Source organism: Capsicum annuum, chromosome 1 (assembly GCF_002878395.1).
Source record: "Capsicum annuum cultivar UCD-10X-F1 chromosome 1, UCD10Xv1.1, whole genome shotgun sequence".
In the NCBI taxonomy this organism is placed as follows: domain Eukaryota; kingdom Viridiplantae; phylum Streptophyta; class Magnoliopsida; order Solanales; family Solanaceae; genus Capsicum; species Capsicum annuum.
The window spans coordinates 45,637,267-45,690,191 of record NC_061111.1 but is presented as its reverse complement, the minus strand read 5'-3'; the positions used below and the strand labels follow the sequence as shown (position 1 = coordinate 45,690,191).

The window sequence follows — 52,925 nt, the reverse complement described above, 5'->3', positions numbered from 1 at the left end:
ATACTACAATATATATACATTACTATATATATATATATATATATATATATATATATATATATATATATATATATAGTAATATAATAATTTATAAAATATATACACATATATACGTTAAATATACACGTCTATAGAAGATATATACACACATATACACACCATTCAATGTATATGTACTACTTTAAATAAAATATCTATAATATATATACATTACAATATATATATAGTTATATACTAATTTATAAAACATATACACATGTATACGTTAAATATACATGTCTATAGAAAGATATATACACACATATACACACCATTCAATATATATTTCATAATATAAATAAAACTTTTATAAAATATAAATATATATATATATATATATATATATATATATATATATATATACAATTTATAAAACATATACACATGTATACATTAAATATACACATCTATAGAAGATACATACACAAATATACAAAACATATGCTACTTAATATAATAAATTAATAATACTTGGTAGTAAATTAATAATATATTAGAATTAAGTTTTTAATTTAAAGTAGAAATTCAATTTAAATCATTAAATGAAAAAAATTACAAAGTAAGGACTAAGGAGTGAATGAATGTTGAATTTTATTGATTGCAAAATGATCCAAAATTTATAATTTACATGAATGAAAAATCTACAAATTATGCATCATTTTTTTCCACTCATTCATGTTAATATTAACGGGAACTTGCATAGGATAGTCAAAGTCAACGGGGGCAAAACCATGCATTTGGCTTGATTTGCTGAGTTCTCCCGTGAAAACATAATTTCTTCAAGTTTCAGCTCGTTGTTCGGCTCCGGTTCCATTCCTTGGTTTCTTCTTTCCGCTCTAATCCAATCTCTGAGGCAAACTAGAACATTCATTGCATTGCTTCCCAATGAGTGTCGGTTGTCTCCAACCTGCTGTCGTCCCTGACTAAAGGTGCTCTCTGATGTAACGGTTGACATTGGAACATTCAAGATATCTCTGGCTAATCTTGAAAGCATAGGATATTGTGTTTCATTGCTCCTCCACCAATCCAAAGTGTTGATCCATCGTCTGCGATCCTTTGGCGGCGACCGAAGATAATATTTCAGCTCTCCCCAATAAGTTAATGTGTAAGCTCTGTCATCAACATTGTTCCAACAAGGTAAATCATAAAAGGAATCAGGAAAACCACTATGTGCCGGCCTTTTAGAAGATGATGGCTCCTCGGAAGGATGAGGAGCGACAGTTGGAGTGATATTTGTAGATACGGCTAAATCAAATAAATCAGCATAGTGATTATATAATTTTTCTATGCATTCATTTGCATTACCCATAGCCGTCCACAAATTAGGTTGTACTTGTTCAGAATCACTGTTAGTATTTATTTCTAAGTTAGCATAAATAATAGTACTAAAGTGGCACATAGTATTATATTTCATGCACAGATTTAGCATAGCACCAACCAAGTAAATAGGGGAAATTGGGAAAAGATATATTTTAAATTTAGTAAACATGATACCAACAGCTTCTTTATAACCTTCTTTATTTTTATATTCTTTGAACAAACCAGAAATATTGGCAATATATGCCAAAATATTACAAACAGTAGGATAATAAACACCGGAAAATTCAACCGTAGATACATAAAATTTTTCTAAAAACTTAACAAGATCATCAATTACAACACAATCAGAATCATGTAGCATGCAATCAGCAGAATCAACAAATGAACCACAATATTGGTTAAAAGCTAGTGTAATAGGAACTCTATATTTATAACAAGTTTTTAAAAAATCATACGTAGAATTCCATCTAATATCAATTTCCTCAGGCATCAATATCGGTGCAAGTCCATTTTCTTGACATTTAACTTTAAATTCTCTAATTCTTTTTCTTCGATTATTTCCTTGAATAAAATCAATAGCAAGACGGATTTTTTTAATATAAAGGTCAAAAAACTCAAGACCATCTTTTACAATTAAACTATATATATGACATGCACATTTAATATGAAAACTTTCAGGCAACGACAGAGATAGCTTAGATTTTAATTTTTTTATAGCAGTCTTGTTGTTAGAAACATTATATAAAACAATACATAAGATTTTATTTTTGATACTATAAAATCCGACAACTTTAACAATAGAATCGGCAATAAAATCTCCAGTATACTTACGATCTTCATCATATAAAAAAGCAAGAATACGTTTTTGCATCACAAAATTACTATCCATCCAGTGACAAGTAACGGTTAAATAATCATTTTTATTTACAGCACGACTAAGATCAGAAGTTAGGGACAATCTAGATAAATAAAAATAATATTGTGAATGAAGTTTAAAAATATCAGATCGACAAGTACTTCTAGGAACACCATTAAACATAGAATTATAAATTGCTTGAATATAATGAATAAAGGCATCAAAAGAAGGAAAACTAAAAGGCAAACAACCCACAGCTACCATTTTAGCTATTTCTTCCCGGTCCCTAAATTTATTATACTTCTTCGTTACCTGACCGGTTGTTGGGTCCATTCTAGTTTGCGTTGGCCCACCAACATTCCCACCACCTCATGCAATATTTAACTCTCTTTCGTGAGCATCACCTATATGTCTCATTAACGTACCCGTACCCTCTTACTTGCCTCCGCTTTTATGCTTATATATTTGTTGACAAATATTACATTGCACCTTAGTATCTGATATACATTCAAAAAGTTATCATGCAATACTAGTTGTTTTACGAGCTCTTGGGGCACGGGGAGGATGGGAAGGGAGATTACCCGATTCAGATCTAACGTTATTATTTCCAATTGCGGGTGTTTCACCAATATTTTCATCATCTTCGTCTAAATTAACCGCATCTACTTTATTTTCTTCTTCTATACCGTAATTTTTCTGAACTTCTACATAATCCATATCGTGAGCACCTACACCTAAAGGTACACCTACTTCTTCCTCAAAAGGTTGACTAAGCGGTGTCGGAGGCACACGGGTATATCTACTACTTAAACTACCTCTACCGCTAGTAATTCGCTTTTTACTACCACTACCACTTTCGGAACAAAAATTTTTCCACCTTTAGTGGCGAGGTTTCTTTATTTATCCATAATATAAATTAAACTAAAAAAATTCAAAATACACAAATATAATAAAATTAAATATTCAACAATTAATACACTAAATAAAAATTAAACGTAAGAGATGGAACGACAATACCAAATTTTGGAAGTATCCGAAGGTTGCAACTTTAGAAACTTTCACTCGTACTTTGTAATTGCAAAATTAAAAATTAAAGTGAGCACTTTAGGAAATTAAATTTATAGAATATTTGAGAATTGAGAATTGAGATTTAAGAGAGAATGAGATTTGAGAGAATTAAAAATTGTGTGAAAAATGATTTGAAGGTATAGGGTATTTATATAAAAAATTTTAGGATTAAAAAATAATTCTAAAAGTAATTTTTTTTCAATTAATGGGCCCAAACTAGCAGTTTGGACCCAAAAACGGCTATATAGCCACTGGGCCAACGGCTAGTTTGGCCCAAAATCCAAAAAATAAAATTAAATTAAAATCGAGCCGGGTCGGTTAATCGGTGGGCCCTAACTGGGTTGGGTTCAAGACCCGGTCCCTAAAGCCCTTGGGCTTATCGGGCCGGATCAAATCGGGCCGGTTTCATTAAATGGGCCGGTTCGGGCCGGGTTGGGCCGGATCAACCCGACCCATTTGATAGGCTTAAGTGAGACTAATTGGGATGATTGTCAAAGCTGCTACCACTGCCCGGATGCACAAGACAAATTGCAGGCAGTTTGCACAATATCTTAAATTAATTGGGAACTTATTGGAGCAGCTCAAGATTATTGAACTTGCAGAAGTATTGAGTTATTTGATGTTATTTTATTTTTTAGTTTAGTAATTTTATTTTTGAAATTCAGTTATTTAGTTGAGATAGAATAGAATTTATTAGTATCCAAGTTGAAGATAGAATAGGATTTTATTAGTTTCCTAGTTAGAAATAGAATAGAAGTCTTTTGTTTATTTATATTCTCAGATGTGAATGAATAAACGAAAAGAATATTTTTTACCCTTAAAATGACTGTTTTCTTCTTCTCTGTATTCTATAGAACAACAATTGGTATCAAGAGCCAATTTCTTAAGGGATCTGTGAGAGAAAAGACCCACAAAAATAACCCTACGTAAAAAGTCAATACTGTTATGGCTTCCAGCAATTTCCCAATTCCTTCACCCCTAATTTTTTCTGGTGAGAATTATCCAATTTGGGCTCTCAAGATGAGAATATACTTGCGAGCATATGATCTATGGGAAGTGGTAGAGGTTGGAGGAGAGGTAAATCCTTTGCCAAATAATCCAACTATGACGCAAATTAAGAATCACAGAGAAGAGGTTTCAAAAAACTTTAAAGCTCTCTCTTGCATACAATCAACACTTTCAGAAGTAATTTTTGCTAGAGTTTTGGTGAGTGAGACTGCAAAGAAGGCTTGGGACAAGTTGAAAGAATAATTTCACGGAAGTGACAAGATTAGGCAAATAAATGTGATAAATCTGAGAAGAGAGTTTGAAATTCTAAAAATGAAGGATTCAAAAACTATTGAAGAATTCTCCAACAAGTAGATGAAGGTTGTAAACCAAATCAGACTTATGGGAGAAGAGCTTACAGATTCAAGAATCGTGGAAAATGTTCTTGTGATTTTGCCGAAAAGACTTGAAGCAAAGATCTCCTCACTCGAAGATTCAAAGGAACTCACAAAACCATCACCTTCAGAACTTGTACATGCTCTTCAAGCTCAAGAGCAAAGAAGATCCTTGAGGCTAAAGAAAGCTACTGAAACTGCTCTTCAAGCCAATTTCAAAGGGAAGATGCAAGTGCAAGAGGAAGGTAAAATCCCAGAAAATTCTACTAATTCTAGTAGAAATAATCAAGGCGATTCTCGTAATGGAGTCAAGAAGAGAGAAAACTTTCCTCCATGAAAGTATTGCAGAAAAGACAATCATAAAAAGGATGACTGTTGGTTTAAGGGGAAGAAACCACATCTCTAGTGTAGATATTGCAATAAGCTTGGTCATATTGAAAGGTTTTGCAAAGTGAAGAAGGAGAACAACCAACAAACTCAAAAAGCCAACATTTCAAAAGTTGAAGAATAGGAGGAGTTTCTATTTACGGTGATGGCAGCAACAAGATTGAATGATGAAAACACATGGTTAATGGACAGTGGTTGAGCTCAACACATGACCAGCAAACAAGAATATTTTACGAAGTTGGAATCTGCCAAAGGTAGTGTCAAGTTGGCCGATAAAACTAAGTTGGAGATTGTTGGTAAAGGAACTGTGGCAATTAAAGCTCCCAAAGGTACTAAGTTTATTGAAGATGTTTTGTTGGTACCTGATCTTGACCAAAATCTTTTGAGTGTTGGTCAAATGCTAGAAAAAGATTATATATTACTATTTAAAGACAAAAAATATGTTGTTTCTGATTCTAGCAACCAAGAAGTGATTACGGTTGAAATGATTAAAAGAATTTTTCTTTGAGTTGGAACTCAAATTCTGAGCAAGTTTGTCGAAGTAGTCAATATGAGCAGGTTATTATGACCACCAAGCACAATGATGATGATTTTTTTTTATTCTGGAAAAATTAAAAATTGCTACGCTACAATGGACGTTGAAATCAAACAAATCACTTCTCAAGAAAATCCTTAAAAGCTTCAAAACAACAAGGAGGCTATAACTAAGGATAATTGACATACTGTAGCTGGGACCACATCCTGATCTCCAGACTCTGGCAATAACAATAGTTCCAATTCAGACCTTATATTTTATGAAGATCAGAATGACAGATATGATGGGATGGATGATTGCGATGATGTGTCAAACTATGATGATGAATGTGATTACTTGAGTATGCAGGCATAATTTGATAATGCTAATTTTCCTGCTGGTGTTGAGGCAACGATTCCTAGGTTAAATTAACTTACTTCCAGTTTAAAAGTGTCTTTCCAAGTTAGCTCTTTAAGTTATCTAGCAGGTGCTCAGACATCAACTCCCACAAATCCTGAGCATGCAAGTAGTGGCTTTCCACAAGTCCTTGCTTCAAGCAGTACTCTGGTGTCTAGAGGGTCAAATTCTCGTGGAAAGAAAGAGACAAAATAGCGGGTAGCTTTAAAATTGATATGTGGAGTGTAAAACTATTATCCAATGGTCAGACGAACAAAGTTACATTTAACTTGACTCTAGAGGTTATTCATCAGATTTTTGCTGAGAAACCAGCTGTTTGCCAAGCATATTTAAACTTTGTTCTTGGAAAGATGTCAGGAAAATAATTTTGGACTAAATATTCAAGGGTTTAATACCTCTACAGTACAAAAATTATTGTTGCAACTTTTGTTGAGGCTTCTGAAAATGAGGAGCTTGCAGTTTTCTTGAAGCAAGATGCTATGTTAGAATCTAAAGCTTGAAAAAAGATGAACAACATCAAGTTATATGTCTCGTGGGTGTTCATTATGGACAACTATGAGGAGCTTATGCCCGATACCTTGGATTTGTGAAGCGTGTTGTGGACTCTGATGGTTTGTCTCTCAACATCTCTCCTGAGATGTTACAACAAAACAACATTCTCAAGGTGTTTGGGAAGAACCTTGTGAAGAAATGTATTAAGATGTTCAATGAAATTGATGAGACGAAGGAGGGATTAAAGCTCGCTGATATATTTACCAAAGCTCTTCTCAAAGAAACTCTTCATGAACAACTTGGAGTTACCAGTAAACATCTCAAGGAGGAGTTTTGAAGTATTGAGTTATTTGCTATTATTTTTTTTCAGTTTATTAATTTTATTTCTGAAATTCAGTTATTTAGTTGGGATAAAATAAGATTTTATTAGTATCCTAGTTGAAGGTAGAATAAGATTTTATTTGTTTCCTAGTTAGAAATAGAATAAGAGTCTTTTGTCTATTTATATTCTCAGATGTGAATGAATAAACAAGAAGAATTTTTTTTACCCTCAAAACGACTGTTTTCTTCTTCTTTGTATTCTGTAGAACAACAAACTTAAAAGGTATCCGAAAACCCGAGAGCCAGGACAGGAGGTATCTTTATCTATTGGCTATGAGGTGGAATATTGTATACCATTTTCGCAGGCTCAGAATAAGATTGACCACTACTGAAGATTATTCCTCTTATCACTTTGGTGGATAATGCATGAGTCAGAGTATGGCAACCTTGCACTTTTTGTCCATAGTGTTTGCCCTTCAGCTTTATATATGCTTTTTTTTTCTCTATCTCAGACATCCAAAGAAGGCTTTATATATGCTTTCATTATCTGTTTGTTTCATTGCTCTTCCATCTTAAGATCTACATCCGTTCTTTCTCATTTTTGTTGGTGACATGGTTGTTGACACCTAATTTTTTCCCTCCACAACTACGTTTAATCCCGAGTTTCTTCGATTTTCAAATGAAATCACAACAATTATTTTTTCAAATAAATGCATTCTGAAATAGGTATTTGGGCTAATTTTGTCATTTAAGTGATAATTATATTTCTGTATTTGCATATACAAGATTGTATAAATGATGTCATTTAATTAAAAACTTTCATCAAAATCTGGACTTTAAATTAAAGATTATTTAGAAAATAAATTTAAAAAATTAAGCCTTGATTTAAATATAATTTCTTCTTACAAATAATCTATCTGGAGAAATAATTATTTGGTTTTATTAAACCAAGAAGCTCGGGATTGAGTGAGATATTTATTTGTATCGAATTTCGGCTAATTTGGGCCAACCTATTAGATTTGGTCATAATTGAGATCAAAACGGCCTCAATTGCAATGCGATTGGCTAATTGATTTTTTCAATTTGGCTTAAATTTAAATGGATTTAGTTGATTCTTAATTCACTTCGGGTTATCTATTAAATAACCCCAATTTTCAGCCTATTCTTTAATCACCGGCCCAAATTAAAACAAGTTCAATTTCAGCCTAATTACAATTTACAACCTCCAAGCCCAAATCCTAACTTGCCCAGGTCCCATACTAAATCACCAACCCAGCGCCACACCTCTACTAAACAAGCCTAACACATTGATTGACCCAGCCCAGTCCCCATTTTCTCTTCCTCCTTAGTCACCATGAACAACATAACCCTCACCAACATCTGCAAAATGCGATAAGCAACCCCAAGTCGAACCTGAATCAGCAACACCCAACACCGCCGGTAATTTTTCCACGCAAAACCTGACTTCAACCCATTTTCCTCTTATCCTCATCATCACGCGCTTATCCATGCATTTCTGGTATGAAAAAGGATGCGGGTGTTCTAGAAACAAGCCTAGGTGTCCCTCCCAACGGCTCAAATCCGCATGTTTTGGGATAACTCGTACGAATTCGTACATAGGTGGAGGTTTTCCATTAACTCTTAGAGATTATTCTTCTTTCTCCATTTTCTATTCGCTAGATTCGTGAGTGTCCAGAAAGATTGGCACATTCGCTGATGAAATGGAAAGCTGTAGAAGGATTCTATTTGGGAATTTTTGAAATCCCTTGGAAAATCTCCAAATTGTCCCCAATGCTGTCTATAAAAGGGACCCATGAGGTCGTTGTTTTGGGGTTGAAGAGGGAGGAGGGACTCTAGAGTTTGGAAATAATTCGGGGAAATTAGGCTAAGAATTTTTTTTTTGGGTGTTCGAAAAAGAGTGAAAAGTTCATTCAGTGAGCCGAAAAGAGTGATTGTTCTTTCTTCTTCCTTTTTGGGTTTCAAAGTCCTTATGTTCAAAATTTAAGGGAAAATTCGTCCACTTTTTCTGTATGAAAGTTGGTCGACCAACTGGGAATTCCCGAGTCAACAACATCATCTCTCGGTGGTAACGGTTCTACTGATAGCTCAGGTTCTCGTTTTGTTGCCCCATAAGAGGTAAATCCTTCATTTCCTTTAAAGTTCTGCTGGGATTGTTCTTCTTAGACATTTTTTTATGATTCTGTTTCAATTGGTGTGTTATTTGGGGTTGAGAAGTTGTTAGCTGTAGAGGTCGGTAATGGCCTTAGGTCCTGGGTGATAAAAACTGTGTAGCTTTTCCTTGTCGACCTAGAATAATTAAGCCTCTAGTGATCAATTGGGGGACTTTGTTGCTGTAGTCACATTTAGGTTGCGTTGTTCTACTGTGACTACTTTTCTTTCAAGGATTTGGTGCCGGTTCATGCAATAAATCATTGAAATCTTATTTTTGTAGATTGGTTCATATTACTTTCTGTTCGGATGCTGATTATAAAGCCCAAAACTCTTGTGGTTTTGCAAGGCTGTATCTTTCATGGTATTCATATATTAGTGTTGAGCTCATTGTTATGCTTCATCTATCATGGCCAGGCCTCATCCCTGAAAGTTGTTCGATTTGTTGCGATTAGACCCGTATTTATTCCTTACCCTTGTCGCAGTGTACGCAGGAAGTTCCAAAAATTGTAGTCCTTGTGGTTTATTAGCCTCAATTCATTTTGTTTTAATAGTGATTAAGCTTATTTAAGTTGGAGTAGTTGCAAATAGATTGTCTCCTCATTATTTTGAAATTTACATATATTGCCTGTGATTTGTTCGTCTTTCCTCTAGTTTGACGTCACATTATGTTGCCTGGGATCTGAAATTTCAGTTTTCACTACTTCTGAAAGTTTTATTTATACATATATTTTTTTTTATTAGTATTTTTTTTAGTTATTATCATCCTTAGTCGCCATTTTGTTAAAATAGAAGAAAATGATTAGTGGTGCGCTCTTTTTTTTAAACAATGGTTTGTGGGTCAGGTAAATCAACTCTAGATAAGCAACCCTTCTTGGGATTATTATGGGGATCATTTTTCTAAGGAATATGTTCACGAATTACCATCCTTTCCCTTGTTATAGCATGCATCTCCTGCCTAAATAATCTAAATTGACATGTTATCATCAATCTGCTCTATTTTTGGTCAATTTGACATGGCACTTTGGTTAGCCCACCAATTCGTTTGTTTCTTACTATAATTTACAAAGACTGTGATTAATCCTTATCCTTCTCTTTGGGTGCATGTGAAAATGGATTCGAAATATTATGTTTTGAGTCCTACATGGATTCTTCCCATGCATATATCAATGATGGGCCAACATGGCCCAGCTTTTCGAGACAAGCCAAAAGCCCAAAGCTGGTTCAATAATGAATCAATGCCCGGAGTTGAAAAAAGAAAAAATGGGTTACAATCCCATCTTCTAAGCTGCAAAGGAGGCCTTAAAGTCCCATCATCTTCATCGTTGCCTCTTTGTATTTATTTATGTCTTGGTTCATTTAGCTATTTCTTTATTCATTCATTCGACCCCGAAGCCAAAATTGTAAACTTAATACAAGTGTAGCGAAGGTCGAGCCAAGAGTTTGAAGGAAAATAACTTAGGACAGGTGAAATGGGCCGAAAGCCCAATTAGACTAGGATAGGTCTCTTTGATTTGGGCTTAAAAGCCTAAATCGTTACTTCCCCACTTTTCCCCTTTTTCTTTCGTTTACTTGTCTACTTGTTTTCTTCGTGAACCTAGTTAAGTCCCTTAAAGTCTAGTCGCTAAAAGCTAGTTTCGCATAAGCGTCAAAATATTTCTAAAATCAAGTCCTTTTCAAAAAATCAATCTTTTTAAAGTTAGTCAAAAGACGATTTTCAAACAGTCCGGATAACCGCAAGTTAGCGGATGTTTTAGGTGCCTAACACCTTCCTAAAACATTAATAGGAACCACTTACCCGGAATTCTCTAAACTTGAACGATTTTCCTGTTTTGAATCGTTAAAGTGTTTTATAAAGGTTTTCTTAATTCCTTTTCAAAATTAAGTGGCGACTCTTTCAAAAGTCAAAATTTCTCCGCAAAACAGAAATGGCGACTCTGCTGGGGAATTTTAACTAGGTTCTAATCAAATGTTTGATTTCATCTTTTGATTAACTGTTTATGTGTTTATGTGTTTCGATTCTGTAGAATTTAAATATCGCATCTCATGGCATATTCCTACATTATTTAAACTGTTTCGGGGTTTCATGGGTATCCCGGCCCCTATTGATCAATTCTAAAAATGTGTTGGAAATACAAGCAGTTTATTAGCACGTGAGTCGTCTGATGGCTGTTTGTATTTTCACACTCAAGTTGTCCGTTTGAGAACCAGTGTTCAAACCCACTCTAGACATCGAGGATAGAACGAAACCAAAACCCTATTTTAGGCATGAGCCTAGGACGACCCAATACCCGAGCGGGGTATTGGGCCCATTAGAAAACCTTCCCTACGTCTATTGACCCCGAGTCAATCACAGACGGATCATACTTATGTGTTAGAGAAAATATGCTTGTCTAAATTCAATCCATTACCCTTTGGAGTCGGGGAAAGGCTTATCTTTGTCTTATTTTATGATATGGATCAATCCCAAACCTGACGATTACCTGAAATTGTGGTGGGATTACATGGGTCCAGATGAGAGAAAAATTGTTAGGACATACATCGGGCACCTGCCTTCATTGATCGAAATGGACGTTTTGCCTGAAATGATCCTCGTGCTTATGACTTTTTGGGATGATCAAAATATGGTGTTTCGTTTCGGGGATGTGGAATTGACTCCTACCATCGAAGAAGTGTTAATTTGCTATGAGAGTATTGAAATGTGTTTCAAGAGAAAGGAAAAAACTAATAAGAACATTTTAGTTCTTGCCGTGTGGGACCGTAAAACAATTAAAGAGGCATTTTTAACTGACGACGACACCTAGCTAGGGGAACATGATGGAACAAATATCACTTTTCGGGAGTTGTATCATCGGTTTGGAAGATTCAATGCCTTTCATAAATTTGGACATAAATTTGAGTCCGAAGCAAAATGGAAGGAGATGAGAGCCTTTACGTTTGCGGTAGGTCTACTTGGAACCATGGTGTTCCCACAAGGAGAAAATGGCACAATTCATCCAAGGGTTGTTACGGTAGCCCATGCACTTTTCTTTGGAGTAGATTATGATTCTACCAAGGTATTCCACAATTTAGCTCCCATGATTTTCGCCGACATATATCGAGCCTTGGGAAGGTGTCAAGTCGAAAATCGTTTCTTTCAAGGTTGCAACCTAATATTACAATGGTGGATGATGAAGCATTTGGTAAAGGATTCGAGAACGGTACAACCTGATCATAAAACAAGGGTGGATATGCTAGCTTCGTACGACATGTGGTTGTTTCTACACAGGTTTAAAAGGGAAGCATCTCACAAATTTTGGCTTAAGACTTTCGGGGAATTAAGAGATGACGATGTGCAATGGTTCATTAACTCTCTTCGTTCAGGGAAATACACCATTCGAGGGGGCAAGTGGCCTTTCCTAATGCTTCCCGGTCTCAGGGGGACCCGGCCCTACAATCCTGGCAGAGTTCTTAGGCAATTCGAGATCAAGCAGAAGGCACCACAAATAGATTCCATGCTTAGGTTTTTCACCGAATACGATGAAAGTGAGTCTCCACTAAAAGACGGCATGACAAATGGATGGAGAAAAAGAAGGTGGACGGAAGTGACTTTCCGTATAGGGCATGACCCTGAAGTCAGCGACACTTACAAAGAGTGGTCGAAAAAGAGTCTTGCTAGAGCATTGATTCCGGGACCAAATGTGCCCACTCAGGTCGTGGATGTAGAATCCAAGCATCAAATTTGGCTTCACAGGCTACAAGATGAGTTCTATAAAAGTGAAATCGCGCACCGGCAGATGCATATGGAGGACGCTTTGACCATACGTATGTTAAGGGAAGAGTTGAAAAGAGCTAGGCAAGACACTGATGATACCAGGCAATGCCTAATCAATTTGGATGATGGCATGGCCTCCCAACTCGATAGCATAGGGAAAATGACTTACGACTGCAAGGCACAGTTATACGGGAGTCCTCTTATCATCAATAGGTATCAAATAGCACATAAGGTAAACAAGGCAAAGAAGGCAAAAGCGGACGAAGGAGCCTCCAGTAGCTAATCTTTCTATTCTCCCCTGCGCGGGAACTTATCTTCTTTCATGTTATTTCCCCTTTTCCCTAAAGATTGTATCCCTATTTCGATATCTTTTGTAGGCATTTATGCCCTTTTTGTGTCTATATGAGTTGGGGGTTAATGGATTGACTTTGAGGAAGCACATATTTTCTTCAAAAAATCGTTAGGCCTGAACCCTTGGCTCAAAAAGGGTCACCCCAACTAGGATACGCGTCATTATAATGTTTTGCGTAGTATAACTATTTTATGTGCTTATGTGCGTTTGTTGAGATCAAAGGCAAGTTTATCCACTATGTCCTACGGATGAATTTGACTATGACTCAAACAACTCTGTGTGGTTATTTCTTGTCAAATATTTTGCATTACTTATCATATATGGAAACTAACATATTTGCCTTTGAGTTTTTTTACTTTGCAGATAATAGAAATGACTCTATGTTGATATAAGCTGGCAGAACATCCCTAATTCACCCGATCGAAAGCGCACAAAATCCTATTCTCTGAGCATCATCCAGAAATGACAGAAAATAATGAAGAGAGCGCACTGACTATCCGGGACAATGTGATAATAGAACAAAATGAGATGATTGCGGAACTCACAAAAAAGTTAGAAATGCTTCAGAAGGAAATAAATCGTACTCAAGATTTGGATAACTTGGCCATCACCGTCAATGCCCCTGCTCCGGGGGGACACGGGACTCCACTCCAAATTCCTCCCCTCAGCACCCCTATTCTCGGGGATCAGCCGATTAACGTATCGTCCATCCCTGCTCCTCCATTCGTCAAAAATACCAATCATGAAAATAACCCAGACGCCTACCATACGCAAAATCCATCTCTAACCCCACAAAATCCATCTCCGAATACATTCCCAAATCCTCAAAACACATTTTCAAATCAACAAAATGCATTCCCAAATCCGCAAGATTCACTCCCAAACCCATAAAATATATCAAATCTACCTTCGAATCCACCAAATTCATTTTCAAATCCTCAAAATCCTTCTCATATTCCGCCAAACTACTCGCAAGGTCCATGGAACCTTCCCAATTCCCAAAATGTCCTCCCCACTTACCAACCAAATTACCCTCATCTACAAAATCAAGCCTCCTTTCCAAATCCTCCTCACACCATCATATCTCCTGATATCTATAATCTCCTTCCTCATCTTGAGATAGACCATTACGAGGAGAAGGAGAAAGAATGGAGGACCAAGCATGAACTAAAGTTGCTAGCTATGAATGAAGAGATCATGAGGATCAAAGAATCTCATGGAGTGAGGGACCACGACGGTTTAGGGTATGACGATTTATGTGTTCACCCGGGAGTAGACCTACCAGATGGGTACAAATGCCCTAAGTTTGAGATGTTTGACGGTACCAAAAATCCAATGGCCCATTTGAGAAGGTACTGTGAGCAACTGGTATGGATAGGGGAAAATGAGGTGTTATTGATGCGCCTATTCAGTCGAAGTTTAAATGGCGAAGCCTTGGAGTGGTTCATGTCTCAGGAGCCGAAAAAGTGGTCTGGTTGGAAAGCATTGGCCAAGGGTTTCCTTGACTGGTTCGCATTCCATATTGAAGTAGTCCCTATTCACTAGATCGGATCAAACAGAAGAATAATGAGAGTTTTCGAGACTATGCTTTTCGTTGGAGAAAAGAGGCTGCTAAAGTACAACTTCCCATGTCTGAGGAAGAAATGGTATCAGTTTTCTCTCGTGGACAGAAAGGAGAATTTATACCAAGATGGTATCCGCGGTCCGAGCAACTTTCACAGATTTAGTAAAGATTGGGGAATCATTAGAGGAAGGCATCCGAACAGAAAAAATTGCCAAAATCCCAACATCATCTGAATCTTCTGCATTTCTAAAGAAGAAAAGAGAGGATGTGACTGCGGTCTCTACTAATTCTGTTGATAAGTTAAAGAGGAAATTCAAGCCTAGAAATATTCTTACCTTATCATCATCACCAAATTTTCAGCCTATATTCTACGCTTAACCCCAATGTCAAGCTCCAAATCCAAATATTTTACCCCAGTACCAAGTTCCACAACTAAATTATCAGCCTCATACTCAAGCTCTTTTCCAAATAACCAAATAAACGTCCAAATGTCTCCAAATTATCATCAAGTACCTCCCCCCATAAATAAGAATCATTATAACCCTTCACGTTCAAAATTTGAAAAGAAACCTCCCTAAAACTTCACGCTGCTAGCTGAAAGTCGTACCCAGCTCTTCGGAAGATGGATGAAAGCTAGTTATTTGCAATCGATCCAGCCAAAGCCTATCGATCCCAACTCCCGGTTTTATTATCCCGATCAAAATTATGCCTATCATTCAGGAGCAGCGGGGCACAGTACCGAGGATTGTATTAACTTGAAACATAAGATCCAAGATTTGATCGATCAGAAGGTCATCACACTTCAGTCGCCGACTCCAAATATTAACAGTAATCCGTTGCCTAACCATGGGGGACCTACAGTTAACATGATTGAAATAGATGGTGAATGGGCGTATAGCAAGGCCATTGCTAAGGTAAATTCAGAAGGACTCAGAAGAACAGAAGAGGTAGAGAAGATAGAGAAAGTTGCGGCCGCCTTAAGTAAGGATTTGGAAGGAATTTTGGAGCCTGTTATGGTCCCAAAAAAAGAATTTAAGCATGGGATAGAGTACCAGCCAAGAAGGAAAAATGAGATCGAAGATAATTCAAAGGAGAGTCTTTTTAGGCCCTTGCCGATCTTGTACCAGTTATTTCCCGTACATGAGGTGTCAAACGATGATGGTATTGGGGATGGGATAAAAGATCTGTTCGAAGGATACAATGCTCTACCAGATGGTTTTCCAAAGTCCGGTGGGGTGAAGAAGATTGCATCGTAGAGGCCTTGCAAAACTGGACCTCCACTCCACTCATAACCCGTCACTCATCGCGGTAGATGAAGGGGCAATTACTAATAGTTTTTAAAATTGGTGATGATCTGTTGGAGGCCCCGTTATCCACCCTTTTATGTCTCAAATTTTTGTTTCGTGTTTTACAACTTTCAAAAAGTCATGGGCCCACATTTGTGTGGGTCATAGGCCATAGTTTTTATTTATTTTCCAAAAGGCCTCCATTTATTTAAGAAGTTAATTTTTAAATATGATTATCTAGCATGGTTTGTTTGGTCGCAATAATTTTAAAAACCTGTCAATGTCATGTCACGTCAAGGGTAAGGCGAACAAGGCGAAGGAAATAATGATGAACAGAAAAAAGTGATGAGGAGCAGTTAATAGTAGATACAGAGGAATGTGAAAATCAAAAGAAGCCCAACTTAGAGGAGCCCTAATACTACCCGAGATGGATGGTCAAGAGTGGACCAAACCAATCGATTCTGATGCGGTAAAGATATATCATGCTTGAAAGATGTTATAGTTTTTATTATGGGCTTATTTGTAATTGCCTTTATAATAGTATCAATTTTATGATTTGTAATTGCCTAGAATCCTTTCCCTCTATGTACGAACTACGTTTGACCTAAATTCCTAAGAAAGGGATACGTAGGCGGCCTATGTATGCTTCGGTCAACCCCTTAGGATAATTTATCTCTCTTTATGTACGAACTACGTTTGACCTGAATTCCCAAGAAAGGGATACGTAGGCGGCCTATGTCGGCTTCGGTCAACCCCTTAGGATAATTTATCCTTTCTCTTTATGTATGAACTACTTGATGACCTGAATTCTCAAGAAAGCGATACGTAGGTGGCCTATGTCGTCTTCGCTCAACCCATTAATTTCTTTTGTATATCCCTAGCGTAGGCTTGAACTACATTTGACCTGATTCCTGCTTCAACAGGATACGTAGGCGCCTCAATGGCTCGTTCATATAATCCCAGGAAATGGAAACTGGGGAAGAATTTTCAAGAAGAAATCTCAAAAATTCACAAGAAAAGATCGACATCCAATAAAGGGAATGAAGATCAACAAAGACTTCAGATCAACTCGGATTGGTATCATCTCAAACAACTTTAAACTGGGGCAGAAATTTTGAGGAAGACCTCAAAATTTCCACCAAATGCCAGAACATATTCCAAATTCCCCAGCACCAGAGGTTAAAGTCAAGCTTTGGAAGCCACCATCTATAACAAAGTCTGGGTAGACTCAATTTTTGGCTATGATAGAACTACTTGAAGAAACCCTCCAACAATGATCATGAGTTTTGGAAATCATCCATCGAATATAGTCAAAACAATGAGGAAGACGTTCAATGAGCTAGTACGTGACATGAATGGCAGAGATTTTCTAAAGTTTTAAAGAAGTTTTCAAAATTATTTTTAAAAATTTAAGACTATTTTCAAAATCATTCATTTAGTACTTGCCTAGACATCAATTAGGATGGAGTGTCAGTGTGGAAGTCCCAATATGGCGGAATGCCCAAGAGATGGAAAAGAGCAAATCAAGGATCGAAGAAGGTCAACACGGAGTAATTTCATTCAAACTAATCATTTTTCTGTGGATGCAGGGTTCAATATACAAAATGAGGGTCCCTTTTAAAAATCCTCGAGCAAAATGGGAGCCATAACAGAGCATTAATACCCAAGAACGGTATTTTAGGGTAGCCCTAAAAATAGGTTTAACGCCCATTTATTGAGGACCTTTTGATTTGTCCATCTCATTTCTCGAGATCGTAGGCGACAAACAAAAGCTCTTTGTCTTCTTTACACATATCGTATTTAGAAGTTTCCTAAAAATAGTCGCTAGTAAAAGCGACTTTGTGTCTACTAATCGTCTACCTTGAGTACAGGTACATGTAGAAAGCAGGACACTGACAAATAAAATCGGTAAAATTACACATTATAGCCTCAAGGAATTGCCTTAAAGGCTATTGCATATCATCGCCACAAGGGATATTTCATATCATCGCCACAATGGCTATTGCATATCATTGCCACAATGGTTATTGCATATCATTGCCATAATGGCTATTGCATATCATTGCCACAATGGCTATTGCATATCATCGCCACAATGGCTATTGCATATCATAGCCACAATGGCGACTATTGCATATCATAGCCACAATGGCTATTGTATATCATCACCACAATGGCTATTGCATATCATAGCCACAATGGCTATTGCATATCATCGCCTCGCCACAAGGGTTATTGCATATCATCGCCACAATGGCTATTGCATATCATTGCCACAATGGCTATTGCATATCATCGCCACAATGGCTATTGCATATCATCACCACAAGGGCTATTGCATATCATCGCCACAATGGCTATTGTATATCATCGCCACAATGGCCATTCCATATCATCGCCATAATGGCTATTGCATATCATCGCCCCAAGAGCCATTACATATTATTTCCACAAAGGCCATCTCATACCATCGCCCTAGAAGACATTCAATATCTGTTGGCACGCTAGACAGAAATGCTGGCATCGAGGATATCTCATCATTTCATGAATCAGCATATGAATTCATTGAGGGTACATAATTTGAAGGGATACCTTTAAGTCGTTATCCAAGGATGAATGATATATAAGGTTTCCTAGAAATTGACAATTTTAGGGTCACCTATAAGTCACATTATTTGAAATAGGATAGTGTGCAATATCACCTATGAGTTGATAGCCTATAGGTCATCCGTTAGCCACAACAACATCCTAACCGGATGATGTGCAAGATCGCCCAAAATTTGATAGTTCAAAGGTTATCCGTAAGTCGCAACTAAATCCTTACCGGAGGATATGTAAGACTGTCAAATTGATACTTCTAAGGGTTCTCTATAAGCCGCGTCATATCCAAGATTGATTATGTGCGGAATTACCCAAAGACTATCAATTTGAGGGATTATCTATAAGTTATATTGTATCCAAGGTCGGATGATATGCAGGAACACCTGAAAACCAGCGATTGGAGAGATATCTGTAAGCCATCTCTTATCCAAAGTTAGCTAATGTGCAGGATTACCTAAAAGTTAGCAATTCAAAGGATATATGTAAGTCGCCTCGTATCCAACATCAAATAATACGCAAAATTATCCAAAGATTGACAATTTGAGAAAAATTTATAAATCGATCATCATCTACAACCGGAGAGGTTATCATTCCACATACAACAAGTGATATAGGTAAGCAAAAGGGTTGCCACACTAGCACAAGATTACACAGTTGTAGAGACCGTTCTGCATAAAGTATTGCCGGAGTCCAAAAGGGCCACCCTACTTTAAAGACGTATTAAACTGATAAATGTCATAATTATACAACAACCAAGAGGGTTGTTATATTTTTTGTTGCTAGTTATTTCATTCTAAATAGGTACATGAAGAGATGACTCCGCTTTTTAGGCCACAACTCACGTGGAGATATGGTAAAAGACTATATACCACTTTCGTGAATTATGTTAGTACCAACACTTTTTGCTTGAAGCATTGTCGAGAGCATCCGAGAAGATGAAAATCTCAAATAAAAACCACAGGTGCAGACGACTTCAGGTAGGACGCAGCACAACGTGAAACTCTTTCTTAGCAGCAAAACAGGACATAGTCTAAAGAGGGACATCAAACTCTTTGGACGCGAGCTAAATAATGATCACCACCACCATCTAACCACTCCTCTATTAGAAGACATGTGGATATTTTGGGATATTTTGGTCTCACCTTTACCTCTGGGATGTTTGTTAACTCATATTGAGGGAAACTTTCTTTTTCTTTTTCTTTCAAATTCGGGTGGCAACACACTTAGAGTTTGGGAAATTATGTCTGGGTAAGTACTTACCTATGGATGTGAAGAGCTCCACATTCATGGTTATAAGGTTACAAGCCTTTTTTCTGCAACTCGATTGACTTGTCACCCATTTTAAGCCAAAGACTGTCTGAAATAAAAGACTATCTTTTCTACCGATTAAGTCGAACTACAAGCAGTCTGATTCCCATTCTCGGGGATATGTAGGCTGGGATCTATGTATAAAACTCGACTGCATTCCAACCTCCCCCCTAATCCCTCTATTCCCCAGTTTCTTGATTTTATCAAAAACTCTAAAATTGAGATAACTTGTGAATTTTTTGAAAATCACGCTTAAAATCAAGCTTTATGAACTACAAGTGGCCTGAATTCTCATGAAACCTAAGATATTTAGGAAATATGATACCGAGGTTCAGCCATAACTCCATAAACTCCTGCGAAAAACCAATCTTTCTTAGATACAAATTTGTGGTCGGACAAAAATTTGGAACGTCAACCTCCCTTTGCCTAGGATTACTTGCATCCATCCTACCCAAAGGGAGGAGGCAGTTGTTGACACCTAATCTTTTCCTTCCACAACTACGTTTAATTCGAGTTTCTTCGATTTTCAAATAAAATCACAACAATTATTTTTTCAAATAAATGCATTCTGAAATAGGTATTTGGGCTAATTTTGTCATTTAAGTGATAATTATATTTCTGTATTTGCATATACAAGATTGTATAAATGATGTCATTTAATTGAAAATTTTCATCAAAATTTGGACTTTAAATTAAGGATTATTTATAAAATAAATTTAAATAATTAAGTCTTGATTTAAATATAATTTATTCTTACAAATAATCTATCTGGAGAAATACTTGTTTGGTTTTATTAAACAAAGAAGCTCGGGATTGAGTGAGATATTTATTTGTATCGAATTTCGGCTAATTTGGGCCAACCTATTAGATTTGGTCATAATTGAGATCAAAATGACCTCAATTGCAATGTGATTGGCTAATTGATTTTTTCAATTTGGCTTAAATTTAAATGGATTTAGTTGATTCTTAATTCACTTGGGGTTATCTATTAAATAACCCCAATTTTTAGCCTTTTCTTTAATCACCGGCCCAAATTAAAACAAGTTCAATTTCAACCTAATTACAATTTATAACCTCCAAGCCCAAATCCTAACCTGCCCAGGTCCCATACCAAATCACCAGCCCAGCGCCACACCTCTACTAAAAAAGTCCAACACATTGATTGACCCGGCCCAGTCCCTATTTTCTCTTCCTCCTTAGTCACCATGAACAACATAACCCTCACCAACATCTGCAAAATGCGATAATCAGCCCCAAGTCGAACCCGAATCAGCAACACCCAACACCGTAGGTAATTTTTCCACGCAAAACCCGACTTCAACCCATTTTCCCCTTATCCTCATCATCACGCGCTTATCCATGCATTTCTAGTATGAAAAAGGATGCGGGTGTTCTAGAAACAAGCCTAGGTGTCCCTCCCAACGGCTCAAATCCGCAAGTTTTGGGATAACTCGTATGAATTCGTACATTATTCGTTAGATTCGTGAGTGGCCAGGAAGATTGGTACGTTCGCTGATGAAATGAAAAGCTGTAGAAGGATTCTATTTGGAAATTTTTGAAATCCCTTGGAAAATCTCCAAATTGTCCCCAATGCCGTCTGTAAAAGGACCCATGAGGTCGCTGTTTCGAGGTTGGAGAGGGAGGAAGGACTCTAGAGTTTGGAAATAATTCGGGGAAATTAGGCTAAGAATTTTTTTTGGTGTTCGAAAGAGGATGAAAAGCTCATTCAGTGAGCCAAAAAGAGGGATTGTTCTTTCTTCTTACTTTTTGGGTTTCAAAGTCCTTATGTTCAAAATTTGAGGGGAAATTCATCCACTTTTTCTGTCTGAAAGTTGGTCGACCAACTGGGAATTCCCAAGTCAACAACATCATCTCTCGGTGGTAACAGTTCTACTGCTAGCTCGGGTTCTTGTTTTGTTGCCCCATAAGAGGTAAATCCTTTATTTCCTTTAAAGTTCTGCTGGGATTGTTCTTCTTAGATATTTTTTTATGATTCTGTTTCAATTGGTGTGTTATTTAGGGTTGAGAAGTTGTTAGCTGTAGAGGTCGGTAATGGCCTTAGGTCCTGGGTGATAAAAACTGTGTAGCTTTTCCTTGTCGACCTAGAATAATTAAGCCTCTAGTGATCAATTAGTGGACTTTGTTGTCGTAGTCACGTTTAGGTTGCGTTGTTCTACTATGACTGCTTTTCTTTCAAGGATTTGGTGCCGGTTCATGCAATAAATCATTGAAATCTTATTTTTTTAGATTGGTTCATATTACTTTCTGTTCGGATGCTGATTATAAAGCCCAAAACTTTTGTGGTTTTGCAAGGCTGTATCTTTCATGGTATTCATATATTAGTGTCGAGCCCATTGTTATGCTTCATCTATCATAGCCAGGCATCATCCCTGAAAGTTGTTTGATTTGTTGCGATTAGACCCATATTTATTCCTTACCCTTGTCGCAGTGTACACAGGAAGTTCCAAAAATTGTAGTCCTTGTGGTTTATTAGCCTTGATTCATTTTGTTTTAATAGTGATTAAGCTCATTTAAGTTGGAGTAGTTGCAAATAGATCGTCTCCTCATTATTTTGAAATTTACATATATTGCCTGCGATATGTTCGTCTTTCCTCTAGTTTGACATCACATTATGTTTCCTGGGATCTGAAATTTTAGTTTTCACTACTTCTGAAAGTTTTCTTTATACATATATTTTTTTTATTAGTATTTTTTTTAGTTATTATCATCCTTAGTCGTCATTTTGTTAAAATAGAAGAAGATGATTAGTGGTGCACTCTTTTTTTTAAACATGGTTTGTGGGTCAGGTAAATCAACTCTAGATAAGCAACCCTTCTTAGGATTATTATGGGGATCATTTTTCTAAGGAATATGTTCACGAATTACCATCCTTTCCCTTGTTGTAGCATGCATCTCCTGCCTAAATAATCTGAATTGACATGTTATCATTAATCTGCTCTATTTTTGGTCAATTTGACATGGCACTTTGGCTAACCCACCAATTCGTTTGTTTTCTTACTATAATTTACAAAGATTGTGATTAATCCTTATCCTTCTCTTTGGGTGCATTTGAAAATGGATTTGAAATATTGTGTTTTGAGTCCTACATGGATTCTTCCCATGCATACATCAATGATGGGCCAATATGGCCCAGCTTTTTGAGACAAGTCAAAAGCCCAAAGCTGGTTCAATAATGAATCAATGCCTGGAGTTGAAAGAAGAAGAAACGGGTTACAATCCCGTCTTTTAAGCTGCAAAGGAGGCCTTAAAGTCCCATCATCTTCATCGTTGCCTCTTTGTATTTATTTATGTCTTGGTTCATTTAGCTATTTCTTTATTCATTCATTGCGGCCCCGAAGCCAAAATTGTAAACTTAATACAGGTGTAGCGAAGGTCGAGACAAGAGTTCGAAGGAAAATAGCTTAGGACAGGTGAAATAGGCCGAAAGCCCAATTAGACTAGGACAGGTCTCATTGATTTGGGCTTAAAAACCTAAATCGCTACTTCCCCGCTTTTCCCCATTTCCTTTCATTTACTTGTCTACTTGTTTTCTTCGTGAACCTAGTCAAGTCCCTTAAAGTCTAGTCGCTAAAAGCTAGTTTCGCGTAAGCGTCAAAATATTTCTAAAATCAAGTCCTTTTCAAAAAATCAATCTTTTTGAAGTTCGTCAAAAGACGATTTTCAAACAGTCCGAATAACCGCAAGTTAGCGGATGTTTTAGGTGCCTAACACCTTCCTAAAACATTAATAGGAACTACTTACCCGAAATTCTCTAAACTTGAACGATTTTTCTGTTTTGAATCGTTAAAGTGTTTTATAAAGGTTTTCTTAATTCCTTTTCAAAATTAAGTGGCGACTCTTTCAAAAGTCAAAATTTCTCTGCAAAACAATGGTAAAGATATATTCAAGTTTAATAAGTTCATGTTTTGAAGCCAGAATAGTTGGTCAATTTCAACTCTTGGTTAGGTAGCCTTGCTGGACTTTTGGAAAGTGAAGCTATTTTAGATTTTTTTTTTTCATTTTGTTGGATAATGGTGGTCTGGCTAGCTTGAATTAGGTACCTGCTACTCCCACCAGTACACATCTATCTGGTAACTCTTCCCATGTAGGCTTAGGCTAATGGAAACCAATCACTTGAATTTTTTTCCCACCAGGATCCTTACTGTTGGTTTTTATCTTTGAAATTGGAGAAATAACAGAGAATGAGCTAGAGAAAAATAAAGTACGACAATAGTATTGTCAGAGAGAATTATTTTATTAATAACTCAAAACACATATTTATAGCTAAATTTCTAACTACACTCCAATTTAAATTGGATAACTAATTCCTATTCAAATAATAAAGGGACAACTTATTCCTAAGTCACATAGGACTATAATAATTAAAAACTACTAAAAATATCTATTCCTACTTTATTTTTGAGATATATTTTCAACACTCCTCCTTGGATTAGAAATTATCTCGGCTTTGGCTGAATTTGACCTCCTGAATAACTATGTCAATTCATCTTTGTTCTTGCATGACTTGTATGCATCTTCTGAAATTGCTTTGATTACAACACTCCCTTTTACTTCTACAGGAATATAATCACCATTCTCAATTTTGATTTTCTTATTTTTTAAAGGTAGAAACTCTTTAAAGAGATCTTGTCATATGTCATGTGGTTTGTACAATCACTGTCAATCATCCAAAAATCAGATTTCTTGGTTAAAGAAAATGTTGTCACAAATAAGTGATCTTCTTCTTCTTCTTTGGTGACTTGGGCATTTGTTTCATATTTTCGAGATTTGTTTTTGCAAATCACAGCTTCATGGCCAAGTTGATTGCAAATCTTACATTGTGCATCTGGTCTCTTTCAACATTTAAATGGAGGATGACCTATTTTGCCATAGTGCTGGCAAGGTGGGTAATTTTTTCTTGAATTATTACCCTTGCTTTGAGTCTTGTGGTTAGCTGCCAAAGCTTCTTCAACCATACCATCCTGCCTCATAAGCCTCATTTGCTCTTGCGCCTGTAATGTATTTAACAATGTTGCCAAGCTAATCTTGGACAGGTTTTTTGTATTTTTCAAGGTAGTTATTAATACTTCATATCTTTCAGGCACTGTAACAAGAATTTTTTCAACAATTCTCGAATCTTTAAATTTTGTGCCAAGCAATCTTACCTTGTTAACAATGCCAAGAAGACGGTCTGAGTACTCTTTAATGGTCTCAGATTCCTTCATCTTTTGCAATTCGAATTTCCTGATTAGATTCAACACCTTTATGCCTCGTATTCTTTCACCTCCGGTATAATTTTCTTTTCCTTTTAGCTTTTGATCTGGGCTACCGTGGGATTATTGGGCAGCAGAACAACATCATAATCCTCCTCCACGGTCTCCCAAAGATCTAAAGCCTCAAGATAAGTCTCCATTCTTATTGTCCGAAGATGGTAATTCTCACCATCAAAGACAGGAGGAGCTATTTGGGAAAAGTTGTTTTCAGAATTCATCTCTCATAGATCCCTCAAGAAATTGACTCTTGATACCAATTGTTGGTTTTTAGGTTTGAAATTGGAGAAATAACAGAGAAAGAATTCGAGAAAAATAAAATACGGCAATAGTATTGTCAAAGGGAATTATTTTATTAATAACTCAAAACATATATTTATAGCTAAATTTCTAACTACACTTCAATTTAAATTGGATAATTAATTACTATTCAAATAATAAAGGAACAACTTATTCCTAAACTCTAATAATTAAAATCTACTAAAAATATCTATTTTATTTCTGATACATATTTTCAACACTTACCATGGTATTCAAGATTTGACACAAACTTCATTGATCACTTAACCACATCCTAAACCCTTGACTATTTTGAGTTTATTACAATGATGAATGGCCAGTAGTGTTGTTTTGCTATTTCAACTATTTAGGTAGAATCACTTTCCTCTAACGGTGAGAATTTCTTATCACATTTGAGTTGGAGAAAATTGCACTAGTTATAAGATATTGCATCTGTTATAATAAGAGTAACCTGCTGCTTAATCTAATATTTTTGTTCTTCTAATATCAACTCGAGATTGTTTAAGCTTATTTGACTGCAATCTCTCATAACTGGAAAGAAAGAATAATTTGAGAAGTTCGAGCACTGAGTTTCAATAAATTAAACTCGACTCACTTCCAGATTAGTTATTGGCTATACCCGTCCTTATATCAATATTCAGAGGATCCATTACAGTTAGACTATGGCACCCCATCAATGGATTATGGCACTTGATAAGAAAGAGTAATATAAGATATCCCTATTGCAATATTCAGAGGATTCCTAATAGTGAGACTATGTCACCCCTGTCAAGTGGAATATGGCACTTGATAAACCTGCGTGTTGACTGTATTCATTTGTGTTTTTTTAAATAAAGGTCAGGTGTTTTGTTTTAATAGAATTGTATTTTTTTTTTTGTTTCTGGTAAATCAAGTGACTAGGAGTTCACTACACAAAATAGACCCTTGTGGTCTCCGACCCTGTGCATAGCGGGAGCTTGATGCAATGGGATGCACCTTTTTTTGGGTTTCGCTTTTGGTGTAAAGAGGCCCTTTGCAGATGTAGATTCTGTAATTGACATTATTGGGTCACTGTAACCAGTCCAGGAATAGGTTTTCCATTTTTTAGGGTTCCCGTGACTATGTTTCATTTAGCATAGTCTTTGTGCTGAGGGATACTCTTTTGATATATAACACATTACCTTCTTCTGGGAAAAAAAGTTAGCAGCTCAGTCATCGAGAAGTACATGCCGATCCTTTTAAATACTCCTAAATGTTCACTATGTAGCAGAAGAATCACTGAACATCACTCGATGTTGGTCCAAATGGTCGTCCATTATTCACTTCCGCAACTTCTATTTCCGAGCTTACGAAAAAAGATACATGAAATTCAGGTACATTTTTATCTGTTAAGACATTAGTAGACCACCACCATTGCCTTTAGATTGAAGATTGTGTTTTTGAGCTATATGCTTTACAGCTTGTTTGGATGGTTGTTCATATTGTATGGTGTTTGTTGGTTTAAATACAATATTTGTTCTGATTGTTACTTAAATATTATTATATTGTATAGTTATATCCTATCATTAGGTACTGACGGAAAGTCTCATTTGTGTAAAGACCGATTTGGTGAGATCGCGTTGTTACCTTCTTCTTCTTCTTCTTTTTGTTTTCCTCATTTTGTCTTTACTTATTATTTAGTAATTCTACCTTTTTATAGCAGCTCTACTGTGTATCCTACTTTTTCCGTAGGTTTATTCTTCAAATTATTGATGTGTGAAATTATGTAACGAATAAAAATGATACATTATATTCAAATGTATTCATTAAAACAATACAGTACGATACAATAAAATTCGATATATTATGAAACAATATGTAACAACCATCCAAACAGAGTGTTAGTGTGTATATATACTCACTGTATTATTAGGGTTTTTGCATTGATTTTCTTACTATATTTAAGTTTTATTTTTTTTAGAAGGAAAATAAAAGTTACCATAATTACTTTTACTTTTCCTGAAAGAAAAAAATATAATTCTTTTCCATATTTGTCTACCCTCTTTCTTGGAGAAAAAGTTTTGGACATCTATAAATAGAAGACCCTTCTCATACCATAACACAATAGCATCCACAATATAATTTTTAGGATTTTCAATTTTATATCCACAATGTAGTCTTTAAAGAGTCTTTGTTTGGGGTTTTCAATTTTATTTTTAATATGTAGGCGTTTGGCCAAACCATATCCAATAATATATTTTTAGTTTAATTTTTCATGTGTCGTCTGATTTATGGTCTTATAGTTTGTAAACTAAAAGGTTCCGCCTGACGCCCTCTCGATTTTGAACCCAACATGTATCGGCTCAAACTATAAATTGGAGTGAAAACTGTGCTTATACTAAACCTGTACAAATTGTAACAAAGCTTTAGTGGGTGCAGTGGTAGGTTTTACATGTGAAATTAAATTTCTGGATTCACTTTGTTTCTAAGCTGTTTTGTATCTGTACTCATGAAATGGTTATTGTAGGAGGGAAGAGCTGTAGAGCGTTTTGCCGGAGGGATTACCAACGGAGATGCTTAAGGAATTCAATGACTCTATGAGAGATGAATTGCTAATATGCCAGAGTTTTATGGATCTTCGAGATAATTTTAGAAGGGTTGTTGATCCTACTTTGCAATCTAATGCTAAAGGTGTGTTCTTTGTCTTTTTGGTGATGCATATGTTTAAGGGTCTATTATCTGGCTTACCATCTATCATGAATTATAATTGAGAAGAGCTGTATTTGTCAGGAGTACTAATGTGAAATGTGGTTTAGTTGAATATTAACTTCTACTTTCATAGAACATTTAGTTTAGTCTTGAATGCTTATTATTGAATAATTGACCAGATGGTTGCATATGATTCGTGTAGTTGGCCCCAACTTTTTGGCATCGGGGCATAATTGATTGACTAATATAAATTTAGTTCTTCAAGTTTGCTGATTTATTATCAGCAATAAGTTTCAACCTAAGGTTAGATTGAAGTAGTTTGGTGGAACAGACTGAAGAGAGTGAAATAACTGATAAGGATACGTTCAGCAATGAACTCAAGAAATTAGAATCAGATGGTTGAAAAGGTGGTTTTATACGATTGGAAAAATCACTTTAAAAACTTTTAAACATTTTGCATTAGTGTGGAAGATTGTTTAATGACTTGATCTACCAAGAACCATTTTTTATAACTAGAAATTCTCGAATGTCAGTAGCTAACAAGTCAAACTTGGTGGATAATGGACCTGCTGCTCTACCCTCTCCACTTGATCTACGATGCTTTTGTCAGCAGTAGAGTTTGAACCCGTGACGTGCCCTTAACCCAAAATTGTGTGTTGCTGATCTACAAAGAACCTGTCTTTCCATATTTTTCGATTTCTTAAAGTATGAGTGGAAGATTCAAATGTCCTCAAATTTGGAACAAAGTACACAACAAGTAGGAATTTACAGCACATTTAACTTATTCTTTCTCTCCTCCTAATATCTGCATCAGTCTACAACTAAAACTGCCATTATGGCCCTTCTTTTGCTGCTTGCAGTGCTTGCAGAAGCGTTAAAACTTGATTTTTCATCTCAGAGCTAAAGCTGAGTCTCTTCCATGGATCATTTGCAAAATAGAACCACTCTTACAATTACTAGATTTTACTGTTGTCCTAATAAACTATGCATGTTAGCTTCACCTTTTTTTGATGATGGTGGTCTTTGGGTTAGCTTGCGCGCACCTTGGCTAATTCCATTGGGTACTCACTGCCCCAACCAGCTAGCAGGCACCGCATAACTCTGCCCACCAAGGTTTGGGCATATCAGAATAAATTACATAGTGTTTTCTTGTCTTATGTGTTATTAGGGTACCTAATGTTTACCCTTTTCTTGCTTAAGGTGTTTCATATAGTATGTGGTTGATATATGAGTGAATTGAAGTGGTTATTTAGGGAGAAAAGATTGTGCTTTTATGAGTAGAAAGAACTTTGGTTATTTTGCTCCGTGATGTTGTTTAAATTTGTTTTATTACTGGTCCTTTTAAAGAAGCTTCCTTAATTTCAATTATATGGTTTTCTGATTGTCTCTGTGTTACACTTGCTTCCCGAGATCCAGAAACCTGTATATACGCCTAGCCTTAAGCAAAGTAAATTATTCGATCAAGATCTTCTTGCCTCACCCCTTCGAGCTCTCACTCGAATCTGAACCTTTATGGTAGGTAGGCTTGTTTAGCCCTTGGTGTAGGTTTCTCCTGTCCAATTTAAAGAGAAGGTCATCTTTACTGTAATTGCGCTTGGTATTTTTCTCGTTTGCAGCCAGCTCCCTCTATATGGCATACACTCTACAACTGGCGCAACTTTTTTTTTACTGGATGCATGTCATTCTTGCCTCGAACTGTGGTACAGTCGTGGAACTTGGAATTACTCCAATCGTGACTTCTGGAATAGTGATGCAATTGTTAGCTGGATCAAAAATCATTCAAGTGGACAACAATGTCCGTGAGGACCGAGCACTCCTGTAAGTTAATTCGTTTTCTAGATTTCATCTCTTTTATTTTGTTTCTTTACTCTTTTAACGACTATATGTAAGTTACACTAGCTTCATTTTGCTAGCTGTTTCTTGTTTTAATTCCATATGCAGCGGTAATAGTATAGTTTAGGACTTTCAAACATGGGTATTATTTGAAAATTATGAGGATGATGTGATCTGTAACATTAATGCCGGAATCATTTTGAAGGTCCTACATTAGTTGTGCTATTTTAATTTGTTGAGACAAAGTTCATGTTTTGAATTCTCCCTCTGTGCGACTACTCCCCTCAGCCATATCCGCAAAGAATGAGATGTATCTTTTTGGTAGTTTTTACTCAGTTACCTAACAAAATTTTGTTCCTTCTATTAAGTAGATTTTTATGATGTTTCTATTAGTTGTTCTGCTTAATGAAGCTGTCTGATTTGCTCTTTTAACTAATTTATCCCATCCAGTAATAGTGCTCAAAAGTTGTTGGGTATCCTGGTTGCTGTTGGTGAGGCAGTTGCTTATGTCTCTGGGATGTACGGAAGTGTTAGCCAATTGGGTGTTGGAAACGCTATCCTTATTATCCTTCAATGTGGAGTCATTATTTGCTTATAACATTTTTGCGCTGCCGTTTATCCTGAAGATGATCCAGATTTAAAGGTGGTGTAATTATGAAATTATATATACTTTTGCTTATCAAAGTTCCATTTTTTCAGTTGTGTTGGAGTAGAAGAAAATGGCAACCTTAGTTGCGAAACAAGGGCCATTGAGCAGTCAGAATCAACACACACCAAGAATGAGAAATCAGTCTACGGTTTTTAGGAAGAGAAACTTTGTCCTAAATCGTGATGAAGAAAAACTTGAAAAGCACAATGCAGCATCGCTGCCCGATGTTACAGAGTCACCTAATTAAAAACAAAAGCTTTGTTCTGAATCTGGTGTCCCCCGTGGCAAAAGAACTATGTCAGAGCACGTGAATATTGCAATCAGGAAGGAGGAAGCACTTTTATTGGGCGGATCGGCAGAGAAAATTAAAACAGCAGAAAAGCCAAAGAGGAACGTGATTAAATCACATCTGAGAACAAAGACAGTAGCTAACCGAACAATGACTGTAAAGGAATCTGAAGGCTCACATTGAAGAATCACCTCAAAGGGGCAACATCGTTCAGCAGAGAAGAAATTAAGTTCTAAAATTTGGGATGAAATGGTGAGTAATGATGAAGAATAGGAGAGTGAAGAGGAAGAGGATGAAGAGTATTAACAAAATTTCAGATGCCACTGAAGGAAGCGTTGAATAGGTTGAGAACTTCCACCAACGGAAAAGTTCTTAGAAATGGACGTATGAGAACTACAGGGAATGACGAAGAGAAAGACGAGCCTTCCCAGTGGTGCAGGGACAGGCTCAAACTATCTACCTCCACAAAAAACATTCTTCTGAGTGGAAATTCGCAGATTAAAAGGATGCCTGATAAAGTAAATCTACAACAACGCCCAGGAACTTCAAGCAAGAAGATGATTCATAAAGGAGATAATACAATGAACAAGGTGGAATTTCGAAGTGAAGAAAAGCGGGATGTTTGCAAGAAAAAAACAAGTTTGTCTAAGGTTGGAAAGAAAATGCCAGGGACTCGTGAAATTTGAGGCTCAGAGAATAAAAGGCGGGTGCCTGCTATATTAAATGAACAATGTCTAGGAACGTCAAGCAAGAAGAAGATTCCTCAAGGAGAGAGTACAATGGATAAGGTGGATGAAAGTGAAGACAAGTGGAGTATGTACAAGGAAAAGCCAAGTTTGTCCAAGGATGCAGAGAATAGAAGGACATCTGTACGACGTGCTACTGGTTCATTCAAGAGATACAGAGATTACTATGTTGGTGAGTGGGAAGATGATACTGATGATTATGAGGTTTTCCCACTAAGTGATGGACATCATATACCCAGTAACACAAGAAGCCAGGGAGCTGATGTTTCACCTGAGTTGAAACCCAAAAATAGTCCAAAAGATGCAATAAAAATTTCAGGGAAGTTATCTGCTTGTAGTTCATTGCCTTCCTGGGCGCCTGCTAAATTAAATGGAGAACAGTGTCTAGGAACGTCAAGCAAGAAGAAGAGTCCTCGAGCAAATAGTACAATGGATAAAGTGGATAACAGTGAAGACGAGTGGAATGTGTGCAATGAAAAATCAAGTTTGTCCAACGATGGAAAAAAGAAGCAGAGAATTTATGAAAAAGATGCAGAGAATAAAAGGACATCTGTAAGACATGCTGCTGCATCACTCAAGAGATACGATCATAATTACTTTGTTGGTGAGTGGGAAGATGATTCTGAGTATGAGGTTTTGCCAATTAGCGATCAAGTTACACAAGAAGCCAGAGAAGTGAAGTTTCACATGAGTCAAAACTAAAAGATAGTCCGAAAGATTCAATAAATAATTCAGGGAAGTTATCTGCTTGTAGTTCATTGCCTTCCACATCATCGTTCTCCGGTTCCACAACTTCAAGAAATGGAATAGATGGATCTAAAAACATGAAGGTCAAGCTCTTTTTGTTCATATTTCACTTTAAATGGCATTTCCTCTCTTTTTAATTTAATTGCTTCCGACGATGACACTTATTTATGTAATCCTATGCAGGTAAATTGTCTGGCAGTAAATTGTCATCAATGTAGAAGAAGTGATAGAAGAACTGTAGTTCCTTGTACGAAGTGTAAAGAGAAATTTTACTGTATCAAGTGCATCAGAGAATGGTAAACCTCTAATGTGTATTTCTTATCTTGCTGTCCAAATGCTTAGACATTCTCTTTTAGTGTCGAATGGAAAACACCATTTTAAGCCTCATGCTATTTATTTTTGGTGAGCAGGTATCCTGAATTGGAAGAAGAGGAAGTCTCAGAGCTTTGTCCATGTTGTCATGGAAAATGTAACTGCAACTTGTGCTTACACTCAAGTGGCATGCTAAAGGTTTGTCTTTTCTTTTTAATCAAACAAAATGAGCTTTTTTGTTTTCCAATTACTGCTAAAATACTTATTTCCTTGAAGACATCAAGAAGGGATCTAACTGATCGTGAAAAGATTGAGCATTTGCACTATTTGATTATCACGCTCCTTCCCTTTCTAAAAGAAATCCATCACGAACAAATTCAAGTGATAGAACCGGAGTCTTGTATTCGTGGTATGCATCTGAGTTTTAAAAACAAGACACTGAATCTGATGAATTTTACATTGATAAATAGTTTTTATCACAGGGCTATCTTCATCTTCAGTTGAAATTAAACGATCACTTTGTCACAATGATGAGCGAGTTTACTGGTAATGTATCTTCTCTCTTGTTCTCTATTTTTTTCTTCCAGCTATTATGAAATGTTATGATTGCAGACCTTATTTTTGGAGGTTTTATGCTTATTGGTTTGTTGGCCTTGGAGCAGCAACAACTGCTCAACTTCAATAGTCGATCTTCATCGGAGCTGCCCAGATTTTGATCATATGAGCTATATCTAAGCTGATGCCAAGAGTTTCGCCAGGAAAGAGTTGTAAAGCAGTTTAGAAATATTCAGATAGAGGTTGTTATTACATGCACGGTGGAGAGCCACTTCCTGAAAGTTTTCATAATATGGAAATTCCACAGGACCAGAACAAACCAATTTCTTGGGTTGCTAATTGTGATGGTTATATCATTTGTGCTCCTGTCGAAATGGGCGGATGTGGAAAATACATTTTAGAGCTCCAGCATCTGCTACCAAGAAACTGGACATCAACCTTGAAAGCAAAAGCAGAAAGGATTCTGATTCAATGCAATTTTTGTTGGGTTCGAAATCGAGAAGGGGTCATGCGGAAGCTATTAGTTGCAAACTATGAGATGGTAAATAAGATGATATCGAAAAACAATACTAAAAATATAATTTTATTATATGATTTGACCAATTGGCCTACATATAAAATCTAATATTAAAAAACATAAAACTAATTGAGAGAGGAAATCTCCCCATAGACTCTTTAAAGAAGAAATCTCCCCATAGACTCTTTAAAGACTACATTGTGGATGTTATTGTGTTATAGTATGAAAAAGAGGTCTTCTATTTATAGATGTAGGTTTGTCAAATATGGAAGAGTTTTATATTTTTCTTTTAGGAAAAGTAAAATTATTTATGATTACTTTTATTTCCTTACAAAGAAAAAGTAAAACTTAATTTTGGTAAGAAAATCAGACCCTAACAAATTTTCCTTTTTTGGCTTGATTTTTTGTAAAATATTCTTGATCCTCCTTGTGCATTATTTTTGTTCTTCCTATATATTCTTCATATATCACTGTTGTTTGACATATTTAAAAATAGAGTTTTTGGGGTTAAAAAATATATTAGCCCTTTTCGGGTTAAAAATATTAAAGCCCTTTTGCAGGGTTAAAAGTGAGCTTTATTTTTAAATATGTGAAAGCAGGATTGTTGAAAATACGATTGATAATTATCTCCACATGTAGCTTTTGGACATATATCTTCATTATCATCAAATTGGTTGCAGCTTGATTTTCAAACTACTTTGAATCTATTTAATCTCGTCTCGTCACACCATTGGACCATTGAATCGTAAGCTTTGATACCACTTGTTGGGTTCGAAATCGAGGGCGTTATGCAGAATCTAGTAGTTGCAAGTTATGAGACGATAAATAAGATGACAACAAAAACAATATTAAAAACATAATTTTATTATATGATTTGGCCAATTGGCCTACATATAAAACTTAATATTAAAAAGCATAAAACTAATTGAGAGAAGAAAAACTATACTCTTTAAAGATTATATTGTGGAGGCTTGTTTTCTATTTATACCAAGAGAAGGGGGTTTCTATTTATACCAAAATCTTTACTCCAAGAAAGAGATTTGTCAAATATGAAAGAATTTTATATTTTTCTTTTAGGAAAAGTAAAAGTATTTATGGTTACTTTTATTTTCTTTACAAAGAAAAAATAAAACTTAATTTTGATAAGAAAATCAGATCAAAAAACTTAACAATTTTCCCAGCCAATTTGTAGAACAAATGACCCTCAACAGTTACACAGGGCTGCTTCAAGAGTTGGTTCCGACGATAACTGCTTATATTCCACTACTGCAAAAGACGCTATGGAGGATGATGCACTTGTACACTTCCATAGCATACAAGCGGTTTAAGCTGGGAACCAATGGTTATGTGGCCTAAGAAGAAACGGAAGTTCACTCTAAGAGGTATTTTATACACATTGTTTTATCATAATATATTGTGTTAATAACTTTAATAGTATTATCATGTTATAGCGTTAAGGGATCGTTTGGTAGAGAGATAGGATAACTTTTATCTGATGGATTGAAATACGATATCAAGTTAATTTATAAATAAATATAGCATTAACTTAAATAATTATAAATCTAATCCAATACAATACTTTTGTAAATGTTTCTTCAATTGGTGAAAGCTTATAAAGTTATTGAAGATTTAATTAGGGGTAAAAAGGTAAAATAGATTTCTTTGTGAGGATTTAAAAATTAGGTATTCTTTCTTATTATTCTTTCCATATAAAAGAACATTACAAAAATTTGAATAACTCTTAATTTTTTATTTGATTGGACAGTAGATCTTGTATGGTGTCACTATCGCCTTTTTTTTATAATTCAACACATAAAAGCCCATATAATTAATCAAATTACCAAAATTATTGAGAATTTGTAAAGTCATTAAACCTTCATTTAAGGATACAATTAAAAAAAAAATCATGTAAGGACTACCAAAGTTGGAGACATCCCTTATATAGTAGTAAAGTATAAAGTAAGTTTTCTTTTTTCTAAAAAAATAGTTAGACAATAGAGATTATAAGAAAATACTAAATAATAGTTTCTGAGAGAAAATGTTTTATTTCACCCTTGAACTATACCCAAGACAGATGAGACACACCTCAACTTAAAGGGGGTCCTATTACCCCTAAACTAATTAAAAATGTAATTTTAACATCCTTAGTGCCTACGTGGCACATACTTGGCACGACATACTGAAGGGTCCATGTAGGCACACGTGTGTGCCACGTATGTGCCACGTAGGCACTAAGGATGTCAAAATTATGCTTTTAATTAATAGGACCCCGTTAAGTTGAGGTGTATCTCAGCCATTTTGGGTATAGTTCAAGAGTGAAATAGGGTATTTTCTCTAGTTTCTCATTTCATTACATATGCACTCAGTTTTGCCAGATTGCAGATTACTCCTTTTAGCATAAACATGACTTTTAATTTGAGAAGTCTCTGAACATTTTTCCTGATCTGATGAATAGCCGTATTATTTACTATAATATGATGAATTTTCTGAGGAACAAGCATTCAAGTCAAAGCAGCAAGGTAGAAGATACCTCAGAATAAAGTCAACTTCTCAGAATTAACTTTTTTGTTATTGATAACAGGATTGCTATGTCCACCCTCCTCATACTCATCATGTGGATTATGTTGGCTATGTTGTACTAATTTATGCATAAAATAAATAATTAAATATACAGATCTACTATTAATTTTATAATAATGGCCTGATCAACTTGAAAAGACCGTTCTAAAAGATGAACAAACAGTCATTATAGTAAAGTAGTAAGTATTCCCCGAATTACTTTTAGAAATTCGTATTGTTTTTTAGGAATAGTCCTGTTGCACTTGACTTGAGTCTCATACCAGGTAGAAAAGGAAAGACGTCAAACAACTTACTATGATATCATTTGGACACAACCCAATGACAAAAATGGCCATAGCTTCAAGCATTCTTTCTTTTGTTTAGCTATTTTTTGAAAAGTGGACAGAAGGTAAGGCTAGCAACCCATGCCAGTTATAGAGAGTTCTCTTTGATTGTTGGATTGGAGTTTGATTCATTTAGGGACAAAATATAGGACTTTGGGTGCTTTATATATTTCGGTGCACATTTCCTTGAGAATTCCTCATCTTTGTAAAGCTAAATTCTTGAAATAATAACATGTCCAGTGTAACTCCACAAGTAGGATTGAAAAAGGTAGAATGTAGGCAGATTTACCCTCACTATATACTCATTTTTATACTTTTCATGTTTCTTGTTTTCAGTATTTGTAAAGACTGGACATAATTGCTCATTAGCTTCGTTTTTCAAACAATCGATTTCTGGCTATAGGATCCTATACATTGAACACTAAATATAAATTGTATTATATTATTATAGCAGTAGTCCCTCACTATCTAATTGAATGTGTCCATCTCTAAGCTTCATATCGAAAATAAGGGTACAAGAAAAATGCGTAAAAGACAACTTTTAACTCATGTACTGACTAAGAAATGCTAGCAAATTATGAGTTTGTGTTTTAAAATTCCACATTGCTTATGTTTACTATCTGACTGATCCTCCATGCTCTTCTTTTTTCATTACAGGTTTACACTTTGAGTATTTCTGTTTGCCAGCTGCTGATAATGCCAAATACAAAGAAAACGAAATATTTTTCCATTATGTAAATAGTATGGCATATAGATATGCAATGTAAATAATAAAATTGTAAATGAACGTTTGCCAATCATAAAATATCTGTATCTATATCTATAATTTATAATATATTAAAAGTATAAAGATCCTTAGAAAAGTGATTTGAACTTTTTGCCCTTCATTAGAAATCTCTGCAATAGATAAAATTATTTTTTCACTTATTTCCTACAATTATTATATCATTATTATATTTATAATATTATTTAAAATTAAAAAGTCCGAAAATATATGATAAGTAAAAAATATGTGGAGACTTATTATTGACAGTTTCTTTTTTCTTCTTATGTACTTGAGAAAGAATTCCTAAATATAACATAAAGAGGAAAAAAGGAAAATATGATGATTTTCGTCAAAATTAGAATAATAAATTTAACAACCACCTTTTTCTTATAAATTAAAACAAGGAAATTAATCAAGAGGACGAGAATTTTGTTTCTTCAAAATTTGATAGTATTGGGCCTCTATTCTATTTTTGACATAATAAAAAGAAATATTATTTTTATATGATATTATTGTTCGGACGTGCAAGACGTGTGCTATATTTGGGAGTCTTTATTATTTTTATATTATATTATTGTTAGGAAATTTTTGTTAGTGCATGCCGGATGAGTTTTAAAGGGTTGTCTAATAATCACAAAAGGTCACCGTTAATTTTATAGTTCTAATATTTTAATTATTCTAACATTTCAATTATTATATTGTTTTATTATAGTTTCTATTCTATTTAAGTCTATATTGTAGATGGATGTTCGGTCACATCTTTGAAGAATTTTTTGTATAAAGGTTAATTTAAAAAATCTCGATTATTGTGTAATACAGGTGGTAGATGAATGCTCAGTTGGACTTTGAGGAACTTTTTTACAAAGGTTAGAGTTTAATCGTCTCATTCTAATATTTCGAGTATCGTATTGTTTTGCTGTAGTTTACAGGTGGTAGATGAATGTTCGATCGGTCTTTGAGGAGCTTTTGTGTAAAGGTTAGGTTTAATCATATTGTTTTGTTGTAATTTCTGATCTATTACTATAGTGCTATTTTTGTTATCATTCGTTATGTGATAGTTCACATTGTAGTAAATGATCAAAATTCCGATAATTCAAGCATGCCTTAGCTTGATGCATAAATTTGTTTATCTTTAATTTTTAAAGTCAATTGCTATTTCTATATATATATATATATAATTGATTGATAACTTGACATAAAACACACGTGCAACGCACGTACACTTGACTAGTATAAATGCATTACACTGACAAAAATGTTTCAACGCTGGGCCTGTGCTAGCACGGGCCATCACTATCTAGTATTAATATAAAGTTTGAATTGTTTAATTTAAAATTCTATATTATTTCTAGTGACAATTTGACAACTTTTTCTTTATTTATTTCTTTTTTCTTTTGAATAGTTTTTTAAATATATTTCAAAATCTTCATTATTATTTCAAGTGAAGTTAAAATCATAAAATTTACTATTAAAATTTTCAAGGCCTCAAAATTCTAGAGGCCTAAAGCAAACACTTTACTAGTCTTACCCTTGAGCCAGCCCTGGTTCTTTTCAAACGATCTTGTGATCGATACTAGTTGCATCACCATGAATGATGTTGCTTATTTTGCGTTTCAGGATCATAAAACCCAAATTCATAATTTTTTATGGTGTCAGTGTGTAGTAGTTCATACATTTGTTGGAGTTCAACCAACGGAATTCGATTTGCCTAAAAGTTGGTTAGGTTCATCACAAACAACCTAGTGATCGATACTCATTGTATCACCATGAAAAACGTCGTTTATTTTTTCTTTTCTGAGTCATGAAACTGAATTCATGATTTTGGGTACTTTTGGTGTGTGTTAGTACACAAATTTTTCAGAGTTTAGTAGATGGACTCCATGTGCCTGCAAGTTGGTTGAACTATCACAATCAACGTTGTGATCAATACTCTTAACTTCACCACGAACGACATCACTTATTTTATAGTTTAATGTCATGAAATTTGAATTCATGATTTTACATATTTTTGGTGTGTGTTAATGTACAAATTTTTCAAAATTCAGCTGATGAAACCTGATTTGCTTGAGAGTTGGTAGAACGATCACAAACGACCTTATAATCGATACCAATTATTTTACCATGATTTACGTCGGTTATTTTTGCATTTTGGGGTCATGAAACGCGAATTCATGAACTTCGAGGCTATCAGCTTGTGTTAGTACACGAACTTTTTAAGAGTTCAATGGACATACTCTGATATTGCTTGAAAGTTGGCAAGTCCATCACACATGTCGCTAATTTAATAATCCAATCAAAGCACCTAAACTCCTATGTAGACCACAAGGGAATCCATTCCCAAGCAACCAACATTTCCAAACGAGAAATCAACGCAAGCTAATCCAAACTTACACACTCACAAGAGTATAATTGTTCATTAGCATCAAAGTTGATCTAAAAATGAAAGAGAAACTCATATTTATATTTATAGCATAGGACTACATGTTACATTATGGGCCCAAAAGTGACCCATTTCAGCAAATTGGGGCACATGCCCACGCAGGTCAGCAACCTACTCACACAATGATGGCAAGCTTTAGCAAGAGGAGTAAGGGAATGCAATGGGCATTGCAGAACACGGCATGCATGTATTGGCTTGGTGTATACACCGGGTGCATGTAGGTTTTAACCGTGTACCACATGTGACAAAAGAGGAATGCAAGGGTGTTCCAAGATAAGAGGCACAAGGTTGATCATACAGGAAGATAGTTTTCGATGTAGCAGGACACCTAGGCTTGTTAGGAGGCAGATGATGGTTGTTTTGGCCCAAGTTTTGTAATGAGCTGTACATATCTTTACTGGTAATAGAATTCAGTTGTTACCAAAAGAAATAACCTATACATGAAGGGAATGTAGCTGCAAGTATTTTGGTCATGGTCATTTTTCTGTATTAGAACATTGCCACACTGTTCATGAACTAAAAGCACCTTAGCAATGTTTTCCACATTTATACAGTACTATGGTTCAATTTAGAAAGGGAAAAGAACAATAATTACAAATGCATGGTGTTTCAGAGCATAAATCTTTGTTCCCTATAACAAAGTTACTGAAACCACCAGAATATCATTCTTAGGAATCGAGGACTCTACGCCTTATAAATGCATAACTCAATTTTCCCTGGTTGACATAAATTATGCGGCGGATAAATGAGCAAATTTATCGATTCTGTTGATGATCGGAAGAGTCCTTCGAATCGATCCTATATAAAGGGAAGCATCAAAGAACATGTCTCACCATTTATAACTCTGACAGATCCTTCAAGAGAAAATGACTCAACAAATCCCTTAACAACTCAGTTGTACAAGGTTTGCGATTTGACTAAAAGCATTATACCTCTGGTATACATTACTGCTACTCGCGGCTTATAGGGTATTGACATCTTGCAAAACATTAAAGATCTTAAGTTTCAAGCCAGATGCCAGATCTTATCCTTTTCGTCCACAAAACATAAGTAGCAAATGAACTAATGTTCAAAACTTGATGATAACAAACCCTTCAATGAAAGTAATGGATCTTTTACCAAAATTATTTGGAAGAAATGGATGAAGATCTGGCACCTGGCTTAAGATTTAATATCTCACGCTTTGCAAGATATCAAGCTCATTTAGCCGCAAGTTGCAGAAATTTATCCATGAGCTTTATGAGGTCTATTTAAGTCCCAAATCCAGTACAACCGGGATGTAATACAATTTGTTGAAGCTTTCACTCATTCTCTCTGAAGGATCTTTCACAGTTATTTAATGGTGAGGCATTTTCTTTTGATGCTGCTTCTTATAAAGGATCAAGACAAAAAGTCTTTTCATAGCATCAAGTATAGGTAACTTTGTTCATTTATCAGGGATTTACAGTCTGCTGATTAACCCGCACAATTAAGCACCTCTGGCAGTCTTGTCTTATCAGGATTCTTTTAATCCAAAAACAGCAAAGGAGTCTCTACCCTGTGATGCAAAACTGTGCAAAGTCGTGGATAGAACGGGATATACTGACTGAGGAAAAGAAGTCGAGAAAAAATTAGCAAATAGTATTTATATCACAAAAACCGTTATGACATCTATGCTAGACAAGCAAACTTACAATGAGCAGTTAATGACTAAGGTGAATGCTTACCAGTCCAACCGCAAATACAGCCAAGCATCGCCCATTCTTTATATGCCTTTAGACTTTTAAGACTGATAAAAGCAACTCAAGGATGAGTAGCAACTGCAGCATTCCCTCAATATCGCGAGCCATGGGTGCTACAGTTTTGAGAAGCGAACCCAGAGCTGGTTTTCAGTTCAGCAGATCTTTTCAAATGAGAAGAATCTCCTTTTAGCACAAGAAGAATCATCACGTGTAAGATAATGCAAACACTACACTGTATACCTACATACTGCGTGTCTCTGACAGAATCCAGCTGCCTGAGAGAACTTGTGAACATCAAAGGAGGTCTGATTTCTAAGCAATAAAGTTTGACCGCCAGGTCCAAGAAGCAGTTGGGAGTAATGGTAGATCATTTGCAGTAGAGGAGAGTTTTAGAGAATATATATCTTAATTCTTAGCACGGAGCTTTATGTTAAGGAAGAGGAAGGGAGACCAACATCTTCAGAAACCATGTTTTCGTTTTTTCTGACCTCTTCCAGCAGAGAAAGAGCCAACAGAATACCGTGAATTTGCAAGCTCTCGGGGAATTGCAGCACCAGATGATTTGAGAGCTTCAACCAACTCGGGAAACAATTTCTTATCCTCTTCATTCACAAAGACGATTGATGTACCTTCCTCCCCCATTCTAGATGCCCTTCCAACCTGGTGCACATACTCCTTGATGGAATTTGGCATATCAAACACAATTACCTGTTTCACAGTCAACAGATCGATTCCTCGACCCAACACCCCTGTGGCCACTATAACTGGTATTTCTCCAACTAGAAATGACCTTATAGTTTCTCTCCTATCCTTCATGGATTTCTCACCATGAATTGATGATGCTTTTAGCCCAGTACTTACTGTTATTGCTTCAGAAAGGAGATCTGCCCCGAGTCTAGAACCCACAAATACAATAACTGGTGGCTTGTAATGCTGCTTGCTCATCAAAATATCGAAAAGCTTTTGCTTCTTCCTCTTCGAGTCTACCCAAATAGCTAACTGCTTGACAGCCTGATTAGGTTTATTTGGCTTCCCAACAGAGATGGCAGTAACCTTTTTGGCCATTGAGCTTGCCATCCTCTCTACTTCTTTAGGAATTGTTGCGGAATACATTAACACTTGAGGTTGAGACAGAGCTGTAAAAATCTGCATCACCTGTTCACGGAAACCTCTTTGGAGCATGCAATCAACTTCATCAAGAACAAGAATTGAAATAGTATCCAGTTCAATCTCGTGTTTTGTTAGAAGGTCAATAAGCCTTCCAGGAGTTCCCACAATTAAAGATACTCCCTTCTGGATGCGGTGGAGCTGTCCTGCCATGGCATCACCACCAACCACCAATGCAGTTTTGAATGGCAAACCCTTCCCAAGCACCTTAGCTTGATCCTCTACCTGTATGCAGAGTTCTCTAGTAGGTGTGAGAACCATAGCTAATGGTTGTTGCTGGCTTTGGAAATGCTCTTCATTGAATTTTGCACATTGAGAAACTATAGGAATTAGAAAAGAACCAGTTTTACCAGAACCAGTCTCCGCTGAAACAAGCAAGCTTTGCCGTGCTAAAGCAGCAGGGATTGCTTGCATTTGAACAGGAGTTGGCATTTCATAACCAGCAACTTCAATATTCTCGAGAAGCTTCCGAGGCAGCTTGCAAGAAGCAAATGACAAGATAGGAGGTGGGGTAGTGTCTCCCTTCACAACAATATCAAGTTTCCTTCTCAGAAGTTCAGTCTGATCAGTTGTTAGTGAACTCACTTCAGATTTATCATTATCCCTAACATAATAGCACTCATCAGTTGCTGGTAACTTCACCGGACATGGACGAACAGTTGGTTGCCGTGATTTTGCAAGCCGCGACAACAATATACCTTTGCATTCCAAGCTGCAAATATCATCATCAGTCTCATCGAAAATGTACTCACCATAGCGGCCACATATGACACATCGTGGCTCCCCCGGCAGCGCCTCTCTTTGGTCCCAACACCTTTCCTTCACATCTTCCTCTGAAGCAGACATCAAAGGAGCAATCCCATAAGCACTTAAACATTGAGTTTCTAACATCTTGATAAGAATAAAAAGGGTAAACGAAGCATGAAATCTAAATTGACTTTGATGGTTAACTTTTTACTATGTTTTCTGAGTGATATTTGACCTCAACATTTCAAAATTTAGAAAGTGATTATTTGCACTAGAAGTAAAATAGCAAAAATGATCAGATTTGGTTCCTCAAAGCTTAACTTTTGGTACTAGTACCAAATTTGACTATCAACATGTAGGAGAGAGCGCTAGAATGATAAATTGCTGTGAAGGAACAGAGAGATACATCTATTCACCTGGCAACATATGGCAATGAACATAGAATTATGGATAAACACAGAAGAAGACAAAAATATTAGTTAGAACAACTACCAACAACTAACCAACAGAGAAAGGGAATAAGATATTGTTTAATGTTTTATATTTGTCAGCGAAAAAGAAAAAGTCTAAAAATCTTAATAAGCCACCGTTAACACCAAAATTTAAATATGGTCCTGTACTAGAAGAGCTTGATTACAAACAAAGGTATGGCAAACGGGCTTAGGTAGCTGACTAATAGGCCATCACAAAGTTTGTCCACGCCCACAACATGCAAGAAGGGAAACCAGGGGTAACACTCGATCCAGCCCACGAAGCCCAATTGGAGCAAAACAAGTTCGGATCCCACCTTGATAAACTTGAAATTACTCCGGGGGAACGAGAGTTACTGCCTTTTACCAAGTGTAAAGTAGGCTGTGATAGTTCAGGATCGGTCAGCAGCTGCTTCTCACAAGATATGGGAATGAAAATACATTGATTAAATGTGAATCAAAATGATAAGCCAACAAAAAAAGGATATGAGTTGAGGCCTATTTTAGCCGAACCAAGGACCAGCCTAGCAGAAGACTATTGCAGTTGATATGAAGGCTAGTTCAAGCGAACCAAGGACTAACTGAGCAAGAAACTTATTTAGCGAGACAGAGGAGCAGTCCAGGTAACCAAGGATCAATTAGCCGAATCAGAGACCAAATCCATGAATCCATATCAGCTATCAACGAGAGAAGCATTTTGGATCTTGAGCCGGGGGTCTATCGGAAACAACCTCTCTACTTCTTCGGAGGTAGAGGTATGGACTGCGTACATCTTACCCTCCCCAGACCCCACTTTGTGGGAATACATTGGGTTTGTTGTTGTTGTTGTTGTTGTATGATGACAGGTGATGCTTAAATAATAAGAGTGAGCCACATAAGCATGAATATAACCACAACTAGAACAGGCTAAGTCTAAAGTGTTATAGTACATAAGTTAATTATTATAGAAAAGTTGCCATATCTAACCGAAGTCCAGAAGAACTCTTTCAACCAAAAGATCAAATAAGAAGTAACTATACAAATTAAAGGACAACAAACAGATTATTCAACCGACGTAGTCCACATAAAGCAAACTGCCGACTATCCTCACGACCTACGGCCACAATCCAACAATGGAGAAACTTAAAGAACAACGATACAATACATTCTGGAACAATATAAACCATTCAAAAAGAGTGCAAGGCTCACTTCAACTGAGACCTCATAATTCTCAACCCACTTCATCGACTATTAGGTCTCTCTCTCTCTCACACACACACACACATATTTGTTTCTTTATTTATTATTTAATACTAATTCTATTTTATCCTCTAACCTACATAGTAGCTCTACTTCGTATACCCTACTCTTCCTATAGGTTTATTCTTCAAATTATTGATGCTGTCACTATGTAATGACGAAAAATCATACAATCTATTCAAACGTTGTATTCATTAAAACAATACGGTACGATACAATACATTATGAAACAATATAAACCATTCAAAAAGAGCGCAAGCCTCAGTTCAACCTCAGACTTCATAAGTCTCAACCCACTTCATCCACTATTACGTCACACTTTTGTGTGCATAATACCCAAACTATTTAACTAATTCAGCAAACAAACACACACAGAGAGAAACACACACTTGAACTATTTAACTAATTCAGCAAACACACACACACGCAAAAATTCATAAAAGTGAAACTAAAAAAAAAATCTTGATATTGTTAAGGGAATTACCTGGGGATTTACTATCATTTTCTGCAGCTACAAAACTTTCCATTGTACAAAATCCTCAAGATATCAATGTGCCCTATAAAATTAGAGAAAATTATTAAACAACTCAATTAAAAAATGAAATTAAAAAATTAACATTTATGCATAGATTGAAAAAAAAAAAAAGCGAAAAAAAAACGTACTTCTTCAAAGCGTGGTGGATTTTTTGCAATTTTATTTTATCAATTTTTTGATATTTTTGGTGTGTGTATAATAGTGTTATCCGGTTGTCGGATCTTTGATTGGGCCTTTTCGGGTCGAAAGTGGAGCTAAAGTTTGGGAATTATCGATTGTACCCCTTTGTTCTCGATAAACATAAATGAAGACCCTGAACTTTAATATCAGTATAAATAAGTACTTTGGATTAGGGTTGTGCACACATCGAATCAATTCAACTATTCAGATCGATTAGAAAAAATTTGGATGACTTGATCTAAATTATACAATTTGAATCAATTTACGGATATAATTTTAGAATATTTTAATTTTTTAAATCGATCCGAAAATCAAAATTTTACATACACATACACATACACATATATGGATTTAGTATTTATTAATTACTAAACCAGAATTGTACCGGTTACAACTTCAAGAGTTCAGACCCAAATCCTAATCTCACAAATAAAGAGTCATGACTCACAATTACAAATTTTAGTTCCACGTTAAACTTGCAATGTAATGTTATTTTAAGTTATGTATGGCCTAATTTTAAGATTATTTATGGCCTAATTTTAAGATTTGTTGTTTCTATTATATTTGCTTTAAAATTGAAATGAAAATAGTTGCTTGTTGAAATTTCAAATTCGAACAAATTGTTTCATAAAATCAAATTGAGATAATAAAAAATGAATTGAATTGAACCTAGAATGAATCGAGTTAAAATAAGGATTTTAATAAATTAAAATTTAAAATTTCAATTGGATAATGACTAAATTCGATCGAAATCAATTTGTGCAGAGGCCTACTTTGGATTAATTTCAAGTAAATGAGCTCTACTACAACTATTGATAATAGGAATATTTAAGGGACTAATTTGAAATTACTTGGTATATAAAGGACCGTTAGGGGCCGTTTGGTGTGACGTATAAGGGATAAATAGTCCGCGATAAAATGAAGGACTATTTTATCCCATGTTTGGTGTAAGGTATTAGTTAGTATTGGAACTATTTATCGCACCATTTATACCATAGTGATGGAATAAGTTATCTCATATACATGATGGGATAACTAATCCCGAAATTAATTATCTCAGAATAACTCTTTTCCCACCAAACGACCCCTTAGCTTTTTGTCATAGGGTTTTTTAATAAAAGCTATTGTTATACCGTGAATAAATTACATATAGATTCGCCTCTTTATATATGTCTTGATGAACAAGTTATTTCATTTTATATTTTCTTTTGTTGTATTGTTGTTATTTCATTTTTATAATAATTTTGGTTGTATTGTTGTTTCACACTCTATAAATTAGTTCTTTATGAAAAATAATTAGTTGCATCTTTATGTATATTTGATGATTCAATCATACTAATCGATTCTATCGCGCACACATCACAACAATAATACATATCCAGTATGATCCCACTCTTTTTATATATTTTGATGAACAAATTATTTCATTTTTATGATTTTTTTGGTTGTATTGTTGTTTCACACTCTATAAGTGAGTTCGTTACGAAAAATAATTAGTTGCATCTTCACATATATTGATGATTCAATCGTACTAATCGATTCTATCACACACACATCACAACAATAATACATAATCTAGTATGATCCCACATGATGGAGTTTAAAAAGAGTTGGATATACGCAGACTTTAATCCTATATGCATGGGGTAGAAAGGTTGTTTCCGATAAATCCTCGACTAAGACGTTTCAAAAAAAATTAGAGAAGCTCTTTTCAAATGCTTTCATTCCGATAAATCCTTGACTAAGTCGTTTCAAAAAAAATTACAGAAGCTCTTTTCAAATGCTTTCATTTTGTTTGCTTTTAAGTTTTTTGTTGGTTATACTGTTATCTGTCCTGAGTCAGGGTCTATCGGAAACGACCTCTCTACTTCATCTGAGGTAGTGGTATGGACTGCGTACACTTTACCCTTCCCCGATCCCACCTTATGAGAATACACCGAATATGTTGTTGTTGTAGATGTCAAAATGCAGCACTAACTGGCCTGCAAGTTTTGATTGTATAACTGCACTATATGTAACTTGAGTAAGGTGCTTTGTCAAGTTGAATATAAAGTTACATTTGACAAAGATTTGAATATGGAAGTATATAACTTTGGAAGTTTTAACATAGCAAATTGGCCTTAATGTAACTATGTAAATCTTGATGATCACTTCTTGTTGGATCCGTCTACGCGTACATGGACAAAGAGAATTTTGTTGTAGCCGCGTGAAATTCTGATCTTGTCATCGGTATATCTGCATTATACAAAGTAATAGGACTCACTTAGCATAACGATTGATGACAAAGTTGTAGTTGGAAAGACAGCGTTATGTCTGCAATAGATCGATATCTTACAGTATTTCCATGGTGAACTTGCTTTCCATTTCAACTGGAATTCCATATATTCCAGCCAGGATAGCGCCATCGTCCATTATGACATCGTATGTGTTACTGCCGGATTTCCTGTATTAGAAAACGAATGATGAGAATGATAAGCAAAGTCATAGAAAATGAATATACAAACTTTAATGTTTCAACATCAAAGTCATGTGATCGTTGCCTGCAAAAGACGATCTAATGATATGCTTTGGCGATGTTACATACCATATAAAAAGCCTCCTCGATGATCGCAATCGCTCAGGTCAATGAGGACTCACTCACTCACTATACCTTAGTATATCTCTAGCTTCAAATCTAATAGTAAACGTAGTTAGCGGAGGTCAGTATGTCTAGCTTTTCCTGGTGTAAAATATTTACTTTTTCATCCACTCTCTCTCATTAGGTAATTACCGAGGTGAAAGCAACTCGCAGAGATTCACTTGTTTTGTTTTCTGAAAGGCACAGATCGCCTCAATGAAGTACTCAAAAAATCTTAATTAACGATGAAAAGTGCATCGATAGCTGAATATGAAGAACACAGTTCCTACGATATTTCAAAAGGATTGCTTTAATTGCTTTAGCTGGAATGGTACTTACTCATATTTGCCAGTCATGGAGAACCTAATACCGAACAGTATGCCGACCAGGAACTTCAACTGTCCGTTTGGTTTGACAATCTAGAAAGAACAACACAAATTCGGAATGTAAAGAATAGTAAGCGATCAAAGATATCAAAGTCGATAGAGAAAATAAAGCAGCGGAATGAAGAGGCTTATGAACCTGCATGCCCATCAGACCGTTGCCGGCATTCTCTATCCAACTGTCTGTTTCAACCTATCAAACAGACAGCCAGATTTTAGCAGTAATAATACGTAGCAAGTATGTATGATACAAGGAATTTTCGTGCACAACTAAATCGGGCACTAAGAATGAATGATCAATTCGGAAAAGGAGCTTTATTTAGTGGATTTCTTAATACATATGCAAGATTGGTCAAAATCTGTTGAGTTCTCATGAATCTATAAGTTACGCGCTAGATTTGCCACTAGTTCAGACACAGTCGCATGACACAATTATGTTTCTGAGAAGTAACATCTTATCTTATAATACTAAAAAACAATTTGGACAGATACCTGTGAACTCCATATCATTTGCCACTCTCCCTTGAGGAGTTCCAGTTCAGAATTCGCTACATTTTTGTTTAAGGAAATAAACTCTTCAATTGCCTGGTAATTTCACATCAAGCAAATTATTAGCGACAGAACCTACACGTTATATAACAGGATTTTCACAAAAAAAATGAGTGGAATTTGTACCTCTTCTACCCTTGTACCCGTTGAAATGGACGAAAGCAACTTTTGCCTTGGCTCAGTTTCCCTTTGCAGCACAAATGTAGTTCCCTGCACTATAGCAGTATAACTTGTGGCCCTTAAACGTTTAGCTGATTACCCATTAAACAGAAGCTTTGAGATACAGTTTACTAGTTTTATGCTATGAGTTTACTAGTTTTATGCTATGTTTCTCCGGCCCACCAAAAATGTTGCCACACCCCTGTGTGCTAAGTTGCTTGGACTTTTCAAAAATGTTGTCGCACCCGTGTCAGATCCTCCAAAAATGCACTACTTTTGAAGGATCCTACATGCGCCCGATGACATTTTTGAAGAGTCCGAGCAACATAGCCTGTGGGATCCTCCAAAAATGCTTAACTTTTGGAGGATCAGGCACACACCTGGTGGTACTTATAAAGAGCCAAACAACATAGGTTTCGTGTGTGGTGTATAACATATAACAGTGAGGAAAGGCAAAAAAGGACACAATAACAAGCTAATTACGTTCGCCTACCTTGTTTCCTCTTGAAATACGGAGATTCCCAGATGGAGACAAATATGTAGTGTCTAACCAGCCCTTAGCTTCATCTCCTAGAAGTCTAAATGGTACAGGGTACGGAACCTTAAACGGTAGAAATTTGAATGAAAATGCTGCTCTATCAAATTGGAAAAGAATTCGTTTTCCATCTTTGATTGTTGCAAGTGCCTGAGGAACATAAGACGAGCATTCCGTAAGATATCAAAGAGCCAAATTACCGTTTCGTACCCTACGGACATATAAAACAACTCCTACTACTACGCCTCAGTCCAAAAAATTTGGGGTCGGGTAGATGAATATCCACTTCCGAAAACTTTAGAATAGTCAGCAAACAGGATAAAAGATACCTACCTCTACTTTCAGCTCACCTATTGCCTCGGAAAACTTTACAATGTTGGATACACGTGGGTCGTTCGTTCTAAGGAACACTTCTTGAAATACGCTGAATGAGTCAACCCCAACAAATGTTCTCTGCAAAGTGGTTCTTAACATTAGTCTCACATTGAGGAAGTGATAAGTTAGCGAACCTCACGTTTTCATGACTACCTTTTGGCCCCGAGGAAGAGAAGATGTTCGCTGATATTATGATAAATGCTCAAGGTTAACGAATTAAAATTTCTTTCTTTCTACTGGGACACTTTCAGAGAACCATTGAGATAAACTGAAAGGTTTCTCACAGTTAACCGATGACACGTGTCAACAATTTCGAAGAAAAAGAGATATATCGAAATCTATATCCTTTCACAAATCATCAAGTTAGTGATTTATGATTGGCCGAAAGGTCAGAATCCACAATACATTATCGACTTTTAGTATGTCTACAAAATCAATATTAATCATCATTTCTTCATTTCAGCTCTCTAACCAATCTACGCACCAGAAAATGTTGACGGCTGAAAGCACAGTAAGCAAAAAATATAGCATCTAACCTGAATAGGAGATGCTGATCCAGGCCTAGTCGTGAACATCAGCTGCCACCGACCCTCGATCAAACTCGAGCTCGTCTATAGATTTGATCCATGTGAGTATAACACAGACAAAATTGTAAAGTTGCAAACTTTCAAACCCCTTTTGTTAATATCATTGCAACATCATAACTTTCCGTCCTTAGTAACTTTTTCTCTTATGTAATCGACACTAAGAAATAGGTAGAAGGGGAATGTAATGAAAGCAAAAGCACTTAAGACAGTACTCACGGGTTCAGAAACGCCTTCTGATCCTTCAAGAACTTTAACAGCACGTTCAACCTCCTGCATAACCATACGTTTACTTTAGATTACCCAATACTAATTAGTAATTTATGTATTCTTTGATTCTAAAAAACGATCTATCACCATATTATACAGAGCCAGACCTAACGTTATCCTTGATTTGCCTCTAATATTATACGATGCACAAGATGACCCCTAAAAGATGTCAATCTCAAAACGAAATTCAGAATTCACTACAACAGTTCCAAACAAGTTGGGTCGGTTTAAGCTCAACTTGTGCTACACCTCACTATAACAGTAAATATAACAACCAACAACTACGGTGCAATCCCAAACAAGTTAGAGTCGGCGATATGATTCTTCACTTCTCCATTTAAGCTCAACTCATGTTAAGCCTCACTATAACAATAAATATAATAACTACTATTACGCCTTAGTCTCAAACATGTTAGGGTTGGGCATATGAAAGCTCCGGCTTCATTTATGCTCAACTCAATCATTATCATACCAAATAAAATAAAAGTGAAAAACAAATTATATATAAAAAGTAGTAATAACAATCGTATAAGTTCTCTAACAAGCTAAGTCTAAAACTTATTTCCAACTAGTAAATATCACCTATAACTACAATAACATATCCCGTGTAGTCCCACAGAATGGGGTCTGGGGAGGGTAGGATGTATGCAAACCTCAAGGAAAACAAACCAAAGTAATCCAGAAAAAGAAGTAACTGAAGTGAAAACATAACAAAGCAAAATACTAGGATCGTGGAAGTATAAGACAATAAATAATATAACAAAAAAATGGAAGGACAAGAAACTACAAGAGCAATACTACGACTAACCTACTACCGGCGGATAGCAAGACAAAGCACTACTACCTACTGATTAACCTATTACCCTAATCCGTGCCCTCCACAACACCAACCATAACAGAGCAAAACAACAACAAATATCAGAAAGAATAAGTAATTGGGGATAAAAGTGTGAACTAACTTGAAGTTGTTGAAGAGAAGCAGCACGACCACGACCTTGAATACCCATCAATTAGCACATTTTCATCTTCCCTAAATGAACTAACTTTACTTTCTTTTTGGTCAGCGACAGAACACAAAACCAAAAAACTCTTCTTGTTTTGCTTTTTTAGACCAAAATATTGCTTGCATGGCCATTTTCTAGACATATTTATTGCATTTTGAGGCCTAAATCTAATACCCAAATTCCCATTCCATTATTGTTGCCATTGGTGTTTGTGGAAACTTTTTTTTTTTTTTGGAGGAAAGGAACAACAAATAGTAACAGAACAACAACTACAACAAAACAAAACAAAAATCGAGGTACAAGGAACAACGGATAGTAACAGAACAGAAACCACAACAACACAAAACAATCATTTAGATACAAGGAACAACAGATAGTAACAGAACAAAAACTACAACATAACAAAACGACAATCGAGGTACAATGAACAACGGATAGTAACAGAACAGAAACTACAACAACAAAAAACAATCATCTAGATACAAGGAACAACAAATAGTAACAGAACAAAAACTATAACATAACAAAACGACAATCGAGGTACAAGGAACAACGGATAGTAACAG

General features: G+C 35.8%; 3 protein-coding genes across 8 annotated transcripts in view; 1 reads left to right on the top strand and 2 right to left on the bottom strand.

Annotated features, from left to right (window-relative positions):
- Positions 1-25,750: 25,750 nt before the first annotated feature.
- Positions 25,751-33,962, top strand: LOC107845197 (lysine-specific demethylase JMJ25). Of its 3 annotated transcripts, none has more exons than XM_047396548.1 (9): positions 25,751-26,752; positions 27,886-28,049; positions 29,684-29,885; positions 30,600-32,414; positions 32,515-32,627; positions 32,742-32,841; positions 32,920-33,052; positions 33,114-33,189; positions 33,306-33,962. In XM_047396548.1, exons 4-9 carry the CDS (start codon positions 32,409-32,411, stop codon positions 33,376-33,378), a joined length of 501 nt encoding a protein of 166 aa, XP_047252504.1. In that variant the 5' UTR covers positions 25,751-26,752; positions 27,886-28,049; positions 29,684-29,885; positions 30,600-32,408; the 3' UTR covers positions 33,379-33,962. The 3 variants fall into 3 exon arrangements, 2 of the variants coding, with proteins under 2 accessions (XP_047252504.1, XP_047252507.1); XM_047396551.1 differs by having other exon boundaries at positions 25,765-26,752; positions 33,126-33,189; XR_007044609.1 differs by lacking the exon at positions 25,751-26,752 and adding an exon at positions 27,647-27,799 and having other exon boundaries at positions 33,126-33,189.
- A 5,850-nt stretch (positions 33,963-39,812) lies between these two features.
- On the bottom strand, positions 39,813-46,005 carry LOC107874564 (DEAD-box ATP-dependent RNA helicase 41). Of its 4 annotated transcripts, none has more exons than XR_007044604.1 (5): positions 45,832-45,976; positions 45,653-45,725; positions 41,786-43,545; positions 41,531-41,706; positions 39,813-41,409 (listed from the first exon to the last, which is right to left on the bottom strand). XR_007044604.1 is itself a non-coding variant. In XM_047396545.1 (3 exons), exons 2-3 carry the CDS (start codon positions 45,693-45,695, stop codon positions 42,005-42,007), a joined length of 1,584 nt encoding a protein of 527 aa, XP_047252501.1. In that variant the 5' UTR covers positions 45,696-45,725; positions 45,832-46,005; the 3' UTR covers positions 39,813-42,004. The 4 variants fall into 4 exon arrangements, 1 of the variants encoding a protein (XP_047252501.1); XR_007044605.1 differs by having other exon boundaries at positions 41,790-43,545; XR_007044603.1 differs by having other exon boundaries at positions 41,531-43,545.
- A 1,832-nt stretch (positions 46,006-47,837) lies between these two features.
- Positions 47,838-52,925, bottom strand: part of LOC107874553 (probable plastid-lipid-associated protein 12, chloroplastic) — a 10,077-nt gene continuing 4,989 nt past the window's right edge. Inside the window, exons 2-11 of the mRNA XM_016721321.2 lie at positions 51,305-51,358; positions 51,038-51,112; positions 50,460-50,579; positions 50,085-50,276; positions 49,559-49,642; positions 49,376-49,468; positions 49,023-49,076; positions 48,840-48,919; positions 48,219-48,326; positions 47,838-48,118 (exon numbers count right to left, since the gene is read on the bottom strand). Of these exons, the coding sequence (XP_016576807.1) occupies positions 48,031-48,118; positions 48,219-48,326; positions 48,840-48,919; positions 49,023-49,076; positions 49,376-49,468; positions 49,559-49,642; positions 50,085-50,276; positions 50,460-50,579; positions 51,038-51,112; positions 51,305-51,358 (948 nt within the window). The 3' untranslated portion in view covers positions 47,838-48,030. The remainder of the gene's footprint in view (positions 48,119-48,218; positions 48,327-48,839; positions 48,920-49,022; positions 49,077-49,375; positions 49,469-49,558; positions 49,643-50,084; positions 50,277-50,459; positions 50,580-51,037; positions 51,113-51,304; positions 51,359-52,925) is intronic.

Excerpts from the sequence above, each read along its gene's own strand:
- LOC107845197 (XM_047396548.1), top strand. Across the intron at positions 32,628-32,741 it reads ATCAAGTGCATCAGAGAATG|GTATCCTGAATTGGAAGAAG; the intron begins GTAAACCTCTAA and ends TTTGGTGAGCAG. Across the intron at positions 33,190-33,305 it reads AATGATGAGCGAGTTTACTG|CAACAACTGCTCAACTTCAA; the intron begins GTAATGTATCTT and ends GCCTTGGAGCAG.
- LOC107874564 (XM_047396545.1), bottom strand. The coding sequence starts at position 45,695 with ATGGAAAGTTTTGTAGCTGCAGAAAATGATAGTAAATCCCCAG. Across the intron at positions 43,546-45,652 it reads AAATGATAGTAAATCCCCAG|AGGAAGATGTGAAGGAAAGG; the intron begins GTAATTCCCTTA and ends TGTCTGCTTCAG.